Consider the following 72089-nt stretch of genomic DNA (forward strand, 5'->3'; position numbering starts at 1 on the left):
AAAAATTGTGCTAATACCTATATGAATTTTATTTCTCGTCCTTGCTTATATAACAAGTTTTGTAATCTTAATCATTTATTAAAATACTTGAAATGTTCACGTGAAAAAAGGAAAGAAAAAAAATCTTAATCTCGTTATTTTTGGTAAGGGATTACTCTATATATGTTTCTATATTTACATCTTAAGTTTTCCAAAAAATATATATATATATATATGTATGCTTTTTTATTTTTCTATTTCATCTTAATTTTGAATTTTTGACCCCAAAGAAAAAAAATTCTTAATTTTGAATTTAATTTTTCAAAATCTTATTCTTATAAATGCTAAGGATTTTATTCGAAATGTATATATCCTGCTTTTAAGGGGAGTAATATTTATATCTTTATATAACAAAATTAAAATCTTGAATAAAAATTGTATATGATATGAAAAAAAAAATTTACAATATCAAATTAATTCTACACAATCTCATAAAAATTAAAAATTAAGTTTATTACTAGATCCATCTTCTTCGTTCCTTTATTAGAGTTAAGAGTTTCCTCCTCGAAGTAGCAGCTATTTTGCTGCCAATGCGAGGATCAGCATTGCCTTTCAGCAGGTGCGGTGGATTCACACTGTGGCTCTAGAATCCTTGATGCAGAGGACCTAAAACACTTTTGGGCCTCGGTAAAAGTGATATTTATTTTTATTTAAAATTCTAATATCAATAGAAACATAAAAAGTCTATAATACGAAAATTTTGATGAGAATATCAAAAAATATTAAATATTAATAAAAATTTATAAAAATTGATGAAAATATATTAAAAATAATTTTTTTCTAAAAGTTTAAAATTAACTTATTTAATTAAATAATTATTAAATTATTTATAAAAATTACTAAAATATTGAACAAATATTATATTTTTTTTACTCAACTGATTTATAAAAAGCATTATTAAGTATAAATAAGTTATCATGAATAAGAATATGTCCAAAAAAAGTATATTTTTGATAAAATTATTTATTAATAAAGATTAAACAATTATTATAATTATATTATATTTCATAAATGTCATTTTAATACTATATAGAATTCTTAAACAGTTGAAAATTATTGATCTCTTTCTCATTCTCATTTTGAAATATAAAATATGAAAATTAATTATTAAAAAATTTATCTCCTTGATAATTTTTTAAATAATTCTTTTATATGCCAACCGTAAAGATCTTTTATTAAATGTAGTTATCTTTGATATCTAGTATAATATAATCCACCATCTTTTTATTTTTATTTGTTTAATGTTATTAATTTAAATACTATCAACACCAATTTTACATAATATTTTATTTCCATGTTATTATTTTTTATTTTTATATAATCAACTATTAACTTGTAATTGTAGAATTCTAATAAATCAATTCCATTCATAACATATAGTAAGTAGATATATATTTTTTCAATGGATAGAATATATCAAGGTTATTTAATTCAGTTCGTTCTGTTTTATTTATATCATTAAATATTTAAAAGACAATTAAAATGTTAAAAAAATCACTAAAGGTAATCTAACAAAACAAAATTTATTAAACATTAATAATATTTATAAATGTTTTGCTAAAAAAATTTTTTTTAATTTAATAGATATTTACAAAACTTTTAAGGGAAATTTTGAAAATTTATATAAAAATTTTTAAAATTTCAATGAAAATTGTAGATTTTTTAATCAAACTGCTAATGATTTGATATGGTTATTTTGAAGGAAATTTTCAAGGGAATTTGGGTAAAATTTTCAAAATATCGATGGATATTATGAAAATTCTATTTTTATTTATTTGAAACCTAAATTTTCTTTTGACCTCTTAAAAAAATCAAAATTTTTTGTTTTTAAAACCTTGCAATTACACAATATAATAAAATTATCATTGATGGTATAGACCCATAAATTTATTTTTATTTCAACATATAAAGATTACATATGAAATTAGAGGTTTATTGATATCGGGGGAAAAAACCTAAAGTTGATCATCAAGAACTATATGCATAACAGCAACATTGCCATTCTGGATCAACCCCATAAACGAAAAAACAAGCACCCCCATTTGGAAATCCCTTTTTAATGCACTTCTTATTGCAATTTGTTTGCTTTGACTTTGACTTTGAGCATGGACCTTGGCATGCTAATGGTATATTAAAAACACCTGCTGCTGGCTCTGTCAAAATAACAAATTAAATTATATAATATTTAACTTAATTTACACCTTCTAGAGGCTTTGATTATGCATAACTTAGAGAATGAGATGGGAAAGAAATCTTTGTTACCCGAAGCCAATAGCAAATAAATACAGAGAATACCCAAGACAATATGGTTAGTTACAAGGGAAACCTGATTGAAAGCCATATTGTGCTAATATCTGTATGATATATGTATATTTTTTCTTATACTTGTGTTTATATAATGTAAGTCTTTTATTAGAATATTGGAAATTTCCAGTTAAAGAAGGAAAGCAAAAATCTTACTTTTTCGTCTGTTTTGGTAATGGATTAAAACTCTGTATGCATTTCTACTTTGAAGATCTCAAGTTTGGATCTTCCTTTTTTAGTATACATTTCTCTTTAATTAATTTTTTATCAAAGTTACTACTCTCAATCTCACATATGGAAAAGTGTGGATATTACCATCTGTTTATCCCTGTAAAAACTATTTACATTTTCTTTTCCACATTTATTTGTTATAAAAGTTTAGAATTATATTCGTTTTATATGCATGTTCAGTAGTATTTTTGAAGCTTTAATAAATTCATCAAAAAAAAGAAAAAATGGCAATATTTATGGCCAAAAAAAAAAAGTTAGCACTTTAATTAAGTACCTTTAGAAAAACCACCAAGTTGATACAGGATGAAAATAAAATAGTCCGATACATTAAATAAAATATCAAATACAACTTTAAAAGTGCTTTTTTTGAAAGTTGATTCTATATAAAACAGTAGTATATAACATGCAGAAACTATATGCCAGAAAAACAGGGGAAAAGAAAATGCAGATATTGAAATTAGTGAAGGAATTAATATTGCAAATAATTCTGATTATGTATGCTTGTATAGGTGCTAAAAGGCATTCTAATTGCTTCTTTGTCGCTGGAGGAGACAATAGCACTGTCAGCTATGCAACAAAGGAGTTGAAAATAACAGGCGAAATAGAGGAACATGAACAGAAGTAACCTCACTTATCACTAGAGAAAGAAACTAAAGAGATTTACGCGAATGCTGCTTCAACAAAAACCTTAAATATGCAGAGTTAGAAAAAGCAGATGTTGAGCAGCTTGCAAGGAAACTCAAGAACAATGAAAAGAAATGGTTTTAATAAAACCCACTAGGGATCTTCATTGGGTTTTCATTTTTATTGCTGTTTATTTTTCTCAAATTTGTGTTGCTAAGTATTGGTTTTTTATGTGTGTGTGTATGTGTGTTAGATTCATTCTTGTATTCAATTACAAAGAAAAACTAAAAAAGATTAATATCTCAGATATTCAAAATGCTAAAATCAAATAGATAGCAGTCTTATTTTTAAGATCAATTCTAAAAGGGTGTGATAAGAACTTGGTTATCTATATATATATATATATATATATAGATTAAAAGACAAACAAGTACGAAATTAATCAGAAATTACTTGATGATACTTGATGATATATAGACTTTCCATAAATTTATTTTTATTTCATAAATATAAAAGATTACATCCGAAATCCAAATGTATATTTATGTTTACAAAGAAAGATATTTGAAGCCTTTAAGAGATATTTATAAGGAAAAAAAAAAAAAAAAAAACCTCCCTAAATATGAAAATAACTCTTTTATTACAGCAACATTCCCAGCTGGATCACCCCCACCACTAAAATAACAAGCACCTTTTGAAAATCCTTTAGCAATGCAGTACGACCCGCAATGTGTTATCTGTGAGCATGGACCTTGGCATGCTATTGGTACATTAAAAGCATCTGCTGCTGGCCCTGTGTCAAAAATAAAGTTAATATTTAATTTGATTTACACCTTCTATAGGCTTTGATTATAGATAATTAAGAGAATTAGATGGGAGAGAAATCTTTGTTATTACCCGAAGATACAGAGAATGCCCATGAAAATGTGTTTTCTTACAAGGGAAACCTGATTGAAAGCCATGTTGTACTATAATATCTATATCTTTATTTGTATGATATATTTCTTTTCTTATCCTTTTGTGTTATATATAATATTATGGTTTGCATTCTTTTAGTCATTTATTAGAATATTGGTAATTTTCATAGTTAAGGAAAAGAAAGCAAAAAGTCTTACTTTTTTGTCTGTTTTGGTAATGGATTAAAACTATGTATGCGTTTCTATTTTGAATATCCTACGTTTAGATCTTCTTTTTTCTGTTTGCTTTTCTTTGTCTTATTTTTCTTCTTCTTTTTTATTTATTTATTTATTTTTATTTTTATCATTAGGGTTACCTGAGCCCTCAACCTCACATATGAGAAATTTTATTTGTTGTGTAACCAATAAGTCCTGTCAAAAAAAAAAAAATGGTAATATGTTTGACCCAAAAAAAGAAAAATAGGATTCCCGTTTTTTTTTTTTTTTTTTTTTTTGGGGGGGGGGGGGGGGGGGGGGGTGCACTTCAAATGCTTTAAACACCAAAGTATGCTTCTCCAAATAAATATTTTAAGGTTAAAATAAAATAGTAACCAATACATTAGTTAAAATATTAAAATATCATATATAACTTTAAAAGCTTTTTTTATTGTACATGTAACCAAACATTCCACCATTTTTTTATAAAGCATTTTTTATAAAAAGTGTGATAAAAAAATATAAGTACTATGAAAAATAAATATTTCTAAAAGAAATAAAAAATAAGAAACACTACCAAACACACACAATGTAACTATTAAAATTTTGGATAAGAATTATATGTTATTGATCTCTCATGAGACTATTGAGAAAGATGGCAATCACCTTTGGAAGAAGTTTACGTTTCATTTGAGGGTTGCTTTTAGATTCCTAAAGTTGATAGCCAAAATCTGATTTACTAAATTCATTTTAAAGTTATTTTAATAAAATATTATGCTCAGGAAAAAAAAAATTACAGCACTAAATTATTATGAAAAAATGAAAAATGTTGACGTAAACTTCCTATTTATATACAAAAGCTATTATATTGGAATAACAAATCATTAAATATATTAGGTATTAAATTATAGATAATATTTAATATATCAAATAGTAGAATCAACACCCTTTTCGTGAGTTTGATAAATTATAGATAATTAATAATTTTTCAATTTAAAATTTCCTTTTTCAATTTTTTAATTTTCGTCAGTTCCGTGAGGTTGAGATTATTTTCCATAAGTTTAATAGTATAATTTTAAAAAAGAAAAATTATAGATAATTTGAATAGTAAAATCACATTGTCTTTTTTTTTTTTTTTTTAATAAATGGGAAAATCACATTGTCACTTGACAAAACTATTAAACTTTAATATTAAAGTTTTTGTGGAAAACAGCTTATTATTGATCATTACTTGACAAAACTATCCAATTTAATTTATCCAAGTTTAATTTATTAATATCCAATTTTAATATATTCATAAGATAGTATGTTTGGAACTGTAAACCATAGAGCCCTAAGCCAAATGGAACCAGAACATATCTACATTTTTATTTTTCTTTCTACTTATCTTCTTCAATTAAGACAAATTCTGTCTTGGCTTTTATTTTCCCCCAGAAAAACAATGACAAGTTATAAAATTAATTAATAAATTAAAATAAATTTTATGTTTTTTCTTTACCCAAAAAATGATAACGAATTAAACAATTAATAAATTAAGATTAAGATAATTTTTTTTTTTTCAACCAGAAAACTATAACGAGTTAAACAATCAATTAATTAATTAATATATTAAGATAAATTCGATGCTTCCACAACATCATAATCAACATTCCTAATAGTACAAAAAAATTTTAATGCTTAACATTTTTATTTATGCAAGAATAATGAATTTAACAGTGCCAATTGTTATTCCAATTATACAATGCAATAGTCTTGTCCACATATAATCAGAAAAACAGCGGCAACTACTCAACACTCTACAAACGAGAATGACAGAAGCTTCCCTTTCATCAAGGATCAAGCACTGCCTCCTCTCTTCACCTTCCCACTCACATCTATTCAGTATTTATTATTTTCCTATACTATTTTTTTTTTTTGTTTTTTTTACCTTTCCTTGTTCTTTTTACAGTATGGAATATGCTCGAATCACTTCAACTATCGGCGCCCGACACAATGGACACTTTCCTCCGCCACGAACCAACTCGTTTGCACATTTTGAGCAAGTGCACATGTGCCCGCATCTGCCAAAAAAACGTCGGAACCGAACAGAAGACGAGCAGATGTTAATATAATTCAGTACCCAAAAAATAAACAAATTGAAACAAAGCTGACACAAAAGATAGTGAGGAGGTTCACTCTCTCTGAATGTGGTTTTTTGAAGAGGGTAGATATAGAGAATCACAAGGATAAACAGATGTACCTATACAAAAGAGAATCAATGTGGCTATCACAACAAACACAGCAAGTCCCTTTTCTCACATGACCCCATTTAGACCCATCCTCTGATGTCTCAGGACCCAACCCTGCGATGTAAATGCATCTTTCATGTTAAAGATCTTTTCAAAACCGTTAACGTAAAAATAACAAAAAAATGTTTTCTAATCAGAAAGAACACTATTTCTTCCAAAGTCAGTAATATCAAGAGCTAGACAAACATTAAAATCCAATTTGTAAAAGTGTCTTTCCACAACGCAGATAGCATTCTAAATAGGCTACACACAAATTGCAAAGATACCTTTTTCACCAGCTGATCGATTCAGAGCTGCAGAGACTTCCTGTCTAACAGAACGCTGCAACTCCAGTTGCATATCCATGCAAGCCTCCAACATCCTCTGCATGTGGCTCATGCCTTGCTGAAGTCTTGCCATGTCTGCTCTCAGATCGTTAATCATTTCCCATTCCTGCTCCAAATCAAGATCTAAAATTTAGTCTCATGTATTAAAAAGCAGAATAGAGAAATACAAAACACGGGAAACATTGGCATTGAAGCCTGAGAAAAGTAAAAAGGGCGAACCACTAAACTAGACACAGACTAAAACTTGAAAGAATAAATTCAGTTCATTCCCATTTGCATCAATCCATCAAATCAGACATGACCAAATAAGTACCGGTACAATCCATCAATCCATCAAACTCAGGACCCCATGACTTAAAAGTTACACATATAGACTTCTAAAGAAGCTATTTCCCCAAAATAAAAAATCATGGTTTAAAAAGATACATTAAAAAGATAATTAAAATAGGTCAACGAATGACATCCTACAGCTGATCCCATATTACAATGCAATTTCTTCAGTGAGCCCATTTCATAAGTTGGTTTTGGAATCTGAACTGATTCATGTAAACTAAATACTGGTTCTCTAAAGAATGTTGTAATACTTGCTTCTGTATATCCTCAAAATTGTGTGAAAGCAATCCATAGAACAAACATTCATACATATCATAAACCATAGAGAATTAATTCACTACAGTTTGCACAAGAATTATGACTTACAATTTCTGAACGATGCATGCTGTGCCGAGACCAGCCAGTGTGATGTAAGTCCTGATGCCAAATTGGCTGCGGTGGGGGAACTGGTGGAGATGGTAGCACAAGTGAAGGTCTATTGATTGCCTCATTTTGATCTTCATTTTGTTCATCCCTCTGTTGCTCCTGATCCATCTCTGGTGTAGTGGGAGTAGGCGTTGGCAAATTTCTATGCAAATCCCAATCTATAGGAGAACGACTTTGCCTTTCCACATAAGACTGTATCAATTGGTCCAAACTTTCACGGAAACCACTACGAAGAAGATTAGAAACACTTCTCCTGCAAAGCGAAGAAAGGAAAAACACATCATATAAAATAACTAAAGCTAGATTCGGTAGCTCACAAGACAGATGAAACCTTCTGCAAAATTACCTGCTTAGAAGTTCCCTAAGTTCCATACTGTAAACATTATCATCATCTGGTGGATGAAATCTGTTGAATCTTCTAAACGGTACAGAACGGCGATTTCTGGGGGGACCAGAAGGCCCTTCTGCCCAATTTTCAACACCATCCCGAGTGCCATCCCGATGCCAAACCCCCTGGGCTTCTTGTGGACGACGAACCTCATCTCCATCTACATTTCTGGGAGTTTCCTGGGGCCAAGTATTGACAGAATTATCATGCCAATTTGCATCCAAATCTTCAGTATTGCCATCTCTCCATTCATTAAATTGACCATAGGTTGTCTGCTGCCAGTTTCCTCCCTCGTTTTCTGTAATTGATTCTTGCCAATCTCCTCCTTGGTTAGCAGTTCCTTGCCAATTGATACGCTCGACATCTGTGTTCCTTTCCAAATTTCCTGTCCGATCAGGCAACTGGTTGATGTCACTTTCCTGATTCCTAGGCTGTGACTGTTCATGATTTTCATGTTGGACATCCTGTGAAGGATTTGTCTGAGTTTGCTCGCTAGAATCATTAATGTTATTGTTAGATGGGGAATCAGACTGGTTGCCAACTTGACCACGGACTATATTTTCTAATCTTGAACGGAACCCTTCCCTACACAAGAAATCAGATTTTTCATTAGGCCGATAAAAAACATTTATCTTCCAATAGAATACATATTTGAGTTCTGCTACATTCATTAATCAAAAGAAAACACAGATATTATGGAAACAATATCAGATATTAATCAGAACCCATTTGAAAACTTTTTTTCTAATTCCATCTTTTTCTTTTTCCCTTTTTGTTTTTTAACTCTGTTAGGAAATTAGAAGTTCCAAATGTTTGTCACAGGTATCGGTAACATCTACTCCAACTCAATACTGTTTCCTTACCGACACAAATGTGCACCATGTCAACCATATAATTGAGTAAAATGTGACATCTAAAGCAATCAGTGAGCATCACAAAGCACATAGGAATATGTTCTACACTAGCCTAAACTCATTTACACACACACACACACATATTGCATGAGAAATTTTTAAAATATTTGTTTTTACTCCAACTTCATCCAAAATAATAATAATAATAATAATTACATACTTGAAGGGGACAAAAAGTTCAAACTCATCGAGTTCAATCACTAGGATATCCCCCACTTTCTTCTCTCATAAAACTCCATTATATAAAACCGACCATTAAACAAAACGATAGAAACAAGATCTAAATGATCAAATTGCTCCACTTTAACAAGAAAGATTTGTCAATATTTTCTAGCCACTTAAATTATAGACAAATTGATCCAGTACTAAGATTTTTGTTCTATACATACAACCATGTGAAATTCCATTCAAAGAAGTACAGAATGAATAAATAATCAAATACCTTAAACCAGAAACAGTGTGACGCTGTCTCAATAGAACTAATTCACTGGCTGCATTAGAGGGAGGTCTTTCTTCTTCAACAGGTCTTTCATTTCGCAAGAATCTACCTCTGAGTAATGACTGAAAATATTTTATTGCATCAGAGGCCAAATATCCAAGGCACACAAAAAAAGGGAAAGAAGAGGGCGAACTGGTCATGTACAAGAAGACTTTCTCATCAAAAAATCACTTCAAGAAAATAAAGGAAAGGTACAAAGGAGAGCAGGATAACCTCCAAGTACCCAGCAGAAACATGTAATCATATTATAAATTATTTTGCAAGTTATAATGTTAGAAAGAAGAAAACGAGATAAGATAAGAGACACTACAGAGTGTATATACTAAAAGTAAAAAAGGCCCCCAAAAAAAAAAAAAAAAAAAGGTAACATTTAAAATTCAAATAACGTGTAAATGGAGCTGTTTCCATCATTAGCATAATCATTCATCATACAAGACAATTGTTTTTGCTAATAAATTTGAATTCAATTGTACAACGTTAAAATTCAATGTATTCTTGGGTGTTTATTTAGGACAAAGAGATCCATGTATATATTATATGAAGAGACGAGACAGGAGTAATAGTATACATTCGTAGTTCCAGATAGAGCAAATGCAGTAGATTTGGAAAGTTGGCAACCCAGTTAACTTCATTGACACGGTTAATAAAGCAATATGTTAGGCCCAAACCATGGAAAAATACCAATAGAGAATCTCAACGAGTTAGGATAAAAGCTACTTATTGAATAATAGATTAAAAGTTGCTGTTTCATGTAAAAAGGGCTAGATCAAGATGAGACAATGAAAGGGATCAAAGCATCCCTCTTATATGTTATATATAAAACAAAGAAGAAAGTCAAACCTAGAAAATCAAACAAAAAGAAAAAGGAGAGGTTAAGAGCTGAGAGAAGCTAATCCCTACTGTTGAGAAAGGGGACAAAGAGAAACTTAGATGAAAGAACCAGTACACTCCTTAACAATGAATTGACTCATACTACAACCGTGAACCACGCGTAAAAAGTTCGATACACACAAAGGTATTTAAATATTGGCTGTCCGAGAATGATTTATGGGAAACGTCAATAACATGAGCACATAACACCAAATACAATTATAAAATCGCAAAACTAGTTGAGTATCACCCAACTATTAGCCAATCAATTGACTGATGCTACAACCCTGAACTATGAGTAAAAAGTTTGATAAACACGAAGGTATTTAAATATTGGCTATCTGAAAATGATTTCTGGGAAGAAATTAATTAACGAGATCAAACGTCATAACATGAGTACATATCACTATGTACAATTATAACATCACAAAACTAGTAAAGTAATACCCAACTATTAGACACCAAGCACTAGCGACCCAAAAAACAAAACCACATTATGCAGCCCAAACTCAAGTCTCAAGCATTTATTACCAATTATGGAGGATAGACTTCAATCCATGTAGATGAAGATACAATAAAGATATCCACAATTCTGAGTAATACTGGTAAATTAATAAGCTAGATAACACTTCATGATATAAAACTGACCTGAATTCGATTCCGATGAGCAAAATCAGAGACAGCCCGATGCTCTAACAGGCCTTGAAGTTCTCTCTGCCTTTCCCTCTCGATCCTCACAAGCAAATCAATTATAGCCTGTCTCCCACGCAACCTCAATATGTCCCTCCGAATGTGCTCTGGCTGGCCTTCATCATGGTCCGGAACCAATCCATCATGAACACTATCAGCTTGAGCACCAGGTCCAGCGACTTGATCTTCCCTTCGGCCCCCACGAGCTCCTCTTTGTTGACTTGTCATTTGCACCCACTCCCTGACAATTCTCACCCTCTCACGCTCAGTTTCGCCAAGCCACTCTGCTCTGGGGCTATTATTTCTCTGACCAACACTTGAAGAATGATCAGTAATGCCACTTTCCATCCATCCTCGTACTATATGCCTCACTCTCTCCCTCTCGACTTCGCCAAGGTCAGGAGATTGTTCCCTGCTAGAACCATTGTTATCCCCGCGTTCATTCTGCGAGCCCATCTGATCATGGGACCAAGTGACATACTCATTTTCACTCTCACTTGCATCTTCCAAGCTCACCTGATTCTCACTCCCCCGACTATCTGACATATTTGTGCTCGACTCATTGGTATTAGATTCAACACTCCTCTGCTGCCTCAACCTTTCCCGTGCCCGGTTCAACAAATGTTCATCCTCCAATTCCCTCCACATCTGCAAAATTGCAGAGGCCTGAGTGCTCGGCCTCTCCACAGCCCCTTGCCGCCTTGATGTTGGGGACTGTGACTCCCTCAAGAATGAAGAGTCGAGCATGGAAACCGTGTGCAGGCCTGCGAGTGCCATCAATTCCGACTCATGGTTTCTCCTCTCAATGGTGGTCATCATCTCCTGAGCCTGCCTTGCAGCCCAACGGCTCAAAATCCGAGAGTGACGGCGCCGTGCTGCTGATGACTCAGCCAAATCATCACCCTCTAAATCAGACCTCCTTCTCCTCCTCACAAGCTGATCACCCTCCTCATCCTCATCCTCAGGATTCCGAGTAGAGCTACATGACGCAAATGACATACATTCATCCAAGTGCCCTCGCATAAATTCCTCCAATCCACGCTCAAACTCAGAACGAGCATCAGTAGCAGATTCTGGCTTCTGTTGTAGCGGTTCAAAATCCGTCATTTTCTAACCCAATTAACCCCTTCACACCACCCCACACACACCCCCACCCCCCAAAAAAAAAAAAAAAAAAATGCTTTTCAGCCCCTGTAATCAATGCCCACAACCCACCTAACCCCTAATCCTCCATTTTCAAACCCAAAATGAAACCATTACAATCTATAAAACAACAACCAAAAAAAATAAAAAGAATCGTAACCCTAACACAATTCTCAAACTCATAAAAAAAAAATCAAAAAATAAAATGAAATAAAAGAACAGTTTTGCTATAATTAAATTGAAATTTCCCTTTAAAACTCCACCACAAACCTGCCTATATTGAAATAAAACAAAAGTTCCAAATACAATTCGGAATTGGATAAGACGAACAAGAAAAATAAGAGAATTGAAGGGCCGAATTGGATCGGTCCGAGATCATTGTGTCGGTGAAGAAGAAGAATAAGAAGAAAATGTTTAGAATTTTGACAGTGAGGAATTAGGGCTGTGATTGGTGAGAAAACGGAAACGTACCTCCGAAGCTTCCTTTTTTCTTTTTCTTTTTTTTCTATTCTCTTGTGTCTACGTATGTGTATGTGTTTTTCTCCGTAACCAAACAAACCCTAAAAACTTTCTAGCAGACAGACAGAAAGAGAAAGAAAGAGAAAGAAAATGAGAGAAAAATGTGAGGAGTGAAAAATGAGAAAATTTGTTTGAACAAAAAAGGAGAGAACACAGCAGAGAATGGTTTCAGAATTTATATAAACCTTAAAAAAAAAAATTAAATAAAAATAAATATAATAATTAAAAATAGATTATTTTATTTTTTAATTAATTTTTTTGTTTTCTTTTTGGGAAATTCAAAGACTGCCGATCTGATAGCGACCCAGATACAGAGGCGGAAGAGGAGCGGGCGATCGGCGATCAATTAGGTATTGCCACGTAATACTTTGTTTTTAATTTTTAATTTTTGTTTTTTTCTTAGTCAATGAGTAATTGCCACCTACGTTATTTTTGCAAATGCTAAGCTTCTCCTCCATACTGTTTTTCTTACTATTTATTTAACAATTCCCTTTTTTTTTTCTTTTTTTTTTGGGGGGGTAAATTATTCAACAATCCTCTTAATTATTATGCCCGCATACTTTTTTTTTTTTTTTTTTTGCTGGAAAATACTATGCACTTTTCTTTTATGGACGTTTTCCATATAATCATTATTTGTTTTAACATATTTTATATTGAATTTAATCCGTAAAAGAAAAGAAATACAAAAAAAAATAAATGAATTAATTATTATATTATATAGAGAAAAAAGGGGGGAAAAAAAAAGGTCCCTACTATAGAGAAGTAATAATTGTCTTCTGAAATTTGTGTGATAAAATGAATAATATATGGTATGATAATGGTATTGAACTTTTAAATAATTTATTAAATCCTTTCTTGGAATAAAATCACCATTTACTAGTATGCATAATATAAATTTACAAAAGTATTGTATGATCTATGGGTATTGGATCTTAAATTTAGTATATGCTGTTTATTTCTTTTTGCATTTATTATGTGCTTGTGTAATATATACGTATATAAATTGGCTACAATTAATTATTGTACCACGTAAATAGTGTAATAAATCATTATTTTTGAACAAATAGAAAAATAAATTTTTAATTCGGGATAAAAAAAAAAGTATTGTTTGAGAAAATAGAATAGAATGTATCGGAAATAACCATTTGGTAGAAATTACATAATTTAATTATATGTGATATCATTTTTTGAAAAAGCTTATGTGCTGAAGAATTATTGGTCACCAAAGACACTCTATTTTAAAAAATTACTTCCTTTTGTTTCCAAAAAAAAAAAAAAAAAAGGAAACTTTAAAATTACTTGTTCTTTTAATTTCCTTATCCTTTCTATTACGTGTAAATAAGCAAGTCCATCAGGACCACTACTAAATCAAAAACAAATAGTTCAAATGAATAAATAAAATAAGTAAAATATCATATGGATAGAGAGGCATGCATTTATTTTTAAACATACTTAACGTTGTGTAATGATTGGTTCTTTTTTTCTCCGGGAAGAATTCTGAGTTAGTCAAAACAAACTCTTTCAAAGCATATATATATATATATATATATATTGGAAAGTAACGATTATTTAATTTACAAGATAAAATAAAATATAAAATAAAAAGTTTTTATTTATATTTTATTTTATCTTGTAAATTAAATAATCGTTACTTTCCAACAAGTAGATGTCCTGCTTCTAAGTAGAAAACTACAGCAGCTAGTAAAATACTAAATGCCTATATAATAATTAATGTCCATTTAAATCAAACCAAAAAAAGCAATTAATAATTGCTAGAAACAATGGAATGTTGAGCAATTGATGCCTAGTTGTTGCGGATGAAAGTTCTTGCTAGCTACTCATGCAACAACCATCCTATTTATATGGCTTATTTTATTTAGCAAATTTTTATTTATTTTGAAAACCCCTTTTTTAAAACATAATTTTATCATTATTTTGATTAGACAAATTTAAAACCTATTTTAGAGTTTGATTCTTGATTATTTCACCTGAGGCTTTGAATATAATATTAATTATTAATGATAAACCAATTTGGTAAGAAGATTACTTGTCTAAAATGTACTAAATAGAGCTAAAAGAGTGCAAGCTTAGGTAACACTTTCTAAAGACAAAAAAGAAAAGAAAAAAAAAATTAGATAGTTGTCAGAATCATACTTTATTAATATAGGTGAGAAGCACTTTCCAACTTATTAATCGACCGAAAAAAACAAAAAAAAAAAAAAAACAAAAAAAAAAAAAACTTCTTAATCAAAAAAGGGTATCCCCTTGTGAAACATGCTTAACAAATGCTACACAAAATAGCTGGTTAATTTTAACTTGAAGTGATTTGAAATATCAATTAATGGGTAAACTTTTTACATAACTATCATACATTTTTTTCAGCGAAAAAAAAAAATCATATTTTTTTTTTTTTTTTGCCATGCTTTTTAATGGAGATGCAAAATAGAAACTGCCCCTCTGTCCAATTTTGAAAACCAAATATATTATTTTCTTCTTTTCTTTTTTTTTGAATTAATTATTAAATGTAATTGGTGCCTTTTTCACATGCACAAATTTATCACAGTGCCCATTATGGAGCTTATTACAATAGCCCTAACAAGATTAAATGCATAAGTGATATAAGTCATTATTTTGAGCAGTTAATTTTTTCTTTTTTTTCTATAAAAGGAAGTCTGTGCGATAATTTCTTCTTATCTTATGATATTGATCACAGTTTTTTTAGTAATGTTTTTTTTTTTCTTTTAACTTTATTTGTCACCATGGATTATTATCACTAAAAATAATTATCAATTAACTACAATAATCTTTTTTGGCAATTTAGAACTATATAAAAAAGTGAATATATAGCATTCTATCAATTAACATTATCACATGAGCTATCGGTCGCAATATGCCAATCACAAATACGGATATTTTTGGTAATCTTTGGGTCATGTATTAATTATTTAAATCAGAATACTTTTTGGTTTATAAAATTATAAATAAAATAAACTATATGGTCAAACAAACTTTTAATATTTTGTATTTATTTGGCAAGCCAAATTATTTTTAAGCCAAGCATTGAAAGTCATGATTTTGAAACAGTCATTTTTCTGATACCCACGCAAAACCGAACCTTTGATTTAGTGTTTTTTTTTTTTAAATCAATTTAATAGGAAAAATGTTTTGGATAATAATCCTAGTTTAATGCTTTGTTTTTCTTTGGATAATTGCATTTTTGGCCTTAACTTCTAGAGTTTTACAATTAAAATTTTAAACTTTTGAATATAACAAATTAGACTGTCTACTTTTCAATTTATTATAATTTAAATTTTATTTGATTTTTTATTATAAAGTTTAATGACAATTTTATATGATTGTTATTTAATTGTACCAATTTTTAAGCTAGAAGTTACTAAAATGTAAAATATTGAAATTTTTTAAAATGTTGTATTTTAATGACCTTTATTATTAAGAAAAAGTCAATACATGTCACCTGATTAATATTAAATTATATAAAATTTTAAATTAAAAGATACTGAAAAATGTAGAATTTTAGTTTTTATCTTAAAATTTTATAATTCAAAATTTGATAAAATTTAATATTAGTTAAGCAAGACAACTAATAAGCCATATTAGTCAAAAAATAAAAAAAGTCAAATTAAATTACAACAAATTAAAAAAATTAAGGATCTAAATTATTGTATTAAAAATTAAAAAATCTAAATTGTAAAACTTTTGAAGTTGAGAGTATCAATAGACAAGAAACATTAATCAGGCTCTTTCAAAGATATTTGACTTATTAGGAAAAATCCTTTATTTTTTTAAGACCAAATCTGACATTATTTCAATTCTTTCATGTGCTTTATTTCTTTTTCCCTTATGGCTCTAATATTGCAAAAAGCAAGTTTTAGAATAATGATAATATTTTGGATGGCATAAAAATTGACATAAAATCCCAAATCTCACATAAGTACTTTTTTTTTTGAAGGAGGAGGTTGGAGAAAGAGAACAAAAGAATAACTCGATGGAGTTTCAAAGGAAGAATTAATTCTAAAAATGTGTTATTCCCCAAAATAAATAAATAAATAAATAAAATCTGAAACAGTGTTTGGAAGGAGCTTTCGTAGGTGGAGGACCATTTGGGATATGTTGGAATTGGAAAGGAATGTGGGAGATCAGGTCCTTGTCTTACTCTTTCTCTCATTGGATGTTGGGTGAGTGTGGATTATTCATGTACGGTGCCCTGCCTTTTTCCAATGCTTCTGATGTTGAACATTGAACTCAGATTTGGGCAACCAAATAAAATAAAAATAAAAATAATCCAATAAATAAAAGAAAATAAGGTCTTGTTTGGGGCTGACCAAACAGTGTTTTGCAGAATCTACCTTTTTCTCATTCTATTGGCCAACCCATCAACCAAAAACGGATCTTCCACCACCAACATATTTTTGATTCTTTTAGATTTGAATTGAATCCGGTTATTTGCCAAACGGGGTCTCCCTCTATCAATAATATTTATTTTATTTTTTTCACATATATTTAAATCGAAGATGCGGGCTATAAAGCTTAGAATTAAGTTCATAATTAAGTGGCCAAGTTGCGAAGTCCAAGCCACATCAATTTTTGACTTTACCATATAAGAAAAGTCACTCTACAGCAACCTCAACCTCCATTGTTGTTGTCTTCTCCAGCAACGTTAAGGATCACGATGACTTAGGTTTTACATATGGCCATCTATGAATTTAATGTGCTCATCAAAGTAACCGAAATCAAAAAGGAAATTAAAGCATTTTCAATGACTTTATAGATTATTAAAATTGTTTTACCATATTAAAAATATAGATAAAAATTATCTCATAACTTTGTTTAAATACTCTGTTAAATTAACAATGACAAAAGAAAAATATATATTGTGAGGATGTTTGTTTACTTTTAGTTTTAAAATTTATGCTAGACTATGTAATTCAATAAAAAAAAATTAAAAACAATACTTAGATATTGATCATTATTAAGTATACATTTATGTCCTAGATAGTAAACCCTTTGAACTTGTATACCACATATAGATTATAATCCATATTTCCATTAAAGATAATCTTACAATTTTGATTGATTTGGAAATTTATTCTATATAGAATCAAATTTGAAAACTACAGGATCTCAATTGAAAGAAAAATATATATTTTACTGGACTTCAGTTAAATTTAATTTAACTAAAGGATTAAAGTGTACTAAAAATATTAAAGATGTGAATTTTTAAGGGGTTATATTTCAAATTCAACATCCGCCTTCTTAAAGTACCTTAAATTAGCAAATTATATCTTATTTTTTGTTTATGTTAGTTATAACTAGAAAGAATACAGAAGTACCTAATTTTATAAGATAATGAAATCAAAAATTTTGAATAATAAATGGGATACTAAATTTGCCCTTGGTCCCATTATTTAATTATCGATTAAGCTGGCTAAGGAGGAGGATTAATTCCCTGTCCCATAGTTCAACCATCTGAAACTAATTGGGCCCTAAAGTAATTAATGCATCTTTTCAACTTGGTCTTCATGGTATTTTAAAAGAAAGAAAGGAAAAAGAAAAAAGAAAATATATATATATATATATATTCCACATTTTCACACGCGCATACATACACACTTATGCATAGGGCTTATTTTAGGGTTTATCATATTTGGATTTGGATATAAATGCTGATGTGGTCATTAATCTCAAGAAAATAGGACGCCAAAAATCTAATTAATTTAGAAATATGTTTAATTATATATATATATATATATATATATCTTAGAGGTGCTAATTTCATATTAATAAACTGAGAGTAGGTCCGAAAACGTATATGGTTATAGAATTTACTAGAGTTAAAGCAAAAAATAAATCATTAAATAGTTAAATAAAGCATTTTATTATTTGCCTTAATACCAAACCTCATATATTAACTAATCATGATTATGGCTGTAAAAGGTGTTAAGTTCTTATAAATGCATGGCCAATACAACTACTTCACCTTTTCTACCTCTTTTTTTAAATTAAAAAAAAAATTGTAGGTGACTAATATTACAACAATGTGACTGGTCAACTTTTCCACGATCAAATTTTGATAATATCGCATACAAACAGAGAAGTCTGACCCAAATAAAGATAAAAAGGAGGAAAAAAAATCTTTGATTTAATGTAATATATCAATAATTTTCAAAAAAAATTATCAAATATCCAAAAATAATGTAATTATATATATATATATACTTATTTATTTTATACCTATTAAATTTGTTTTTCTGATAAGTGGTAGGTAAAAGAGGAACCTTTAGAGCTAAATAGGCCATAATTAAATCTCCTTCTATGTTTTGAGAATAAGATTCTGTAAAGTTTTGCTTTCTGTCAAAGGCAAGAAATTTAGTTTTAAAAAATGTCATATTGAATGCAATTAAACTGCTAGTAATGGGTTATATTTTCAATGAAGTTTATAATTATATATTTAAATGGTACTAATTAAGTCCTCAAGCATGCCTATAATATTGAAGTGAAACAAAATTATTTTGTTCGTAGGGCCATTCATTAAGGTTTTGAACTTGATTAATTAATGACAAATGCGTTAGCACTTAGCAACAAAAGCTATTAGTTTGATAGAAAATCCTTTTTTATCACTTTAATCATGATTACTTGGGGGCTTGTAAGGTTTTAAAAATATCCATTAAGGAATCGTCAGACACCATGGTTCTATTATAAGGTTAGAAATGTTTCAATCCTTTTTTTTTTTTTTTTTTTTTTTTTTTTGAAGTTTGTCCTAAGCTCACAATGAGCAATACAGTAACCTGACAAATAGTATTAATGATACCTCAACTTATTATTTTAAATTAAAAATTTAGTCGGGGATATAACAATTTGAATGTATCATTATATATTTTCTTATAAATTAGAAAATAATTTTCAAAAGATTATATATATATATATATATATGATTTTTTAAAGTGATAAAAGGGCCTACAAAAATTTATCTACTATTTCGAAATAAAAAGAATCACTGTATATGCAAGTTTGAGTGTTAGAAGCTAGGATATAAATTTATTTACATGCTTATTTTACTATTTTTAGTGGAAAGATCATTAAATAATATTTGGAAATTTCAATTAATATTCACACCATTAATCAATTCAGTTTTATTTTATTTATTTATTTAAAAAAAAAGGCTTAAAGTGATTGAATGTTATATAAACATGGGTAAATTTCATTTTAACTCCTTTTAATTTTGTCATAATTATTCTTAGATATCACATTTTTAAAAAATCATCATTAATTTCTATTTAATTTTCTATATTTATTAAAATAGAGTTATTTATCAGTTTTTATCAATTAATTTTGATAGTTAAATCAAAAAGAAATTAAAATTTAATATTTTATAAGTAAATAATATTATATAAAAATAATTTTAGCATTTACCTGTTAATATTAATTAATAAAAATTTATGAATGAGATATTAATAATAGAATTTCAAAAATAGAATATCGAAGCACATTTCTAATGGTTTTATCTATTATAAATTTTTTTTTTACCTCATCAAAAATATAGAAAGCTATTCAAAAAGAAAAAGTTTCAATAAATTTGTCTAAATAAAATGTTAAATTGATATAGCCAGAAAAAATAAATAGAAACTATCAAGATTCAGACATTTTAAAATTTTCTAAAACATAAAATTTTTTTAAAAGTTCAATTCTTTTAAAATTAAAATTATTAAAATATTTAATTAATTAATAATCATATATATTTTATACACATTACTATCAAACAATAATTTTAAAATTAATTATATATTTATATCATTTAGATTTATATAATAATTAATAAAAAATACAACAAATCTTAAATTTTAGCTTCCCCATTTTCTTGTCATTAATTTTTTCAAACGGATTCTAACTCAATACATAACTGAAAGAAAAAAAAAAAAAACAAAAAACAAAAAAACGTTTAACAATTTTGTCCACAAATAAAAGTAAAAAAATTGGGAAATAAAAAAAAAGAAAATTTCAATTTTTGTGTTTTTTTTTTTTTTAGGTAATAAAGGAAAATTTCAAGTTAGGAGTCAACTGATTTACAAAGGTTGACGTGTAAAGGCGATTGAACAGTACCACTTGTCAATGTCCCAAAAAAAAAAAACCCAGGAGGGGAATATAATGAGGTAATTCTTTATATTTATTTACTTATTTATTATGGGACACGTGTCATACTTCGGATCTATCAAATTTATATATAATTTTTTCTTATTTCCTGATGCAAAGATCTATAAGAGGAATGTTCGAGGTGGAGCCCACTTGCATCTGCACCTGCATGCTGACAAATTACGCTCTTTCCTCTCCTTTTTCTATCCTTATCCTCCTAATTATCTTCCTCATTAAAAGGGGGAAAATAAAAAAAAATTCTATATTCTATATTTTTTTAATTCCTTAAAAGTTTTTGATAATTACGTTGAAAATGGTGAAAGAGGGACAAGAGATAACAGAACATCTAAGATATAAAATTCAATTTGTTTTTTTAAGCCTGAGGAGGTATATTCCCAAACAAATAATAATATATTATAAGATCTTCACATACGTGTACATTTGGTGTAATTTGAATTTTTTTTATTTTTTTCAACTCCAAAAATTCTATGTAAAAATTTTTTTGCAAAAATTATTAGTATTTTGAGATAATGTGATAGTTTTGATAACATTCTAATTTATGGGTTGGATTCAAACCTTATCAGTAAAAAAAAAAAAAAAATTATTAATACTTGATTATATTATTTATTAATAAAAAGTTTTTTTGAAAATTTATATAAAAAGTTAATTTTCATTTAAAAAAATAATTTTTTAATAATATTTAGAGATGGAAATGGAATGAGTGATAGCTTGGGCAGCCTCACCATCCCTGCCCTGCCCCATTCCTTGTATATTAGGGGCTTGAGGTGGGGCGGGGATCCTCACTTTCCCGTTTAATTATTTTTTTTAATTTTATATTTAAAAAATATATATTTTTAAATTTTTATTTTTTAGAAAAATATATTTAAAACTTAATTAATATTTTTATATCATTTTCAAACAAATAAAAAATATATAAATTATACAAAATATATATAATAAATAAATTATAATATATATATATATATATATATATACAAAAATTGGCAGATTAGGGGGGGCACTCTTTCCCCAACCCCATCCATACCACCCCAATTAACTAAGAAATCCCACCCCATTAGGGGCAAGGGTTGGTTGGGAGGGGATAATCTTGGACAAATGGCTATCCCTAATAATATTCTTATCTTCTTTTTATTTTCATCCAAACCTTTAATAATTGAATTAAAGTTCTTCTTCAAATACAAAAGATCTACTAACACAAGTTCTACTTGGAGAAGCTATGCCAAATGGTGTTAGGATCTGCAATTGGTAGAACATCCTATTTGGTAAACAATGTCATATACTATTTAAAGAAAAATAAATTATCAATTAAATTTAAAAAAAAAATCTAATTTGTCTTTAGTAATAATTACCGGTAGATCATATAAATTTGCTAAGGTTGTTCCTTTTCTAATTATGATTTATTCAAAAATAATCAAAAATATATTTAAATGAGATGACATTTTTAAATAATATGCCTTAGCAAATAGGATGTCCTTACTTATAAAAGATCCCACTTAAAAACTGTTAATTCTAGAACCAATTTCTTAACAATTTTTTTAATACTTGGTTAGTAATATAAAATTTTGAAGATATAAGTGTTTAAATTAATTTTTATTTTATAATTGATAATAAATTTGTCTTTAATAAAATATATAAAGCTAGTTTTAGAGAAAAAAAAAAATTCTCATAACGACACAATTTTTATGGGAGCAACTTTCCATCCTACCCACTTTCTCTGATTTTTTAAATTATTTCTATAAGTAAATTTTTTTTTCTTTATTCTTGAAAGCTTTCCAAATACTAGAAAATTCACTTTTTCAAAAAATTTCAAATTCTCATTAACTTTACACATTCAAACATGGTCGAGAATCTTTATAGCTTCCATTCTATGTCACAACTATATAAAGGTATATATATATACACACACACACGCACACACGCACACACACACACACACACACACACACGCGTTCACAGTAGTGCCAATTATTCAAATTTCAATATGATAAAATTATTCCGATAGAATTTACATTGTTTTGTTTGATATTAGACACTCAAAGTGCATGTTTTAGTCTGTTTTTATTTTTTATTTTATTATTTTGTACTTTAAGAGGAAAAGGTAATAGTGCAAAATATTAATCCAAAAAACTATATAAGAAAATGGAAGACACTATTATATAAGTAAAAATCATGGGGAAATCTTTGTAATACTATCAGTATATAATTACAATATATACTTACGAAAAGATTGAAAAAGTGAAGCATGAATTTGAAACCCGTTATTTCTTTTAAAATTTAATGGTAGATCTAATTTAACAATATTATTTATCAAATTTTTGTTTTAAAAAGTTGTTATCTTCATTTTACATTACTTAGCATTGTCCAAATTAAATACAAATATTTGTTTAGTTTATGAAATTTTTATTGAGTTTTATATAAATGCTAAAGCATTTATTTATATTATATTGTTAAGAGAATAGTTTTAACAAGCTTTATAATTTGATCGGTGAAATAATCAAAATATATTAATTATTCGTCCTAAATATATGTAGATTAGTATTTGTTATGCTTTTTTATTATCAGAATACGAAACCCATGCTTTACTCCAAGCATATACAGGCTGCTTCTTTTTTATTTTTTTTATTTTATTTTTTCCTTTTGAACAAACATACATATAAATAATTTAATAAAATATAGTAAATGGATAAATTGAAAGGTCACCGGCTAGCGTACGTAAAATACAACTGAAACTTTTGTCAATTTTTTTTTTTTCATAATAATAATACAAACAGAAACATATTTATGATCAGAAAATAAGGATACATTATTCCGTATTTGGTCAATGGCCCATATTTTAATATTTTTTTCCTGAAAAGTAATTTCTAGACAAAGGGCACGTTTATCTGTTTTCTCCCACCCAAAATAACTTTTATTATTATTTTAATTTTGTGTATTGAATATGCAAATTTAAATATTTCAAATTTATTTTGTTAGCTTTAATATTTTTTGTCAAAATTAATTCAATTGAAACTTTACGTGAAAGATCAAAAATTTAAAATCAAAATAGAAAAAATTATTATAAATGATGAAAAAAATTATAATTATTTTTTACTTGAATTGCAAATAAAATAATCAAACCTAGCTAGGTTCCTATATGTGTTGTTAACTTCTTCCTCTGTATATGTATATATAATAATAATAATAATAATAATAATAATAGTCTTGAATGTAGAATAATGTGTATTAGATAATAAAGTCATAGTTTACCGTAAAAGAAAAATGGAGCACCAATAATTTGACACATAAAAGTTTAGCAAATAATAATTATAACTTAATATATGATTCATGTTAATTACATTATATATGCTTGGAGTACAAGTCTCCGATAACATTTATAGAAATTATTAGGACAACCTTGACTTGTCATATAATAAGGAGAATTGAAAATCCTCCATAGCTATGGAGATGTTGCTTATTTGCATTGGATTAAAAACGTTATGAGTACAGAACCCTATATAATTGTAGAAAGACAATACAACTTCCACATTTTGACTTCTTGAATCTTTTCCAGGTGAGTTATATGGGTTTCATCCCTTAGTTTTATTTTTATTGTTTTATTTATTTATTTATTTTTTGTGTCCCTGCAAATAACTAAAAAACAAATAATTATGTGTTACGGTGACAACACATAGCGCTTACCATATTTTGAAATGGAAAAAAAATTAAAAAAAAAATTTGAGGTATAAGTAACATTTTCTAAAGTTATATATTTACATAAGTAAACATTTTTTAAAATTAAAAACCAATTTCCATAAAAAAATAAAATAAAAACCAATACTTTGTCAAAATTATATAAATATGAAAGATTTGAAGATGAAGAAGCTATCTTAATATATAACAACCATGGGTTCCATCTAATAAAAATTGAAGCTCAAGGAACAAAACATTTGATATTGTCCATTCGGTTATGAATACAAATTCCCTCATTTCTGATTAAAAAAGATTTACTTATTCATATTTAATTTGTTTTATTTTTCAACCATTTATACGTGTCACATAAAATACTTCCCCGATTGAAGTTCTTTCTTTCTCAGCCTTTTGTATAGATACATTTAACAAAATTGAAAAGGAAAAAAAATAATTTAAACAAGTCATTTTTTTTTTTTTTTGGAAGAATTGTTCCCCATGTATAAGACTAGTCAATCACATAAAAAAATTTAAAAAAAAAAAAAAAACATTGGTTGACTCAAGAATCACATAATACTACAAAATATTTTTTTTCTCTAACACATTCTGTGTATGTAACTCACTGTAAGAAACAAATCATATGGGAATTCTGTAGAATAAGAGGAAGCCGAAATAGAAGGACATGAATTATGCAGAGATGTCCATTAGCATAAAGACAAATGCATTGGGACAAGAAAACTGTGTAAGAATAATGTTAGGTACTCTGTCCAATTTTTCTTCATCTTCCTGCAACTTGTCTCCCCTCCAAATCACCCATACAATTAAAATTATCTAGGGTTTTAGCAAAACTCCAAGTCTCCAGCCTCCAAGAAGCCAGAAATTCATCACTCTGTGTGCCCTTGGAGTTACATTGGAGGTGGTCTACGATGGAGAATAACATGGGTCAGAAATGATGGTCTCCTTGGGAAACAAAATCATGTTAGCCAATTTGCAATTCTTTTCAAGTTTCTCTAACTACACTATTCAGCCAATCTTTTATTAGATCAATTTGATAATATTATATAAAAACTTTTATAATAGCTATCAAAGTATTTTTTAGATTTATTTAATCAGACTAAGCTTGTTTTAAAATTATATTAAAATGGTTGATTTGATGAATTATTAGTAATAATATTATCACGCCAAGCTAATAAGAAACTAATCATATTTACGTATATAGGATCAGAATCCTAAGTTGTTGATAGAGTTTTGGGGTATTGAAAATGAAAGGAAATCTGTAGGGTTGGGTCCATAAGACATATTTTGCTTAGGGGTTTTGCTTCTGTCTAGTTCTATTTGAAGGAATATGACATTTCTAGCTATTATCCTAAAACTCTCAATGACTTTTTCTTTTTTCTTTTAGATTGTCTTCCACAACGTTCTGTTTCCCTTTTCAGAGGATGATATTGAATAGTCATGACTCAAACATCTTGGTTTTATATTTTATAGAAGCATGTATTTGTTTTATTTATAATATATAATTTTTTTCATGTATTGAATTGAAATCCCAATGCCTATATCCTCCCAATATGTAGTAGGTAGCATAAGATAATGAAAAATAACCAATAGCATTGATGTTCTCCAATAATTAATATGTTCATTCTCAAATTCACTTATATATAGACATACTATATATATTAATATTAAAAAAGAAAAGAAAAGAGAATTACAAAAGCTAGACCTAAACTTTAAGTCCAATTTCAATTTGATTTATATTTTCTAAAAGTATTCACGTGTTCCTAAACTATTTTGCATGTAATTCCAAATTTGACCCATATGCTATTAGAAAAAAAGTGTATTCTATTTTATTTTATTTTTTTCTAGTTCCTTATTTAATTTGTTACCCATAATAAATTTTTAAATTTTTTTTATGAACATAAATATTTTTTAATGTATTTTTTAATACTTGTATATATTTGTCTAAATTTTTGTTCTTTTAAAAATTTATTTATTTTTCAATATTTTCAGTACTCTTTTAATTTTATTTCACGGTCTCTATGAAAAAATATATGTAGTTTTCGATTTTTCTTTTATTACCAGCCATAATGATTTTTTTTTTGGTTAAATTTTTTTTTTAATTATGTTTGGAATAAAATAAAAAAAAATTGGTAGATGACCAGTTCTCTGTCTTTGGTCACCCACTAAAGTATGTATAATTGAGTCGCTTTGATTTGCACCTAAAGGATGTAAAATGACCACCACTCTTTTTTCACATCATTTGTACATGCCATTTATGCAAGTAAATGGGACAGAAAACTTAAAAATAACTAATGTTGTACTTTCGATACGTAGAGATCAAAATGAGACAGTTAAAATGAATATTATGAAGCAAAGTACCAACAACTATATAGTTTAGAGATAATAACAGCGCCAATAACTATATAGTTTAGAAAGAATAAAAAAGCTGGTAACTAATAGTTTTGTTTTATCTATTTATTTTTATTTTTCAACACGAACTATTAACTAATAGTTAAATTAATTGTGTGTTCAAGTTAAGAAACCTTAATATTTAACAAAAAAATAAATAAATAAAGAAACCTTGATGTACATCAACAAGTTTACAAAAAAATATTTTAATAAATGCTTGATGTTCCAAATTAAGCTTTGATTAATCAAAAAATTTGTTTGGACATGTTGAAATACAACTCTAAATCACTCACTCATGGGATAAAACTATACCTTAAAATTTAGGTGCCATTTGGTAATTTTTTTTTTTCTTCCTACTTGTATATAATTTACTTATCTCAAATATTTGTTATTAATTGTTAGATTTTGTTAGGCTAGTTAAGGGGAAAATTATATATATATATATATATACACTAATTGGAACACAATTTCAAATTATATTAGTTTTAGTTTTTTTATTTTTTTTTCTTCAAATTCATAATTATTTGAGATGTTTAAAAAATTTTAAATACCCAAAACTAATATTCATAAAAATTTAAAGTAACTGAGTTACACAAAATTGTTCTCATACAGATTCCATATGAACTTTTATGAGCCATAACATTCTCGCCCGCCCAATCTCTTATATCCTTGTCTAGGTGGCCTCCACGCCCCGTGTGATAGACCAACAAAATTTTGTCTTAAACATTGTTTATTAAGAGTCTATTCCATATGAGTCTAAAATGTTGTTTTGGCTTTTAAGATTAAAAACAGTTCACAATTCACAAAAGCTTTTAATCAAAGTTCACAATTCATATGCTTAACGCATATGCAAACTTCTTTCAAAGAGAATGTAAATGGGCTTTATCGTCCTAATAAATCCGGCAAACCAACTCAATTTATAAGCATGCTTTGATGCTAATATCAATTTAAATACTAGAACAAGAATTACTTTATACAATTATACTATGATGCACATCAAATCCTACATTATTGTGTGCATATGATCAATTTTTATCGATAATAGATTGAAATATCCAATATATTATTGATAAAAGAAGATATTATGGTATAGACAGATACATATTTTTAGTTAAATTTTTATATTGTATGTATTTTTAATTCACTCCCAAGGGTATGATTTGACATGATAGGAATGAGATAAAACTGCAATGTAAAGAGGTAGGTAGGTAGGTTCCATGATTTATACGAACAAATTAATAAATTTTTGAATTTCCTTTTAGCTTTAGCATGCACCACCACATAATTAATTTTTCTTAATTAACTGGCATTGGCAGGGAGACCAGGGACACCAATAGAATTCACCCAAAAAAAAAAAAAAAAAAAGGAAGGAAGAGGACAAGGAAACCGATAGTACGAGTACGACCCCGTGTGTGTGTGTGTGTGTGTGTGTGTGTGTGTGTGTGTTTTAATCTCAAATAATTTCATGATCAACTAAATTATAAAAATAAGAAAAGTTGAATGGCCTCGTGGCATTCCATGAAAAGTTTGCGGTGCTAGTGGTTGATCCATTATGTGGGCCATGGCTATCTGAAACAAATCTGTGTGTGTGTTCCCATTTTATCAGTAAATGCCAAAATGAAAAATAGAGCCAAGACAATTAGAGACCTCCAAATGCCCAAAAAGAAAAAGCATACTATGTTATATTCATGTAGATGATATATGCATATAATATGAAGTTTCGCATATCCTTTTAGATTTTGTAATTTCTTTCTTTTTAAGCCCCATTCCCCACCTAATATATATATATATATACGAGGACAATTTCATCCATATTCTCAAAAAATTATATAAAATTTAGAGTAATATTACCGTGATTTGTTTTAGAATTTATCCAGTTATACTATTTTGTTTTTATACTTTAATTTCGATTGATGAAATAAGACCTTTTTTTTTCTTTAAGAAATTACAGCCCTTTCCATATAGCAAGCAAAGATAGGAAAACCAAATCACTTACTGAATTTTCAAGCTTACAATATAACTTTCTAAAATTCACACAGGGAGAAAAAAAAAAAAACTGAAATTATATGGAATATCAAGAGAAATAGACTTTTTTTTTGGTTTTTTGTTTTTGTTTTTTATGAAAAGAGAAATAGACACTGTTGGACATGAAAGAAATGGACATTGGAGATGAATGAAAAATGATAGATATCAAAAAATCTGCATCACTGAATATAACGTGCAGGTGAGGTTGACCCACTAACACTGTTGATTAATGGATTAAAAACATCGCTGTAGATGTCCTTTTTTTTTAACTTTTGCTGTCAAAATGGTAGTGGAAGTGCAAATATCTTTTTTTTTTTTTGGGTAAATAATTCCAAAAGTGTTTGATAGTGTTGTCCAATCAATGCCTAGCGACTAGCTAGTCACAAATTGATACCACAAAAAGGTTTGCCACGCTTGAAAATTTTGTTAAAACCTAAATCTAATCCTCAAAAGGTTTGCTGGATTTACATTGAAATTGAAAAAAGGAGAAAAGTTTCAGTTCTCATCATATGGACACTTAGACAGAATGAGATTAAAAGGGGTTAAAAAAAAAAAGAAAAAAAAAAAAAAGGAAGAAGGCAAATCAAATCTGCCATCAACTTGCTCAAACTTTCCGACCCATTTTAAGTAAATTATCTACCAGAACATTGTTTGTTAAATTAAATTAGGGAGTATTAATAAAAGAAAAAAATCAAATTATGAGTTAATATAAATAGGGTGATTTTTCTTAAACAATTATTTGTGAATTATAATATGAACATTTTAATATTTAGGATTATTAATAATATAAAGGTTATTTCAATTAATTCAACGTAATAGTTGTAATTTTGGTATTTAAAAATATTAAAGTGCTGAAAAAAAATGAAGAATTCTGCTAGTGGGGGATAAATGTAATTTTTTTCTTTTACATATGAAGGGTTGAAATGTAAATATATTCCAATCAAGAGGAGGTTTTTGTAATTTTAGGAAAGTCACGGAAAAGTAGGCATTTTGCCCAACTAATTAATATCATCTGAAAATGATGATAATGTTGCCAAATGGAGCTTATACATCCAAAAGTTTTAGCGGACACCTTTTTGGAGTTTGACTCTATCGGCACTTGCTTCACTTTTTTCAAATTGTAGATTACACATACTTACATACATAATTTTGGATAAGTTATATATATATATATATATGAAGCGACTTATATTTATATCATGAATTGGGAAGAAAAAATAAATATAAGATATCAATATCATGTCATCCCCAAAATATAACATGTTTTGCATTTTGTCTCTAATTTGTAAAAATTTTCACGTAGCTATCAAATTAACATCTAATTAAACATTTTCAATGATAAATTTAATAAATTTAATCATTTACAACTCATATAATTTTTTTTGTTTAGAAATAGTTTTATTCTTAAAGAACAATTTACCAAAACCTCAACTAATTTTTTTTTTCTTTTTTCACATATTAATTTGAAACATGCAACATTTTTGAGGTAATAGTTTAGTAAATCAATTCTTTATGCAACTGATTCTTTCTACAAGGCTATGGTGGACTAAAATGTTTGATCTTATTAATGTGAAGGGAAACATCTGATTAATTACCTTCACAATAGAGTTGTTCTGTTTCACTCTTTCAGATCATTTTCTGTTCAGATCATGTTCTTTTATTTCCCTTGGATAATCTTCCTTGGCTTTACTCATTCTGCTTCTTAAATAGTAAATTTAGGTTTCCTTTGGGGCTTCCACTTTCCGTTGCACCAACCACGTTTTCACACTCTTTACATTAAAAAGAAGCATCTCTATTTATAAACACACACTCTTTGTGCTTTTTGGTTATAGTGGCTTTCCATTAGGCCAGCACGCATAAGAAGCCACCTCACAACGGAAAAAGAAAATATATATATTGATATTAGAGATGATACCCATTGACATGACATATTGTTCATTTTAAACTATTTTATTTATTTTTATATGACTTCATACTTATATGAGTAAAAGTATTCCGTAACCATTATACAAATAAAAGTATTTTTATTAAACATTTAAGTTTCTCTTTTGTCTTCAAAACAGTAAATTAAGTATGAATTTTATCATGATAAAAAAATAAAAATAATTAAAACAATATGAATTTTACCACCAAGCTTATGAGTGGTTGAACCACCATTCTTTTGGGCTCAGCCCATTTCTCAAAATCAATTCGCAGTTCGACCCAAATTAAAAACTTTTTTTTGTTTTTGTTTTTTTACCTGAAGTTTCACATGGAAAGAGTTCATTTACTTGTTTTGCTTCATAAAATTTCCTAGTGTCAAGTTTAAGGCATTCCCCATATATAATAAAAAATAATAAATTTGATTGATCAAATTTTGATGAGAATTTACTTAAAGTTTATAGATCAAAATAATATAAGAATTAATTGAATTTTGAAGATGTAACTTGGGAAGAGAAAACAAATCACAAACATGAAATATTGGTATCTTATGAAAATACTGAACCACAAAAGATTTATTCCGACACATTATCCACTAATCATTATGTTCTCACATTATCCACTAAACATTACATTCTCACATGTCATGATGATAGATTTCACTTGAACATGAATAAAACAAGTCCCAGGCTTATTGGTTATTATTATTATTTAACATTATGAGTGTATATATATATATATATATATATAGATATATCTATATATATATATTTCGACATATATGGTACACCACCTGTTGATTAGGAAATCAATAATGTCTACTAGTCAAACCTGGAGAATCTACTTAATCGAATATAACCAGTATACCAATACAAAAGAATTACAGTAACACAGAATTTCAAACTATCAAATCTCACAATGAACCAAACTATATATATATATATATATATATATATATAAAACTGATCTAGAGATGCAATAAAATTTAAAATTGTGCAAAAGAAAAAATAGAATTAAAAAATTGTAGAACAAAAGGAAGAAAAAAACAAAAAAACTGTATATTCCTTTATCCAGTTTGCTTTCAACAAGGACTATGGGATTTGCCATGTGAGATCGTGTTTGACAAAAAGCGAAGGTTCTCCAAATATGCCACAGCAATGAACCTCCTGCGCTTCATAGAAACACGGGAAAAATAACAGATATATGCACTGACCTGAAGCCTATGCACTTCAGGCACCTCCAGCGATCCATCCCCAAACACCACCAGAACTTTGCCTCTCAACAGCCGAAGCAAGCTCCAAATTCCGTTCGAATTCAGACTTCTGTATCCGAAGTGCTTGTACATCATCCTCTATTGAATGCATTGATTCCAGTATCTTATGTAGTTCAGTGATTTGTGCCTAGATATCACAATTGCCGGACAAAATTAGTCACTACATGGAATGATTAACTTTCAGCAAATTCCACCAGTGAATCAGTAAATCTATTAAATACCGAGATAACAAATGGAAAAAATTCATGAAAAAGAAATGAGTAACCTCCAGCTTAAAGCATCTTGATCTCTCAGCTACCAGTTGCCCCTGTACTGATTGGAGCTCCTGGAACAAAGTGGTTCAAAAACTGAAAATGTTTAAAACCCACAGGTATAAATATTCATCTTAGCAAATAAGTTTTCATAAAAAGCCATACCTTAGACAACTCAGCATGAGTGCCATTGATTTCTTCAATTTCTCCGGTAAGCTTAGAATTTTCTGCTCTGACTTCTGTGAGTGACAATTCCAAAAGAGTTTTCTCTTCCCTAATTGCCTCAATCTGACCTGCAACATCATGTTCAGAAGGAATTTTTTCAGCTTCCTTGGAGCTTGACTCCGTTGCAGAATCCAATTTTTCTGTTTTGCTCAAGGCATATGCAGCTGTAACAGAAGCTGCAGCTGCAGCCGCAGCTGGTGACTGTAAAATCTTGGGCCGCGATATGTCCTTCAGTTTGGGTCTCAAAACAAATACCTAAAAGAGAAGAACGGACGAAGGAACAAATAACAGAATAAGATACAACAAAGCGATCAACAATATTCTAGATTACTTAAAAATGAAAACTTCAAAATTAATACACTCCAGGATTCAGCATCTACTATTTGGATATTTGCGTAAGAATGATGATACAGGACATGCTCTCAAAACATGTATAACAAATAGGTGCTGGGAATAAGCACTTAAAAGAAAACAGATATGTAGAAAGTCGGAGTAAGATGAATATAATTCATGTTTCTTAAAATAATGTAGATTAAAAAAATAATGATAACTAACTACTTTTGAAAAGTACACCACAAAACTATACTAAATTTGGCTTCCATCTTGTTATAGAAAACATAATATACTTAAATTCAATTTTCTTATCTAGGTCAAAAGCATCTTTGCTTGTTCTCATTGCTAAGACTTCAAGACATGAATTTAGATGAATTCACATACACAAAATATTAAATTGAACTTAAATGATAAACTTGGGCAGGCTGTTAGAAACACATGTGGGATGCTATCAAACATATATTTGGGTCCCACACAAATCCCAATATCATATTTATTTGGATCACTTTAAGTTCCCAAGTAAGCCCAACATCACCACAATCATACCAAATCAAAGATTGGGTCTAGATTTCCTTTCCTTTGATAGAGTCTAAGGGTTGTTTTAACATGTCTACATCACATAAATTTTGCCTCAATAGAATTCCATCAGATAAGTGAGATACATGAAATGTGTAGTTATCATCCATCCCCACCACAAGCGAACTTTATATATAACTATATAAGATACAAGTAGTTATTGCTCAGATTTTAAATAACTAGTATAAAATTTGACATTCAATATTAAAAGAATACCTCATTGCTATATTTCCCATTGTAGCCACCAAAGGCAACCAAATATTTCTGTCCTCCAATTACCACTGAGCAGACACTGAGTCCCTGTTTCCAGTTTCATGTTTATGCAATATGCATCAGAATGTGCCATGTTTTCAAATACATAGCAATATCTTTAAATCAAATTCAATATCTAAATGAAATCCCTTTAACTAATTGGAGAATAAATTGTATAAGATAAATTAGTTTTCCACCCTAATACAGGCTTCAAGAAAAGGAATATAGCACACAGAAATTATGGCATACATAATAAGAGCAAAGTTTTGTAATGATTTGATACTTCTGCGGAAAGTCAATAAGATGGTTAAGGAGGTAATTACAACATAAGCAGTTACTAAAATGAAGTTCTGAATGAAAAAGAATAGACACAGAATTCATGAACTAAAACTTCAACTCAAAACTAATCAAACTAAAGTAAAAGACAGTAAGCACTTGTATGTAACAAATAGAACACCTTTAAATAAATCCTATCATGAAAATGCCAACTAGGTAAACTCATTTGATGGACCACATAAAATCTTTTAAAAAAACAACGTTTCAAATTGGAAGAAAAAGCAAAACTTAAACTAGACAAATTACACTTTAAAAGCCAATCACCAACTCTCTATTCCAAGAAAGAGACATGGATAATGGTTCACGGTGCGTTTAAGTGCATATTGAGAAATATTTGTATTATAAGTTCTGGAAACAACAGCATGTACATTAAACTTATTAAAAATCGCACCAAACACATTACCATGAAGTGTTCTAATTAAGAAAGAAAATCCAATAATAATCACACCAAGCACATTACCATGAAGTGTTCTAATTAAGAAAGAAATCCAAAAATAAGAAAACAAGTGCTCTGTGAAGAAAAATGTTTGAAATTACATATAAGAAAAAAATGAACTTGAGGAAAAAGTAGTGACCTCACTAGCAAGCGGATCTCTTTGCTTAACATTAGTCAACACTGACCACACAAGCTTTGACATATTTAAAACTAGGGTTTCTGGGCAACCTGTGAAAAATTAATCACATATCCATTGTGAACAAATAATTACATATCAATTGGAAAGCTGGAAAGCAGAGAAATTAAATAAGTGCATAAGTATCTTGTGGTCACATTCAATAAAAATGTAATTGTACATACCATTTCTATTATCTCCACCACCAACTATGTACCAATTTTCATCAATGGTTATACCAGCATGACCTGCCCTAGGAGAGACCAAGTCACCCTGAACTTGTGGTTGAGACCACTCCATCTGCAACATTATAGACCTCATCATGACAAGTTGTGAGAGAAAAAAAGAAAAAACATTATAAAGGTCAAAATTTTTAGAAACATTGCACATATGAAATAACACTGTAAATCATATATCACTAACAGTAATATCATAAATTTCAGGTAAAAAAGATTTTACACCATATCATCTAATGGTAAGGAAACATATTACAATGCTCCTCAGAACAAGCACAGATTCTTACATTTACAATCCAGACTATACTGAGCATCCACAAACGCTGACCTCTTTCTCACTCTCTCTCGCACAAATAGGTCTACCCATGGAGCAAAATCTAAGTATTGTCCTCCATATATCAAACAACATTCAGGAATCTATATAAATACACACACATTTACATATATTTAACATTACAGGTAAGTTCAGAGCATTAATTTTGAAATGCTCACATCACAAAGTTATATTTATTCATGAATAAAAGGTTCCATGGATATTTGTTGGCATTTTGAAAATTTGAATCAATACAAAGAAGAGATCAAAAATTTTGGACCAAGGAGCAAAAGATCAGTCTCCATTTCTGATATTATTGTAACATATACGAGTTGGATATTTATGTAGAACCCAATTAAAGTGCATGTAGCACCCAAAAGCTGCTCAAATCCTAAAGGAAGATGTGTAGTACAACAGAAGTACTGAATCTTTCTCATGTGGACGATCACATGTGTGCATCAGTGGAATTGTGTATGTATTCAACTTTAAATCAAAGTTTAGTGTGTGTAAAAGTTAAAGTTCAACAAAAGCAATAAGTCATAAAAAGGGAAAGGTAAAAGAAACAGTTTAAAAACAAGAAACACTTACTGTCTGCAGATCAAGTACATGAAGGTCACTGAAGATACTAATATTAGAACAACCACCAAAAATAAAAAGATAGCGTTCCGCATGTAACGCTGCTGTGTGATCGAATCTGGGAGCTGGAGGTGTCTGCCTATCACAATACAAGAAAACAATGCTGAACTCTCTCTAAAAGGTATCCAAGCAGTAGTAGATAAAATAATAGATAAAAAGTAAAGTACATACTTACATTGTTTCCATCACATCCCAAGTCATTGTCTCTAGATCAAGAACATTGACATCATTCAACAATCTTCTGCTCCTGTCTTCTCCACCAAATAATATAAGTCTGGAACTAACCAATGTTGTGGAATTCCCACCACGAGATATCTGTAATATACGTCACAATCATAATACTAGACATTTTTCTTAGCCACAGAATATTGAATCTAGTACCAAAATTTAAGGAACTCTTTTCTAAAAAAGAGATATAGACAACTAAAATATAAGAAAGAGAAATTGTAAACTGTGATTTTATAATAAGATGCATTTTCACTTCCTCAAGGTTTTGGCGTGTGTGACATCACATTCTCACCCTAAGAGAAACATGCACATAAAACACACTTATGAAAGGTAAAGTGCAAATAATGGAAAGCTAGGGCAACTTTATAACAAACAAATCAAAAGGTGACAAAATGCAAGTGGGCCATAATGCGGGAGGCCATAGTGTAGTTCCCCCAGTTTAAAAGTTAATTAATAATGATTCAACACAAGTTGAAACAGCCTAGACACAAAAAAGGAAGCAAAGATTTAGTCATCTATAAACAGGTAAACTACTTACCGGAACTTTTCCAGAGGTCTCCAAGATGCCACAGACATTTGTTTCGAGATCAATGGACCAAACTGCAAGTCCATTAACATGGCATAAGATTCTAAGCAAAAACCATGTTACAAGCACATGAAAGGCTCAGAAGAGAATGCCAATATCTTCACAAACAAAGAATAGTGTTGAATCAACAAACCTATGATTTCATTTGACAATTTCTTAGATAGCCCACCAAGAAGAAGAAGTTTGTTTCCCCACCTAACCTGCCAAAACATAAGCAATTGTGTAAGAGCCGTAGGAAACAGAAAAACAATTACAAGCAAAAAAAAAAAAAAAAAGGAAAAAAAAAAGGGGAGGATAATCATATATTTAAACCTTACCATATTGTGACTACATATGGGAGAAAGAACTTCCTGCGAGTTATTCTCTTCCAATTTGTCAGCGTTGGGTTTCAATTTTATATCAGACCACACCAAATTTCTAAGGTCAAGGACCTGAAAAGATAGGCAAATATCACATAAAATACAAATAATGACCTTGAAACCCAGAAGTAGATAACCTTGTCCTATACCTGAACATCAGATAAATAACGACCATTACGACTCCCCCCGGAAATGTATAATTTCTCATCAACTACTACTGCTGAATGCTACAGAGGAAAAAGACAAATGGAATGATAAGCATTGGCCACATAGATAATGGGAGTGCTTCATTAAAGATACATCAATTATCACAAACTTATTAACAGCAAAAGTAAATTTATTTAACCTTATAGCGAGCTGATGGCCGTGGACCAGATACAGGAAGAGATACCCACTGACCATCCTCGAGTAACGATTGCCAGTTGCTGAAGTCCACATCTTTTCTAGTCTCTTCTGTGCCCATAGCAGGTGTCTGCAGGTTGCTCAAGAAGATAACTTCAGATAGCTTTATATTTGGCTCAAAAATAATCTTCGATGAATAATTCGTCCATATATATACATATAAAACAAATATCAAACTACTATGTTATTTATTTATTAATTTTTTTCTTGCTTTTTCCTTTGTTCTATGAATAGCTTCCAACATTAAAAAAAAAAAAAAAAAAAAAAAGGGATTTTAAGGTTTTGTTGTTCAGAAACAATATAATATAACATGGGGCTAACAATATTATACTGAATTGTCCGCCGCTTAAAGGTAGGAAACTCCATGGAATGTAATTACTAAATTGGAAGATATGCTACAGAGGGAAAGGATGAATATCACTGCACCTAGTCCTAAATAATCTACATCTCCCTACCATTTGCAAACTCACCATTTGACTTTTCCAAGAAAAATCAAGAATTCATAAAACAGCCTTCGATGCCAGCACAGTTGAAATTCAAGACATTGTAATTATTCCAAGAAAATGAGTGCAACATCAAATATGAAGATAACAAACACAACCAAAAAATTCCAACTTACGTAAACAGATCGACTTAATCACTATAAGTCTTTTTTTTTTTTTTTCTTTTTCATTTCTTTTATACAAAAACTAACACCATGAGGTTTAAAGATTCAAGAATTACCCTCTTGTATTTACAATTTTCTCAGCAACCAAGCAGAAAACTCAGAAAGAAAAAAGCGAGTGAAATCAGGAGCTTCGGACTTACCTGTATTTGAGAGTCAAATTACAAGGTTTGGAAGGAGATTAGAGTCAAAACGTGCAATGAAAGTTGGAAATGGAAAAACAATGCGAGGAGATCGGACGGTGGTGATTCTCCGATTGGAAACGAAGAATCGAACACCACCCTAGATCTCTCTATCTCTCTCTGACTCTCTCTCTCTTTGTTTTGCTCAGACGAGCAAAGCCCAAAGTCTTACAAGGCTTTTTTTTCTTTTTTGGCGTTTACCAACTTAAACTTTTCCAAAATTACAAACGTCCCCCTGTGTTTGCGCTAATTGTCAATTTGGTTATAAATAATAAATACGGACGGTCCGTATTCCAAAATATCTTTTTAGATGAAAGCGTTTTTGTTGTTGTATATATTGAAATTGATAATTTTATTAAAAAACATCAATTTTAAATACGTTTCTATATATAAAGTTCTATATATAAACACTCCGAATTGTAAAATTATATATATATATACATACATATATATATATATATATTTATTAATATAAAATGTAAAATTTTGATAAACAATATAAAAGAAGTCATTTTGTTTTATTTGTGATTTTTATTTAAATTTAGGGAAAATAATATAAACAAAATTATGGAGAAAAAATAATTCAAAATGCAGACGCGCATACAATAATGTGAAATCCAAAATTTTGATAAATATATGAATTAAGTCATTTATATGTATTTTTAATTAAATTTAATGAAATTAAAATTAAAAAAAAAGGTTATGATAAAAATACTTCAAAATGTAATAGCTTTTTTCTTTTTTTTTTTTTTTTTGGGGCCTGGACAAAAGCAAAATGGAATAATCTGATACTTAAGTAGGTTAAGAAAAACATATTGTTTATTTATAGTTTATTCTAATAACTAATTGTCTCAAAATGAAACTAATAAATATATATATTTATATATATATATGGACTAATAAAATAGATTACCGAAGTAATTGAATATATGAGAAGAGTAAGAAAAACTTTTTGTTTTATTTTATTTTATTTTTTTCATTTTACTTTTATTTCTGCCTTTTATGCGATCAATACAGAAGCTCATACAATTTTGGTCCCAGTCTTTGCAATGGTTTTTAAAACATGAATTTGTTCTACTGCCATGGCAGCGTCAAGAACAGCTCCGAAACCGAAAGGTTTACTGTCATCCTTGTTCGCACACCGACGAAGACCCACAACTTCTCTTGAAAATCCCATCAAAATTCCATCTTTGTTCACCAATCCTACTACGACACCCACTTCTTCAAATCCCGAAAGGATAACTTCCAGTGATCCAATTGTTCACACCCAGCTCGAGAAATTCCTCACAACAAACTGTAAGTCGGGAAATTTTACTCTTAGTGAAGCTCTGAAATACTTTGATATCATGATTCACAACCAGCCCATTCCTTCATTGTCATCATTCAATATTTTATTAAGTGCACTGGCTAAGAGAAAGCATTATAATCATGTTTTATCACTTTATACTAGAATGAATTTGATTGGGTTACTGCCTACTTTCATCACGCTCAATGTTTTGATTAATTGCTTGTGCAATGTCAATCGGATATGTGATGGTTTTGTGGTTTTGGGAAATATGATGAGGAGAGGTTTTAGACCTGATATTGTCACTTATACATCCTTGGTCCAGGGCTTGTGTGCAGAAAATAGAATTTTTGAGGCAACCAAGTTGTTTATGAAAATGGTGAAGTTAGGGTGTAGGCCTGACGCATTTACTTGTTCTATTTTGATTAATGGGTTGTGTCAAACTGGAAATACGAGCATTGCAGTTAAGTTGCATGAAGGAATGACTGACATGAATAGTGGATATGGCATTTATTGTAAACCGGATCAAGTTTGGTATAATACTATAATTAATGGGCTTTGTCAAAATGGGATGGTAGAAAAGGCAAAAGAACTTTTCTCGGAAATGAAAGATGCAGGGTTTCTTCCTGATGTAATGGCTTATAACCCTCTAATACATGGTTTGTGCTATGATGGAAAATGGGAAGAGGCTAATGGTTTGTTTACTGAGATGGTAGATCAAGGGGTCCGGCCTGATGTGGTTACATTCAATGTGTTGATAGATCTGCTTTGCAAGCAGGGAAAGATGCAAGAAGCTAATGATTTTCTAGAACTGATGATTCAGAGCGGTGAGAATCCCGACTCATTTACGTACAAGAGTTTGATAATTGGCTTTTGTATATCAGGTAGGTTTGATGAAGCAAAGGAACTTTTCCTTTCTATGCCAAGTAAAGGGTTTAAAACTGATTATAGCTTCAGTGCGTTGATTAATGGGTATTGCAAGAAGTGGAAGACTGACGAAGGTATGGATCTTTTCAGGGAAATGGTTCATAGGGGAATTAGGCCCTCAGTTGATACATACAATGCTTTATTAACAGGTCTTTTCCAGGGAGGTAAGGTTGAAGATGCTCACAGGTTGCTGAACGAGATGCAAGTTCAAGGCCTAGCACCTAATTCAGCTACTTATACTATATTTTTGGATGGGCTTTGCAAGAAAGATTGTGTTCCAGAGGCCTTGGAACTTTTTAATAATTTGAAAACCTGTCAGTTTAGACCCAGTATTGACATCTTCAACTCTCTCATTAACGGATTGTGTAAATCTGCAAAGCTTGAAATCGCTCTGGAGCTGTTTAAACAATTGCCTTGCATGGGTCTGGTGCCTGATGTTGTAACATACAACATCATAATCAATGGCCTTTGCAAAGAAAAGCTATTAGAGAAGGCAAATGGTTTGCTTTTAGAAATGGAAGAAAAGGGTTGTGCTCCAGATATTGTTACATACAATACGCTAATGCATGGTTTTTTGGAAAATAGTAAGTCTTCAAATGTGGTTGAACTTCTCTGTAAAATGGCGGAGAAAAATGTATTACCAGATGCCTTTACATTCTCCATTGTGATAGACTTGCTCTCGATGGACAAAAATTATCGTGAATGTTTAAACTTACTTCCAACTTTTTTACCCCACAAGAACCTGTAGATGACATTTTAGAATTTCATCACCCAAACCAAAGTGCTTTTATGAAGGTTATTTCTTCAACCAGATCCAATGTCCTGCTTTTATGAAGCATTCGATTTGTATGGCTTGGCTGATTATGTTTATGTGAAGTGACTAGCCTGAGCTGCTTTCAGCAAAGCTTCTTCAATCAGATGCACTTTGATTAGAGGATATTTCAATTTAAATGTTCAAATTCAAGGGGTTCGTGGGATTAATTTGTCTTTTCTCATTAGGTAGATCAATTGAATATGAAAGGTTGAATTTTTATGACCTGTCTGAATGTGTTTATAACTTATTTGAACCAAAACATTTGAATTTGGAGCGTGAAGACATAACACAGGCATGAAATGTTCTCCGTAGGGCTCGGATAACTGATCGAGCCCATAGCTTGGTTGCTTGAATTGCAAATAATTGTAAGTGGTATACTTTCATAGAAATAAATCACAGCTTTATCCTGTTACGTCAGTATTGCTATTAAAAACTGGCTGCTCTGTTGGATTTGATTGATGGGTCTAAAATTTTCCTTTATCATTCACTTCGTCTTTTGGATGTGCAAGCTAAATCTGTTTATAGATTCACTTTTATTTACAAAAAAATTTAGCTGTTATTTTTGCTTATTTTCTTTCGTGGGTACATTTTTAGAAGTCTCTGCTGCCAATTATGATTATAATTAATAAATATTCTTTTCCATAAATTATTTTAGATTATCTTTTTGTATATATTTGTGTATTTTTAATTATTATTTGATAACTACTTATTTGGATATGTATTTATTTAGGTTTGTTGGTATGATAATTGCTAAGAATGAAAAGATGAATCTATTAGTATTAGCATATTTATTGAATATAAGAAGGAAACTCCTTCGTTGGCATCTAAGTAGCAAATTGTTTTGTTGGTAGATTAGTGTCATTTTGTTTATAGGTAAGGCTTCCAATTTCTAAATTGTCATTTTAACTCAAAAATCATATTCAAAAAATAAAGATAAGAAGCCAAAATAAAAATAAGAAGCCGAAGCTCCAGCACTATCACTATTCTCTAGGCCTTTGATGTAGGCCTAGCCTACACCTATGCCTCTCGTGGAAGCCCAAGTACGATTATGACTTCACCAGCCCAATATCTTTGGCCTTTTGAAATCTCTTTTAATTGTAATTTCTTGGAACGGTGTCGTCCGTCAATGCAGCAACAGTCATGAAAGAAGGCGTTTAAGGCTTGCTCACGCCATTGTTGAGGCAGCTTGACCTTATCTAGAATTTTCCCTTTATCTTCCTTTTTTTCAATGGAAAATTTGAGTTTTTTTTTTTTTTAATATTTACAATAATTCCTCTGGTGTTTTAAATCCATCATTTTTCAGTGTAAATGGATTATTAACTGAATTAATTTTAACCAAAAAAATTAAGAATTAAAGCTCGAATTCTCTAACACCCTTGTTTCTATATTAATCTCTTTCCACACAAAAAATTAAAAGAATAAAAGAGAAGTTGCATACAATGAAGTACGACTTTATTCTTTATGCTTGTTACTAATCAATAGCAATATAAATATTATAATCTAAAATCACATATATTATTAAAAATAAAGTATATCAATCCTATAAAATATTTATTAACTCATTTTTTTTATTTTTGAGTTTAGCATTCTCTAGCTCAATAGGTATAAAACCTCGCCAATATTACAAGCTTTCCTTTTATTTGTGTCAATATGAATACCTTGGTGTATATGTTTTAAAAATTTAAAATTTTGTTGAAAATAAATAAATTAAAGTCATTCAATTTTCATTTTTATTTAAATATAGTGAAAATAGCATAAAACTAAATAAAAATATTTTAAAATGGAATTGTTTGATATTTAAAGTCGGTTACAAAAAAATTTGGCCACCCTCGAAACATCGAGCGTTGTACTGCCATGGCGGTGTCAAGAGCTGCTCGAAAAGGTAAATTGTCATCTTTGTTTGCAGACCCACAAAGGCCCACAGCTTCAAATTCCTTAACTTCTCCAGAGAATCCCATCAAAATTCCATCTTTGTTCACCAATCCTCCTCCAACACCCACTTCTTCAAGTCCCAAAACTTCATCCCAGAGGATTACTCTCAATGTTTCAGAACGGACCCAACTTACGAAATTCCTCAAAAAGAACTGTAAGTCAGGAAATTTTACTCTCACCGAAGCTCTGCAATATTTTGATGACATGATTCATATGCAGCCCATTCCTTCATTATCATCATTCAATACTTTATTAGGTGCACTTGCTAAGAGTAAGCATCACAGTCATGTTTTGTCACTTTATACTAGAATGAATTTGATTGGGTTGCTGCCTAACTTCATCACGCTCAATGTTTTGATTAATTGCTTTTGCAATGTCAATAGGATATGTGATGGTTTTGTGGTTTTGGGAAATATGATGAGGAGGGGTTATGAACCAAATATTGTAACTTATACATCCTTGGTCAAGGGTTTATGTGCAGAAAATAGGATTTTTGAGGCAACTAAGTTGTTTAAGAAAATGGTCAAGTTGGGGTTTCAGCCTAACCCGTTTACTTGTTCTATTTTGATCAAGGGGTTGTGTCAAACTGGAAATACGAGCATAGCAGTTAAGTTGCATGAAAAATTGACTAACAGGAGTAGTGGATATGGCGTTTATTGTAAACCGAATCAAGTTTGGTATGGGACTATTATTGCTGGGCTTTGTAAAAATGGAATGCTAGAAAAGGCAAGAGAACTTTTTTCGGAAATGAAAGTTGCAGGGATTCTTCCAGATGTGTATGCTTATAACTCTCTGATACATAGTTTGTGCTGCAATGAAAGATGGGAAGAGGCTCATGGTTTGTTTACTGAGATGGTAGATCAAGGGGTACGGCCTGATGCAGTTACATTCAATGTGTTGATAGATGTGCTTTGCAAGAAGGGAAAGATGCAAGAAGCTAATGATTTTCTAGAACTGATGATTCGGAGGGGTGAGAATCCCAACTCATATACATACAATAGTTTGATAATTGGCTTCTGTAAAGCAGGTAGGTTTGATGAAGCAAAGAAACTATTTGTTTCTATGCCAAGTAAAGGGTGTGAAACTGATAGTCATAACTTCAGTGCACTGATCCATGGGTATTGTAAGAAGTGGAAGATTGAGGAAGCTATGGATCTTTTTAGGGAAATGATTAGCAAGGGAGTTATGCCATCATTAACAACATACAATGCCTTATTAACTGGTCTTTTCCAGGCATGTAAGGTTGAAGATGCACGGAGGTTGCTGAATGAGATGCAAGTTCAGGGCCTGACGCCTAATTCAGCTACTTATACTATATTTATGGATGGGATTTGCAAGAATGGTTGTATTGCAGAGGCCTTGGAATTATTTCGTAATTTGGAAAACTGCAAGTTTGGATTAAGTATTGACATCTTCAACTCCCTCATTAATGGATTGTGTAAATCTGCAAAGCTTGAAATTGCTCTGGAGCTGTTTAGCCAACTGCCTCGCATGGGTCTGGTGCCTGATGTTGTAACATACAACATCATGATCAACGGCCTTTGTAAAGAAAAGCTATTAGATAAGGCAAATGGTTTGCTTTTAGAAATGGAAGCAAAAGGTTGTGCTCCAGATGTTGTTACATACAATACGCTGATGCGTGGTTTTTTAGAAAATGGTGAGTCGTCAAAAGTGGTTGAAGTTTTTCATGAAATGGCGAAGAAACATGTTTTACCCGATGCATCTACATTCTCCATTGTAAAACTTACTTTCAATGGATGAAAAGTATCATGAATGTTTAAACTTACAAGTATTACCTCACAAGAACCTTTAGAAAGATGGCATTATTAATTTAAAGTCATTAACATGTGCTTTCAGCAGAATTCATGATCCAATCTCCCAGTTGTTATTGTGTTTAGAGTGAAAATGCAAGTAATGAATTTAACTAAAACGATTCTCATGAGGGCAAATCAATTTGATTAGTAAGGATTGGATTTGTATGACTCGACTGAATATGTTTATGCATTGACACTAACATGAGCTTTCATCAGAACTTCTTCACTGGGAAGCACTTTGAATGAAGGATATTTCTTCAACTGGAACAATGGAATTTTAAAAGTATGTTTCCTTAATGCAAACTCCAAGCTGTTAGTGTGTTTAAATGTTAAATTCAAGGGGTTGATGGGATTAACCAGTCAGATTCCCATGGAGTATATATGAAGGATTGAATTTGTATGATCTGTCTGAGTTTGTTATTTGAATCAAGAAGTTTGCATTTAAAACATGAAGACATAACACAGGCATGGATTGTTTTCTGGAAGGCTTGGGTCTTGGATCGAGCCCATAGCTTGACCCTAGAACCAAGAAGACTTCTGCCACTTGATCTGTCCCTCACTGGACAAATAGTGTGTGTATTGTATCTATTGGTTGCTTGAGCTACGAATAATGGTAAATAGTATAGTTTTGAACAATAAATCACATCTTTATTGAAGCACTTCAGCATTGCTCTGTTTTCCTTTGATAAAAGGACCGATCTACAGCAATGCTACCAAAATCTGGACATTCTGTTGGACTTGATAACTGTAGCCCAGGTATAATATGTGATCTGATAATCCATGGCTTTGAAGATATCATATGATGCTGGCATTTGAATTTTATCTTTATCATTTTCATGGAAAAAAGTAGCTGAAATCTGAAATTTGATTCACCAAAGTTGATCTGGTTTCACTTGTAACAGAACAGAAACATAGTACGCCAGTCAGATGCTAACCAAGGTTAACTATTTTGCTCTTTATCACTCTTGCCATGTTTGGATTGTAGCAGATCCTAGACAGGTATGCTGCCATGTGCTCTGTTGTATTAATATTTCCTTTTTTACTTCTTACCTATGTTTTCTGCCAATTTTCCTGTGACTAACAATTGCACCATTGGGTTGGAGTTTACCCAGTTGGTAATTCTGTATGAACTTCATATACAATTGTGATAATATAATTGTAATTCATCGTAATTGGGATCCAAAGGCTGGTCCAACTGAAGTGTTGTTTCTCATGCTGTCTCCACCATTCAATATTCACTATTGTAGTATTGTGGCTGTAGACGTTGAGATGCACTATTATACTTTATGATTGCGTTCCCAGGGCCTTGGAACTTTTTCATGATTTGAAAAACTGTAAGTTTGGCCCTAGTATTGACATCTTCAAGTCCTCATTAATGGATTGTGCAAATCTGCAAAGCTTGTAATTGCTTTGGAGCTGTTTGACCAATTGCCTCGCATGGGTCTGGTGCCTAATATTGTAGTGTACAACATCATCATCCAGGGCATCTGCAAAGAGAAGTTATTAGAGAAGGCAAATTGTCTGCTTTTAGAAATGGACTCCAGATAATATTACATACAATATGCTAATGCTTGGTTTTTTGGAAAATGGTGATTCGTCAAATGTGGTTGAATTTCTTCAAAAAATGGCTTGAATTTCTTCACAAAATGGCAGAGAAACATGTTTTACCTGATGCCTCTACAGTCTCCATTGTGATGGACTTACTCTCAGTGGAAGAAAAATATCATGAATGTTTAAACTTACTTTCAACTTTTTTACCCCAGTAGAACGTGTAGAAAGATATTGCATTTAAAAGTCATTAGCATGTGCTTTCAGCAAAGTTTCATCACTGGAAGTACTTTTACTGAAGGTTATTTCTCAACCAGATCCAAACTCGCAGTTATCGTGTTTTGATTTAAAATGCAAGTTATAAGTTTAACCGGTAAGATTCTGGTTGTCATTTTAAGTACAGGAAACACGACTTATATATAATCTTGTTTATAGGCCATGATATTTTTGTGTGTGTGTGTGTTTTTTTTTTTTTTTTTTTTTTTTTTTTCGATAAATAAAGTTGGTTTTCTGTGTTTTTAATTTTATGATAGGTATTTGTCATTTTAAGGTTGTGTTTCCCAAAAAAAAAAAAAACAAGGAAGACAAAACTCCACTGCTATTTCACTATTTGTGAGAGATTTCGACGGGGAATTTAGGTCGGTGGCTTGTATGGTGGGTGTGTTTGTGGCCTACAATTTCAATACTTTCTCTCTCTCTCTCTCTCTCTCTCTCTCTATATATATATATATATATAAATAGATATATCAATGCTTTCTCAGATTCTTTTTCATTGGCATTTCTAATTAGTATTTAGTATCATTAAGAGATTTTATTTTTCATTTTTTTATTTTTTGAATAGAGATTCATTAATTCACGAAAAGCCTCTAAAACAGAGGATTGCATTGAAAATGACCTCCCAGTCTATCAGTAGCTGCCGTATCAATTAGAGACCTTAATACGTGTAAGCTAGCTCAAACTTCTTCCAGGTGAGCATCATTGTATATATGTAAATATATATATATATATATATATATATATTTGAAAATACTCTATTGTGCTGTTGATGGAAAATAATTAATATATATTCATAATACTCTACTTAATAATACTAATTAATGAGTATGAGATTAATTATCCGAAAACGAAAATCTCACTTACTATTAAATTTGTTTTTATTTATGTGTGTGTGTGTGTGTGTATTTGTGGTTGGGAGGGTGGGGAAGGGAGTATACACGAAACACTAAATCTATCAAATTTTCAAAATGCGATGTATAGGGAACTGTATCTTCAACTTCTTCTCATCCCTATTGAAGCGTTTGCTTCTCATATAAAATATATAGTGAGTGATATATTCATAAATACATAGAGAAACAAGAATTGCATTTTGTAAACCATAACCTCCATTGAGTTTAGCAAAGTTTGGCAAAACAGCCAGCTACAAGGTGGTTACTGGTGGTGCATTCTTGATCTTGCTACTTGGAGATACCTCCCTTGCTGCGAGATCTTTAAAGGCAACTAGAAGTGGTGGTGGTGAAAGAGATGGAGGTGGTGGACGCGGTGCTTCAGGCATTGGCGGCTCTGGGTCGGGATATGGCTCAGGGGGTGGTTTGGGTTATGGTGGTGCAGATGGGGGAGGGTATGGTAAAGAAGGAGCAGGTGGATCCTGGTCTGGAGGTGGTAATGGGTATGAATACTGAAGCATATATTGTAAGCGTATTAAATGTGCTTCATGAATGTTTTGTGTTTGGAAACTGAAGCCTAATGCAAACTACTCTACTTGTCTTTAGTTAATACAGATTGATAAAATGGAAAAAAAGTTTATGTTTGTAACTTTCGAATTTTCAATTTTAAGTTAGCTTTTATGTGTTAACATGAAAATTTTGACCAATGGTTGCATGTAACTCACTGGATGCATATTATTATGAGGCAAAGTTTTCAATATTTTGGAATATCTATATATATTCGGTTTTTGAAATATTGGGTTTGAATATTACTTAAGCCATGTGTGACAGTGAAATATCAAGTGATAGCAGCGCTTAGAAAGAGCGGTTCATGATTCTTCGTAAAAGAATGGAAAAAGGCGCTTCTATAGATGATACCGTGTTGCTCAAGCAACTTCGTACCTCAGGTCCTACTCCATTCCCGAACCAGCAACCCCTAAGCAGCAAGCAGAGGATGTAGAGGAGAGGAGAGGTATTAGAACTACTACACTAATGGAGACCGAAATTGGAAAAAAGAGATACCAAGGGAGAGGAATAACCAATCGATTGAAGGAACATGAAACCATTCTGTTCAAATAGAGGCCACCTCTCCTCTCTGCTTCTTCTGCTATACCTCTACTACCTTTCTTTTTGATGGTGGGTATGATATAGAGTTAAAAAAAATATAAAATATTGAGGGGAGGCCCCATTATCCTTCTTATTTTTTCTTTTTCTTTCTGTTCAAGCTTTACATGATAATGATGTCAATAGTTCAACATATAAAAGATTAGTTTAATTTCATTCTATATAAAGTATGCTCTGTTCTTTTTCTTTTCTTTTTTTTTTCCCCCTTTATTTGCTTTATTTTTTGTTTTTATATATATGTATACTATGGTTGTAAGAACTAAGAACCAACCTACTATTATTATTATTATTATTATTATGATTATTATTATTAAGAAAATAATATTAACAATAATAATATTGTCCATTTTCTTTTATTATTTTTTATTTTACATATCTATATAATATGGTTGTAACTTGTAAGAATCCTTAGCTTCAGTGACTCTACCTCATTTAAAATGTCAGATTCAAAAGGCACTCTAATAAATTTATTGTGGTATGCCATTCAATTTACATTTTTAGCTTCAAATAAATAGTAACGAAAAGTTTATATATGCTGGAGGTTTTATTCAGACCGCAAATTTTTATACCCACCTCACAATCTACATACATTGATTTTTATTTTAAGTTTCACTATTTATACAAATCATCTATGCCTAATTTTTACCCTTAAACATAATTACATACATATATCACATTTATTACTTTAACTTCCTTTTAAATTAAATTCATATATTATATTACAGTCTTAATTTCCAAATGTTTAAATCCATGTCATCTTTAATAATCCCTATTGATATTTCTTCTTATATACTATAACTAAGAACGTCTGAAACTACAATCACATTCACTTATCAATTTGATCCTCAACTACCAGTTTCCTAGCTTATGCTTTAGTTTCTTCTTTTTCTATTTTTCAGCAAAAATAACAGTAAATCAAAATGGGAGAAAGTTGTTTAATTGGGTTTTGTGTTATTCAGATTTATTTATCTACAAAAGATATTTCTTTCTTTTCGTATTTTTTCATTTTTCTTTTAATTTTTTATTTATTTTAGTTTGGTATACATAATTTAAATGGATGTGTTTTTCCATCTAAATTATGCATAATTCGAATATAACTGTGTGGTGTGGTCTAGTATATGTAATCTGGAAAAATACAATTCATTCAGATTATGCATATCAAATGATTTTATATATTTTTGTATTTTTATCTGAATTATATCATCTCAATATAATTAAAATAATCCGGTATAAATAAGTTGGATAATTAATTCGTTTGGACTATGTTTACCCAATGACTTTACAAAGAGTTCAAACAAATATTTTTTCTAGTTTACAGAACCGAATATGATCAAATAATTTGAAATACATATACCAAATAACTTCGAGTGTATATGAAAATAATTGGTTGGAAACATAGATAAAATAAAAAGAAAAATCAAATAAAAATACATACAGAGAAAGCAAACAAATGCTCAAAGAAAGCTAAATACTTATATTTTTAGCATTGAAGCCAATTATTTTCGTTCATTTTTTTCATATTAACTGTTAAACTCCGTTGTCTCAATTTATAAGATTTATTTTATTTTATTTTTTCTAAAGCTTTATTTCAGTGTACCTAGTAATTTATTTTAATTTTGCTATGTATTTGAAAGTATTTGTAACTCTTTAAGAAATGATATTTTTGGAATATTGAAAAAGTAATTAAAAATAAAATATTGGTATCAAAATTTGTAGTACAGATAAAACTAGTCCTATAATATTGACTATAATAATATTGGTAAACTTTTAGTTTTTATTTTTTATTTTTTTTTTCTTAGCTCTTGCGGTAAGCGTTTGGTTGAAGATTGTTATAATTATTCTTTTTAATCTGAGTGTAACACTATCAAATTTTGTTGTAGCACTAAATGCAATCTAGGAGTATATTCATCTTATATCTAAAATAAGAAAACAATAAATTAGGGAGGCAACTTATAATCCAAAAATTTATTGTTTCATTTAAATAACAAAATTAAAAAATAAATAAATAAATAAATTTTAGTTTTTATTTTATTAATTGGGATTTGTTATTTTGATTCATTTTACTTTTAAAATATTTTTGTATTTACACTGCCTTGTTAACAAACACTATTTTTTTTTTTGGTTGATGCAGTTTTGGTCATCCTCAGAGCATAACCTTGTTCTGCTGCCTTTGGGTGTTTTGGTTGTTTTAAAACCTTTTCGTAAAGCCACAAAAAAAAATAAAAAAAATAAAAAAAAACTTGTTCTGCTGCCATGGCAGTGTCAAGAAATGCTCCAAAACCGAAAGGTAAATTGTCATCCTTGTTCGCACACCCACTAAGACCCACATCTTCAAATCCCACAACTTCTCTTGGACGTTCCATCAAAATGCCATCTTTGTCCGCCAATCCTCCTACAAAACCCAGTTCTTTAAATCCCAAAACGAAAACTCGAAATGATCCAGTACGCACCCAACTCGAGAAATTCCTCAAAATAAACTGTAAGTCAGGAAATGTCACTCTTAGTGAAGCTCTGAAATACTTTGATATCATGATTCATATGCAACCCATTCCTCCTGTATCATCATTCAATTTCTTATTTAGAGAACTTGCTAAGAGTAAGCATTATAGTGATGTTTTGTCACTTTATACTAGAATGAATTTGCTTGGGTTATTGCCTGATTTATTGACGCTCAATATTTTGATTAATTGCTTTTGCAAAGTGAATCGGGTGCGTGATGGTTTTACGGCTTTGGGAAATATGATGAGGAGGGATTTTAGACCTGATATTTTCACTTACACCACCTTGATCAAGGGCTTGTGTGCAGAAAATAGAATTTTTGAGGCAACCAAGTTGTTTAAGAAAATGTTGAAGTTGGGATGTGTGCCTGACACATTTACTTGTTCTATTTTGATAAAAGGGTTGTGTCAAACTGGAAATACGAGCGTTGCACTTAAGTTGCATGAAGAAATGACTAACAGGAATAGTAGATTTGGCTTTTATTGTAAGCCGGATCAAGTTTGTTATGGGACTCTTATTGATGGGCTCTGTAAAGATGGGTTGGTAGAAAAGGCCGAAAGAACTTTTCTCGGAAATGAAAGCTGTAGGGATTCCTCCAGATGTGTATGCTTATAACTCTCTGATACATGGTTTGTGCTGGGATGGAAAATGGGAAGAGGCTAATGGTTTGTTTACTGAGATGGTAGATCAAGGGGTCCGACCTAATGTGGTTACATTCAATGGGTTCATGGAGGTGCTTTGCAAGCAGGGAAAGATGCATGAAGCTAATGATTTTCTAGAACTGATGATTCGGAGCGGTGAGAGTCCCAACTCATATATATACACTAATTTTATAGCCGGCTTCTGTATAGCAGGTAGGTTTGATGAAGCAAAGGAACTATTTCTTTCTATACCAAGTAAAGGGTGTGAAACTGTTGGTCATCACTTCAGTGCATTGATAAACGGGTATTGCAAGAAGAGGAAGACTGAGGAAGCTATAAATCTTTTTAGGGAAATTGTTAATAAGGGAGTTAGGTCCTCAATAAAAACATACAATGCCTTATTAACTGGTCTTTTCCAGGCAGGTAAGGTTGATGAAGCACGCAAGATGTTGAAAGAGATGCAAGTTCAAGACCTGGCCCCAAATGCAACTACTTATATTATATGTTTGGATGGGTTTTGCAAGAATGATTGTGTACCAGAGGCCTTGAAACTTTTTCATAATTTGGAAAGATGTAAGTCTGGACTAAGCATTGACATCTTCAACTCCCTCATTAATGGATTGTGTAAAACTGCAAAGCTTGAAATTGCTTTGGAGCTGTTTAACCAATTGCCTCACATGGGTCTGGTGCCTAATGTTGTAACATACACCATCATGATCAACGCCCTTTCTAAGGGAGCACTATTAAAGAAGGCAAATGATTTGCTTCTAGAAATGGAAGAAAAGGGTTGTGCTCCAAATATTGTTACATACAATACGCTAATGCGTCATTTTTTGGAAAATAGTAAGTTGTCAAATGTTGTTGAACTTCTTCATAAAATGGCAGAGAAACATGTTAAACCAGATGCTTCTACATTCTCCATTGTGATAGACTTACTCTCCATGGACCAAAAATATCGTGAATGTTTAGACTTACTTCCAGCCTTTTTACCCCCCAAGAACTTGTAGATAGATGACATTATTAATGTAAAATTTCATGATTTGAAGTACATGGTGAAGGTCGTTATTCTATTTACATTTAAAATTCAAGTGATGGGTTTGACCATTAAGTTTCTCATGAGGGAAGATCAATTTGCTTAATGGTATGTTGTGCAGGTTATACGTTTGGGAATAATGGTTGGTATAGTTTCATACAAAGAAGTCGCACCTTTACTGAAGCACTTTAGCATTGCTTGGTTGTACATTCACGAAAAATATCGTGAATGTTTAAACTTACTTCCAACTTTTTCACCCCACAAAAACATGTAGAAAGAAGACGTTATTAATTCAAAGTCATTAGCATGTGCTTTCAGCCAAATTTTGTCACTGAAGTATATTGTGAAGGTTATATCTTCAATCAGATCCAGTCTCCTAGCTCGTGTTGTGTTTAGAATTCAATTCAAGTGATTGGATTAATTAGTAAGATTCTCATGAGGGAAGATCAATTTGCTTAAAAAGGATTGAATTTGTCTGACCTGGCTGAATTTGTTTATGTAAGGTCACTAACATGAGCTGCTTTCAGCAAAACTTCTTCACTGGGGTGCACTTTGAATGACAGATATTTCTTCATTCAGAATTATTGAATCTTGAAAGTATGTTTCCATATTCCAAACTACCAGTTGTTACTGGTCTGAGTCTCATAGGTAGATCAATTGAATATGAAGGATCATATAAAAAGGATCGAATATATATGACCTGTTTGAATGTGTTTATGACTTATTCTAATAAAAAAGTTTGCACTTAGGATATTCAAACATAATAACACAGGCATGAATTGTTTTCTGGAAGGCTCAGGTAAGGAATCTAGCCCATAGCTGACCCTAGAACCATGGTGACTTCTGCCACTCGATCTGTCCCTAACGAGACATACAGCTTATGTATTTTATCTATTGGTTGCTTGTATTGTGAACGATGGTAAATAAAATAGTTTCACACAAATAAATCACGCTTTATTGAAGCACTTCTGTATTTCTCTGTTGTTCATTGATCAAAAACCAGATCTACAGCAATGCTTCTAGAAACAGGATGTTCTATTGGACTTGATAACTCTAGAATAGGTTTAAAATATTATATGACAAACCATGGCTATGAAGATATTATCTGATTCTGGAGTCAAAAAATTTTCTCTTGCTTTTTCAAGGAAAAAGTAGCTGAATTTCATTTTAATTTTCACCAAAGTTAATTTGTTTTCACTTGTAACAGGATAAGAACATAGTTTGTCTATCAGATGCTAAGTGCTAACCAAGGTTAAACGTTTTGCTCTTCATCACTCTTGCAACGTTTGGATTGTAGAAGATCTTAGATAGCTTTGCTGTCATGTGCTCTGTTGTATTATCTCCTTTATGTGTGTGTGTGTGTTTACTCTTTCTTTTTTTTTTTTTTTTTTAATTTTTCTATCAATTTTTACCATGGCTAGTTTTTTTTTTTTGTGTGTGTGTGTGTGTGTGTGTGTGTGTGTGTTTACTCTTTTTTTTTTAATTTTTTTTTAATTTTTCTATCAATTTTTACCATGGCTAACTTTTACACCGTTGGATTTGGGGTTCACCTAATCTATATGATATAAGTGGAGGTGCGCACTTCATAAACAATTGTGACAATAGAATTGTAATCAGGATTCGAAGCTGGTCATATCAATCAAGTTCAAGTAAGTGTTGATTTTCATCATAGTCTCAACCACTCCATTTTAACAATTGTAGTATTGTGGCTGTGGCTGTAGACATTTAAATGCACTGTCATACTTCATCATTTGCAGGCTTGTGTTAGGAAGGTACAGATCAAGGTCACAGGAACCATAGGTGATCCCCATTTTTTGTATAGTAGGTATGGTTGCTTTTGCTTGCTGTTACATGGACCTAAGTTTAAACTCCATAGAAAACTTGTGTCCTTGAATATAATGCTTCGAGTATTTACACTATATGATTATAAAATACAAATTGTATCAATCCTTGTTGCACTTGGCTGCAACAAACTAGGGTTTTTTAAATATATCAGGTAAAAACATATTTCTTCAAAGTATTTTACGTGCAATTAGTTTTCGATATTGGAGAAAGTACTCTATTTTTGTCTCAGCAGGGGAAAGAGCTAAAAGAAGAGTCAGGAAGTAGTCTTATAATTCCTTTGCTTGTTTTACCCATTCTGCAATTTCCCAGAGTGTATTCTTCTTCTGGATCATACATTTTAACTGCTTTTACTGTATTGCTCTGTAATTTTCAAATCGCTTTTTTTTCTCTCTCCCAAAAAGAAAGATATGGACCCACATCTTTCGAGATGAAAATAATGGTGGTTCTTTTAATTATCTTGACATGGAAACCAATGGACTATATATGGGAATATAATTATTGGGGTTTTCTAATTGCTAGGGTTTTAATATAATCATGTTTTATTAGGGTTTTGATTTAGTTTCTTTGTCTAGTTAGGATTTTTATTCTATTTATTTTCTATGTTATTAGGTTATTGTATTATAAATTTGGATTTTTATAACCCTATAAGGTAGACTATTGAGATTATAACTTGTTGAACTATTATTACGGATTATTGAGTGAAATACTCTGATTATTCTTCTGCTTGATATTCAATCTGTTTGTTTCTTTGTTCATCTAATTCTATCCCCATCATCTGCTATCTTTCCCTTTGTTCTAAACTATCTCATTCTCACCCATTTCATCAAATCCTTTCTCTATTTTCTGTTGTTGTTACAGTATGGCATTAGTAACTGGTCAATTTATGGATGCAAATGAACCATCTCTGTAGAAATAGGCAATGATGAAACTTTGGAAAAGCCTTGTACAGTAGCATCTAGTCGAATATCACGTCCTGCTGAGTTCTTGGTTCGTGTTTCTGACTTCTTGCATTCCATGGTTGAAGCAGAAGAAAAAAAAGTTAGTTGGTTCATTTTGAGTATCTGTTGTTACTTAAAGTTTAAGGAGGATAGGTTAAAAGTTTGTTTGATTTTGCATTGGAGGTGGCATTGAAGTGCTTATATGTATAGATTTGTTCATTGAGATATCAAGTTATGTTAAAATGATGATTGTCAGCTCCTAAATTTTCTTTTTCTGAGTATGGTTTTCTAGCTTATTTCTCTCCCTTTGTCCCATCTTTTTGTTCTTTAGATTTATGATCAATGCGCTTTGATCTCCACTCATATTCCAGTTAAATTAAAATCCTTTTATGGAAATAAATTTCTGGTACAACCTGAGTCCACCATATGTTATTGATGTGCTTTCTTTGACATAAACATGGTGTGTCCATCAGAAACACAAAGTGAGTGAATTCTACAAGAAAAAACAAAAGAAAATGCTGAAATAGTGAGATTGGTTGTTCGCGGGAGAGGTATTGTTGTTTATCCTCTAGTAAAAGATTTGTCTTCTAATCTAATTCCCTTTAAGAGTTCATTGAATGCACCCCAGCAACAACAACAACAACAACAAATAGAACATTTCATCTTCTACTTCTACTTTCCTGTTTGGACATATCTGTTTACTATAGCTGTAAGTGATTTTTGTCTCATTTACATGTTAGACTCAACAGGCATTATGTAAACTTAATTGTGGTATGGCATTTTATTTAAATTTTTTTAGTATAAAATGTAGCACTGAGAAGTCTATAATATTATATGTTACTACAATAGTATTTTGGTAATCTTTTATTTGAACATTTGTTATAATGGCCTCCTCCATGTGGTTGTCTCTGAGGATTGGGTGTTTGATTCTTGTAGAGGTCAATCAGGAGTAGGGGTGGTGATTAGGAATAACCTTGGTCAGATGATGGGAGCTCTGTTCATGCCCATCACCTATCACACATCATCATCAGATGTCTGCTCTAGAGGTAGAGTTGATGCCTATCCTCAAAGATAGTGAGTTTGCTGTTCAATGTGGTTTCAATGAAGGATTTGTGGAATCGGACTCTTCGTCGGCTGTTGATGTCATTCATGATGAGTAGGATTCTTTAATTGATTGCTGAATGCTTTATAGTGGATCACCTCAAATTGCATCTTCAGCGTCTAGGCTGCTTTCCATGAAGCTATTCTCCATGAATAACAAATAAAGTAGCTTATTGTTTAGCTAGCTTCTCTCTTGATCTTGTTCAATTTTCTGCTTGGCTTGAAGTGGATCCTCTATGGTTACAAAGATGTTTGAACAGTGGTGTATTTTTTCTTCTGACTCATTGTTTAGCTAGGTTTTCTCTTGATCTTGTTCAATTTTCTGCTTGGCTTGAAGTGGATCCTCTATGACTACTAAGATGTTTGAACAATGATGGATTTTTTTCTTCTGATTGATATATTATCATTTTCAAATTATGATGCAGCACTACAATGCTGGGAATACATTATCTTGCAGTTCTCTCGTTTTTACCCAACATATATATATATATATATATACACACATAAAGCGTTGTAGGACTATATTTAACCAAAAATTATAAATTGTCATTTCTTGATCTTGTTTGAAAGTAAATATTTTTCTCTTCTTTAATGTCAGAAATTAAAAATAAAAATAATAATGACGATGATGATGAAGCGACTAGTCATTATATAAAGTTGCCAACAACTTAAGCAATGTTAGAATTAATTGTATTTTGGCATCCACTCGATAATTTGCAATTTCATACTCAGTTTTAAAATTCAATACATTGAGCCTCTAATTTTTAATTTGTTGCAAATTGTGTTGTAATTGATTTTTGACTAACAATAATAGATTTTGACTAATAGAAATTTAATGGCCATCCATGTAAATTGTATCAAAATGCAATTTTTAAAAATATAAAGATATTAAAGTACAAATGTTTAAAACAATATTAAAAATTATTTTAAATTTTTTGTTTTATTTTTATATATAGTTTCTAATATAAATTTGTAAAAAAGATACTTATTTTTTGCCCCATTTTCTGGTTTGATTATTTTAAAATATTTATAATTAAAAATATTTAAAATGGTAATCTTCTATCCTTATATAACTCTTTAACATATGTATTACATTTTGAATTAAAAAAATATATATTTGAAAAGGGGACGGTCTTATTGTTATCTTTTTAAAGTAAATATTTTTAAAAATAAACTTAAAAAGGGATTTAAAAGTATATACAAGAACTGTAAATTTTTAATATAGTTTAAAATTTTGCAGATTACCATTTATTTTTAAAAAATTACAAAATGATGCCCCGTATCAATTTCATATGGCTGGCTGTTAAATTTATATTCGTCAATAGTCATTTTCCTTCAGGCAAAGTCAATCATGATCCAATTTGCATCTGTTTAGAAATTGAGGGTCTTTTGTATTGAAATTTAAAATTAAAGGTTCTAATTGAAGTATTTTTAAACTAGAAATTTCAAAATACAATTAATTCACAATATTATTATTTATCAACACTTCATTTCTGAATTTAAAAACATACATCATTTTTAGCCCTCGAAGTTATTTTTGACGTTTAGCACCTAAAACTCCAGAAAATTACAAACTTTCCCGTTGTTTTATGCCAAAGTCAAAATGATACAAATATAAATTTCTATTGAAATATACAAGAATTAAGTCACAAAGATAAACAAATTTAGTGAAATTAAATAAATAAAAAATTATGGATAGATTTTGTTTTAAAATGAAATAGTTTGATATTTAAGTCGGTTATTATATTATTATAGATTGTTATAGTTTATTTTGATGAATAATTTTTTCAAGTAAAACTCAACGTTATGACGTAATTGTAAAGTGTAATTAATCCAAAAACGATAAATATAATTAATTTTTTTTTATCTGCGTGTTTTTTTTAAATATTATTATTATTTTTTATTTTTTGTTTCTTTTTTCCATTTTACTTTTTGTTTGTGCCTTTGACGCCTTGCGTGTTGTCACCATTTTGTGATGGAAGCAGTAGCAGTGTAGTACACACAATGGCAGTGTCAAGAGCTGCTCCAAAAGGTAAATTGTCATCCTTGTTTGCACACCCACAAACTCAAAGACCCACATCTTCAAATCCAACAACTTCTCCTGAAAATGCCATCAAAATATCATCTTTGTTCATCAAAATATCATCTTTGTTCTCCTGAAAATGCAATGTGAATCGGGTATGTGGTGGCTTTATGGTTTTGGGAAATATGATTAGGAGGGTTTTAGACCAGATGTTGTCACTTATAACTCCTTGCTCAAGGGTTTGTGTGCAGAAAACAAAATTGTTGAGGCAACCAGGTTGTTTAAGAAAATGGTGAAGTTGGGGTGTCGGCCTAGCAAGTATACTTGTTCCATTTTGATTCAGGGGTTGTGTAAAATTGGAAATGCGAGCATTGCAGTTAAGTTGCATGAAGAAATGACTAAGAGGAATAGTGGATATGGCATTTATTGTCAGCTGCATCAAATTTGGTATAATACTATAATTGATGGGCTTTGTAAAGACGGAATGGTAGAAAAGGCAAGAGAACTTTTCTCAGAAATGAAAGATGCAGGGATTCTTCCAGATGTGTATGCTTATAACTCTCTAATACTTGGTTTATGATATGATGGAAAATGGAAAGAGGCTGATGGTTTGTTTACTCAGATGGTGGATCAAGGGGTTAGGCCTAACGTGGTTACATTTAATGTGTTGATAGATGTGCTTTGCCTGAACGGAAACATACAAAAAGCTTATGATATTCTAGAACTGATGATTCGGAGCGGTGAGAATCTCGACTCATATGCATACACTAGTTTGATAACTGGCTTCTGTATAGCAGGTAGGTTTGATGAAGCAAAGGAACTATTTCTTTCTATTCCAAGTAAAGGGTGTGAAATTAGTAATCATAACTTCTGTGCATTGATCAATGGGTATTGCAAGAAGTGGAAGACTGAGGAAGCTACAAATCTTTTTAGAGAAATTGTTTGCAAGGGAGTTAGGCCTTCAGTTGATACCTACAATGCCTTATTAACCGGAATCTTCCAGGAAGGTAAGGTTAAGGATGCCAGCAGGGTGCTGCACAAGATGCAAGTTCAAGGCCTGTCACCTAATTCAACTACTTAGGTCATATGCGTGGATGGGTTTTGCAAGAATGATTGTGTTCTAGAGGCCCTGAAGCTTTTTCATAATGTGAAAAACTGTAAGTTTGGAATAAGTATTGACATCTTCAACTCCCCCATTAATGGATTGTGTAAATCTGTAAAGCTTGAAATTGCTCTGGAGCTGTTTAACCAATTGCCTCGCATGGGTCTGGTGCCTAATGTTGTAACATACAACATCATGAACAATGGCTTTTGCAAAGAAAAGTTATTAGAAAAGGCAAATGGTTTGCTTGTAGAAATGGACTCCAGATATTGTTACATACAATACGCTAATGCGTGGTTTTTTGGAAAATAGTGAGTTATCAAATGTTGTTGAACTTCTTCATAAAATGGCGGAGAAACATGTTTTACCAGGTGCCTCTACATTCTCCATTGTGATAGACTTATTCTCCATGGACCAAAAATATCGTGAATGTTTAGACTTACTTCCAAATATCGTGAATGTTTAGACTTACTTCCAGCTTTTTTATCCATCAAGAACTTGTAGAAAGATGACATTATTAACATAAATTTATTAGCAGAATTTCATGATTGGATGTACATTGCGAAGGTTGTTATTCCATTTACATTTAAAATTCAAGTTATGGGTTTAACCAGTAAATTACGCATGAGGGAAGATCAATTTTCTTAAGGTTACGTTGTGCAGGTTATATGTTTAGGAATATTGTGAATGTTTAAACTTACTTCCAACTTTTTCACCCACAAAAACATGTAGAAAAAAGATGTTATTAATTTAAAGCCATTAGCATGTGTTTTCAGCCAACTGTCATCACTGGAAGTATGTTGTGAAGGTTATATCTTCAGTCAGAACCAGTCTCCCAGTTTTTGTTGTGTTTAGAATTCAAATTCAAGTGATTGGTTTAAGTAGTAAGATTCTCATGAGGGAAGATTAATTTGCTTAAAAAGTTTAAATTTGTATCACCTGGCTGAATATGTTTATGTAAAGTCACTAACATGAGTTGCAAAATTGTATGACCTGGCTGAATATGTTTATGTAAAGTCATTAACATGAGCTGCTTTCAGCAAAGCTTCTTCACCAGGATGCACTTTGAATGATGGATATTTCTTCATTCAGAATTATTGAATCTGTAATTTATGGATGTAAATCAAACATCTATGTAGAAATAGGCAATGGTGAAACTTTGGAAAAGCCTTGTACAATAGCATATGATTAAATATCAGGTCCTAGTGAGTTCTTGGTTCATGTGAGTGTTTCTGACTTATTGCATTCCATGGTTGAAGCTGAAGAGAAGAAAGTTAGTTGGTCCATTTTGAGTATCTGTTGTTAGTCAAAGTTTTAGGAGGATAGGTTAAAAATTTGTTTGATTTTGCATTGGAGGTGTCATTGAGGTGCTTATTTGTATAGATTTGTTCATTGAGATATCAAGTTATGTCAAAATGCTGATTTTCAGCTCCTAAAATTTTCTTTTGAGTATGGTTTTCTAGCTTATTTCTCTCCCTTCATATGTTATTGATGTGCTTTCTTTGACAGAAACATGTATCCATCAGAAACACAAAGTGAGTGAATTCTACTAGAAAAAACAAAAGAAAATGCTGAAATATTGAGAGTGGTTGTGTGTGGGTGGAGGTATTGTTGTCTATACCGAGTATAAGATTTGTCTTCTAGTCTAATTCCTGTTAAGAATTCCATTGAATGCGCCCCAGCAACAAAAGCAACAACAACAACAAACTAGAACAGATGGGGTGTTTGATTCTTGTAGAGGTCAATCAGGAGTAGGGGCGGTGATTAGAAGTAACCGTGGTCAGATGATGGGAGCGCTGTCCATACCCATCACCCATCACCCATCATCATCAGATGTCTACTCTAGCGGTAGAGTTGATGGCTATCCTCTAAAGGTTTGTGGGTTTGCTGTTCAATGTGGTTTCAATGAAGGAATTGTGAAATCAGATTCTTTGCAGGCTATCGAACTCATTCATGATGAATAGGATTCTTTAATTGCTGAATGCTTTACAGTGGATCACCTCCAATTGCAGCTTCAGCCTCTAGGCTGTTTTCCATGCAGCCATTCTCCAAGAATAACAAATAAAGTAGATCATCGTTGAGCTAGGCTCTCTCTTGATCTTGTTCAATTTTTTGCTTGGCTTGACGTGGGTCCTCTATGGCTCCGAAGATGTTTGAACAATGATGCATATTTGTTTCTTCTCATTAATACATTATCATTTTCCTTTCAAAATATATACATATATATATATATATATATAACAAAACAACAACAACAAAAAGTATGAAAGTGACAAATATGAAAGTGACAAATCAAAAAATGGTGTAACACTACAATGTTAGGACTACATTTGTCTTGCGGTTCTCTCGCTTGTAGCCTATACATATATACACACATTTATATATACACATATATAACATGTGGGATTATATTTAACCAAAAACTATAAATTGTCGTTTCTTGATCTTGTATGGAAGTAATTTTTTTTTGTTCTCTTCTTTAATGTTAGAAATTAAAATCTAAAAATAATAATAATGATGACTATGAAGCGATCGGTCATTATATATAGTCGCAACATATTATACAACATTATTATTTCTATTTTAGTATCCACTAATTTGATAATTTGTAATTTCATCCTCGGTTTTACAATTCAATAATTAAGCTTTTAATTTTTAATTTGTTACAAATTGTGTTAGGATTGACTATTGAGTAACAATTGTTGAGTTTGACTAATAGAAATTTCATGGTCATCCCTGCGAAATATCCATGGCATCAAAATGCAATTTTCAAAATATAAAAGTATTAAAGTACAAAATTTTTGAAAATTATATTAAATATTTTACAGTTTATTTTTATATTATATAGTGTCAAATATAAAATTACAAAATGATCCTTATTTTTGGCCCAATTTTCTAGTTTAATTATTTTAAAATATTTATATATTATTAAAGTATTTAAAATGGTAATCTTCTATCCCTATATATTTTTTTGGACATACATATGACATTTGAATATAAAAAAAAATAAAAAAAAAATTGATATGGGGACGGTCTAATTGTTATCTTTTTAAAGCAGATATTTTAAAAAATAAATTAAAAATGGGGTTTAAAATTATATAAAAAGCTGTAATTTTTTACTATAATTTTAAAATTTTGCAGATTACCATTTATTTTTTAAAAATTACAATTTGATGCTCCATATCCATTTCCATGGATGACGGTTAAGTTTATGTTAGTAAAAGTCATTTTCCGTTAGTGAAAGGCAGTCATAATCCAATTTGCGTCTAATGAAAAATTGAACACTCATTATAATGAGTTTTAAAATTAAGGATTTCAATTAAAATATTTTTAAACTAGAAGTACCAAAATGCAATTAATCCACAATCTTATCATTTGTCAAATACAATTTCTGAATTTAGAACATATTTCCATGCAGTTCTCAAAATTATTTTGGGCGTTTTGCATTTGGAACTTGATCTGGCATGAATAGTTTTGTTGAAGGCTCAACTCGACCTAAAACAACGACGACTTCTACCACCTGATCTGTCCCTTATGAGACGCGTTGCGTGTGTTACTTTATATATCGGTTACTTGAATAGCAAATAATGGTAAATAGTATAGTTCCATACAAATTATTCACAGCTTTTCCTGAAGCACTTTTTAGCGTTGCTCTGTTGTCCGTTGATCAAAGGATCAGATTTACAGAAATGCTACTAAAAACTGGATGCTCTGTTGGACTTAAAAACTGTAGAATAGGTTTGAAATGGATTTTAATATATATATATATATATACACATAATATAATATTTGCCTCTTCCTTTGGCATCTAAATACAAAGTATTTTTTAAGATTTGCAGTTTTATTTACAAAAACATTTAGCTGTTATGCCTACTGCTTTTCCTTGATCAGAGCATTGTTTAAGAGCAGAAGTCTTTCCTGGCCATGCTGATTAGAATTAATAAAAGTATTATATTCCATAAACTATATTGTACATAGGTACATATATATACAGTCCGTTTATGGTGCGGACGATTCTCATACGGATCACAGTACTAATGACGTTTTTCATAGTATTGGTGACGATTTTCTAAAAAACCATCATTAATACTATGAAAAACCGTCACTAATACTGCGATCCCCACGTGAACCGTCCTCACCATAGAATTTCCGCATATATATATATATATATATACACACACACACATTTATATAATTGCGTTCGTTTGTTGATATGGTAGGAAGGAAAAGTTGAATCTATTCTCTCATATTTCTTGAATACATTTTGGCCAGCATCAAAATTTAATTTGTTAATTTTTTACTTTCTATGTAATCTATAAATGTAACAAGCAATATAAAACTATAAAATTTAGTTGAAAACATTTTATTTGACATAATATAGAATGACATTAAAATTTCTCAAACTTTAGTCAATTTTTTAATTTTCAATTAAATTTGAATTATAAATTTGTTATATTTTATCGTATATGTCTTTTTATGTCAAAACCAAACAATAAAATAAGTGAGGTAAAAACTTTTTTTAACCAATTGATATATTGCATGCTAGATGGAGAGAGAGAGAGAGAGAGAGAGAGAGAGAGAGAGAGAGAGAGAGAGAGAGGTAGATGGAGAGACATGAGAGACAGAGGAATAGGAAGCTCCAATATATTTGTTAGATGAACCGTTTAATCTAAATAGGTAAAATGACAATTTAGAAATAAGCATTACTAAATGGCAAATTACATGCAAGCCAGCTAGAGGCAAAAACTGCCATCAAATTATAACTTGCACGCAAGCTAGCTTTAGATTTTCAATAATCACGTGCTATATAAAAACATTGTTGGTTATAGTTTATTTTAATAATTATTTGTCTTACTCTCGCATAAAACTCAAATAAATGTGAATTTAGACTAATATAATACAATTATGAGGTTATCGAATAAGAAAAAAGTAGTAATACAAGACACAACTTATAATCCAAAAGACATTTGTTCTGGTTTCTTTCTCCAGAAAAAAACGATGTGAATGATTTGATCTAGGCCTTTATGCCTATTTTTATTTATTTATTGATTTTATTTTCTCGATCAATATAGACGCATATACAATTTGTTCTGAGTCATTGCGATGGTTCTCAAGACACCAAATTGTTGTGCTGCGATGGCATTGTTAAGAGCTGCTCCAAAGGGTAAATTGTCATCCTTGTTCGCACGCCCACAAACTCAGAGACCCACATCTTCAAATCCCACAACTTCTCCTGAAAACCCCATCAAAGTATCATCTTTGTTCACCAATCCTACAGTATCCACTTCTTCAAATCCCAAAACGATGACTCCCAATGTTCCAGTTGTTCGCACCCAGCTCGAGAAATTCCTCTATATAAACTGCAAGTCAGGAAATGTTACTCTTAGTGAAACTCTGAAATACTTTGATATCATGATTCATATGCAGCCGATTCCTCCAGTAAAATCATTCAATTTCTTGTTAGGTCCACTTGCTCGGAGTAAGCATTGTAGTCATGTTTTGTCGCTTTATGCGAGAATGGATTCCATTGGGTTATTGCCTGATTTATTCACGCTCAACATTTTGATTAATTGCTTTTGCAATGTCAGTCGGGTATGTGGTGGCTTTATGGTTTTGGGAAATATGATTAGGAGGGGTTTTAGACCAGATGTTGTCACTTATAACTCCTTACTCAAAGGTTTGTGTGCAGAAAACAAAATTGTTGAGGCAACCAAGTTATTTAAGAAAATGGTGAAGTTGGGGTGCCGGCCTAGCAAGTATACTTGTTCCATTTTGATTAATGGATTGTGTCAAACTGGAAATGCGAGCATTGCGGTTAAGTTGCATGAAGAAATGACTAAGAGGAATAGTGGATATGGCATTTACTGTCAGCCGCATCAACTTTGGTATAAGACTATAATTCGTGGGCTTTGTAAAGAGGGAATGGTAGAAAAGGCAAGAGAACTTTTCTCAGAAATGAGAGATGCAGGGATTCTTCCTGATGTGTATGCTTATAACTCTTTAATACTTGGTTTATGCTATGATGGAAAATGGAAAGAGGCTAATGGTTTGTTTACTGAGATGGTGAATCAAGGGGTCCGGCCTAACGTGGTTACATTTAGTGTGTTGATAGATGTGCTTTGCCAAAAGGGACAGATGAAAAAAGCTAATGATATTCTAGAACTGATGATTCAGAGCGGTGAGAATCCTAACTCATATACATACACTAGTTTGATAACTGGCTTCTGTATAGCAGGTAGGTTTGATGAAGCAAAGGAACTATTTCTTTCTATGCCAAGTAAAGGGTGTGAAGTTGATAGCCATAACTTCTGTGCATTGATCAATGGGTATTGCAAGAAGTGGAAGACTGAGGAAGCTGTGAATCTTTTTAGGGAAATTGTTCTCAAGGGAGTTAGGCCCTCGGTTGATACATACAATGCCTTATTAACTGGTCTTTTCCAGGCAGGTAAGGTTGAAGATGCGCGCAGGGTGCTGCACGAGATGCAAGTTCAAGACCTGTCACCTGATTCAACTACTTATGTCATATGTGTGGATGGGTTTTGCAAGAATGATTGTGTTCTAGAGGCCCTGGAACTTTTTCATAATTTGAAAAACTGTAAGTTTGGAATAAATATTGACATCTTCAACTCCCTTATTAATGGATTGTGTTTGTCTGCAAAGCTTGAAATTGCTCTGGAGCTGTTTAATCAGTTGCCTTGCATGGGTCTGGTGCCTAATGTTGTAACATACACCATCATGATCAAGGGCTTTTGTAAAGAAAAGTTATTGGAGAAGGCAAATGGTTTGCTTTTAGAAATGGAAGAAAAGGGTTGTGCTCCAGATATTGTTACATACGATACTCTAATGCGTGGTTTTTTGGAAAATAGTAAGTTGTCAGATGTTGTGGAACTTCTTCATAAAATGGCGGAGAAACATGTTTTACCAGATGCATCTACATTCTCCATTGTGATAGACTTGCTCTCAATGGACAAAAAATATCGTGAATGTTTAAACTTACTTCCAACTTTTTTACCCCACAAGAACGTATAAAAAAATGACATTAGTAATTTATGGTCATCAGCATGTGCTTTCAGCCAAATTTCTTTAGGGGAAGGACTTTAATTGAAGGTTGTTTCTTCTACCAGATGAATCGCCCTGTTAACGCATGTAGAGTGAAAATGCAAGTGATGGTTTAACTAGTAAGAATCTGATGAGGGCATATCAATTTGCTTAGTAAGGATTGGATTACTGTGACCTGGCTGAATGTGTTTGTGCAAGGTTACTAAATCTAACATAAGCATTCAGCAAAACTTCTTCATTGGGAAGGACTTCGAATGAAGGATATTTCTTCAACCGGAACTACGGAATCCAAAGAGTATGTTCCCATAATCCAAAATCCAAGTTGTTATTGTGTTTAAATGTTAGAACTTAAGGGGTTGGTCAATTAACTAGTCACATTCCCATGAGGTTGATCAATTGAATTTGAAGGATTGAATTTGTATGACCTCTCTTAAAATATTTATGCCTTATTTGAATAAAAAAGTTTGCTTTTAGAAATTGGAACATGAAGACATAATTAGACAGGCATGGATTGTTTTCTGGAAGGCTCAGGTCAGGGATTGAGCCCATAGTTGACCCTAGAACCTAGACAACTTCTGCCACTTGATCTATCCCTTACAAGAAATCTATTATGTGTGTTTATTTGTTAGTTGCTTTATTAATGGTAAATAGTATAGTTTCTCACAAATAAATCACATCTTTTTTTAAGCGTTTAGGCATTGCTCCGTTATCCATTGATCAAAGGACCAGAACCACAGCAATATATTCTGTTGAACTTGATAACTGTAGAACAGGTTCAAAATTCTTTTATATTATTCACATCTTTTGGCATCTACATGCAAATCTGTTTATAAGATTTGCAGTTTTGTTTTATGAAAATTCTTAGCTAATTGCCTACTGCTTTTCTTTTATCAGCACATTGTTTACGAGCAGAAGTGGTTAGAATTAAAAAAATATTATATTCTATAAGCTATATAATATATAGGTTTTATATATCTTTACTTTGGTTTGTAGGTATGATATGAAGGAAAGGTTGAATCTACTCTTATATTTCTTAAACATTATGCCATTATGTTCATTGTTAATGTTCTAATTTTGAAATTGTCATTTTGTTCGTTGTAGCCTCCTCTTCCTCTCCTTCTCCCTCTTCCGCCAAGCAAAAACACTCTGCTTTCAATCTCTGTCTCTCTCTCTGTTACTGCCGGTAAAGAGATCTACTCTAGTCATGCCAAGTCAGCTTCCAGCTCAGCAGTTAATTGGATCTGCGTTAATGTTCTGCAGCCAACAAGTCTTAGACATGTGATTCAGTTCTAACAAATGACAAATTTGTTAGTTAGTTAAGCTTGTTGACCAATCAGAATTAAAGAAACTGGAATGGAGGACATCAAAAAAGAATTGGAGTTGAGAAACAATACCAGTTGCTTCTTGGTTGAATTTGATCTGCTATTTTGAAGGAAGTTTTGAGACATATAGTCTATATTTGATGTTTGGAAGATGCCAGATCTCAGATTATGAGATGTAAAACACTATGGCAGTCGACTAAGAAAGGGAATTAATGAATATTGGCTTAAAATGAAGACAATTTGCTGATAATCTTGAAGCTGCTGGAGAATTTGTACATGAAACTGATGTTACATTTTCGGAGACTTGGACACGAATTTGATGCAGTTTTGAAAATCTACTTTCGAGGTTATATTCTGCTTGCTTAACTGAAGTTCATTTTCGAGAAGAGTATAATACCTCAGCGGTATTAAATATTGGTGGTAGCAAGTCTGCCAATTTTGTTCATTCAGGAAATACTGGAAATTCTACGAATACTGTAAATTCTGGAAATTTTTGAGGTTCTTTTAATTTGTCCTCAAATCGTGTTGGATTGTCTGTCAACTTACTTGGTCCTTTAGCTTGTAATACTCCTGGCTATAAGAATCAGAATAATCTACCTACACCCAATTTTCAAAAGCCATTGAGTCAACAAAATGCTAGCTTTAAGTAATAATAATCAGTTTTCTTATCTAGACTCTGGCGGTGATAAGAGTACAATGGTAGAGGAAGAGGAAATTTTAATAGATCAACCAGTGAAAGTATGTGGAAGAATAGGTTCCCACAGCCTTTTGAACAATAGCAAGGTCCTAGAGGTCTTTATGCTGGTCTTCAATCCAGTTTTCAGGCTTTTGGTTCTCAATTTATTCATGATGCCTTATCTAGGTTCTCAGTTCACTTGTGGAATGTCTTCTCAAAGTGTGATTCCTTGTGCTCCTTTGGGAACAATAACAGGACCTGTTAATGCCAATCTGCAAATGTTTAGTTCATTACAACAAGTTACCAAACAAGGTACCTTGGTTCTGGGTTTTATGGCACACTGCCTAGTAATTCTGGTTTTGTTCCTCAAAATTTCTCCTCCATATGAATCTTACTACTGAATCGACTGGAAATCCTATATCTTGTCCCTATCCTAAAAATTCTCCATTTGGAAATCAACAATTGGCATTACTTCAGTTAAATGGAATGCTGGGAAATTTAAGTCAGCCCTTATTTGCCAATAATGTGACTAGTCTACCGACTGTGGTTAATTTTTCTGTTCAACAAATGTGCAAATCTAGGAAATTTGTCAAATCACAATGGCTTTGCTGCTGATGTAGCTTCTACAACAGCTGCGGCAACAAATCATGTGATAGCTTATGGTGATGTCCGTTGGAACAAATTCAGTGTCGAGGCAACGACAATCTTGTAGTTGGAAATGGGCAGAATTGGGCCATTATACACATCAGTAATACCCTTTTTCCCTTTTTTTCAATAATGGTAAAACTAAGTAATGTGCTTATTGTTCCTTGTATTGCAAAGAACTTATTGAGCATTTTATAACTTGCTAAGATAATGGTTTTGTAGCTGAATTTAATCTGATTCTTGTATGATCAAAGATTAGGTGAGCCAAATCCACCTTAAAGCTGTTTGCAGGGTGGATTATACAAGTTGACAGGAAAATCAGGAGTTGAATCAGCCAATTCCCTGTTATTCAAGCTGTTAACTTTTTTGTGGTCAATAAGCTATTAACATTTGGTGATTGTTAAGATGTAAAATGTGAGCCTAACTGCTTTGTACTGTCTGGTTCTGTTCATAAGCCATATCATTTAGGTTTTAATGCTGCTGCAAAAATGTATTTCTGAGTCTGAGCAGGCATTGTATCATAACAGACTTGGTGATCCATTTGAAGAAGTTCTGGTTGAATTCTTAAGGGTTGTAACAGTGCTGTTGATATTTATTTTCCTTTGTTGATATGGTACGTAGGAAAAGTTGATCTCTGCTCATATTTCTTGAATATATGTAGGTCTCTGCTCATATTTCTTGAATATATTTAGCAAACTGTTTTGTTGGTAAATTAATGAGTACCATTTCTTTTCTTTATCAATGCTAGTAATTTCTAAATTAACATTTTATCTATTTTGGATAATGCTTCATCTAACAACAGATATTGTAGCCCCTCTTCCTCCCCCTCTTCCTCCACTTCAATCTCTCTTGTCTCCCTCTTCCTCGTTAATGGATTGTGTAAATCTGCAAAGCTTAAAATTGCTCTGGAGCTGTTTAACCAATTGCCTCGCATGGTGCCTGATGTTATAACGTACAGCATCATGATCAACGGCCTTTGTAAAGAAGGTTATTAGAAAAGGCAAATGGTTTGCTTTTAGAGATGGAAGAAAAGGGTTGTGCTCCAAATGCCGTTATATACAATACAGTAATGGATTTTTTCTTGAAGAATAATGACTCATCTAAAGTGGTTGAACTTATTCACAAAATGGCTGAGAAAAATGTTTTACCAAATGCCTCTACATTCTCCATAGTGATAGAGTTGCTCTCGATGAATGGAAAATATCATGAATGTTTGGACTTACTTCCAACTCTTTTACCCCACAAGAACCTGTAGAAAGATGAGATTATTAATTTAGAAGTCATTAGCATGTGCTGTCAACATAATTTCATCACTGGAAGTACTTTTACGTTGGTTGTTTCTTCAATCAGATCCAATCTCCCAGTTGTTTTTGTGTATAGACTTCAAATTCATTTGATTGGCTTAACTAGTAAGATTCTAATGTTGGCGGATCAATTTACTTAGAAAGGATTGGATTTGTATGACCTGGCTGAATGCGTTTATGCAAAGTCACTAACATGAGCTGATTTTAACCAAGCTTCTTCACTGGGATGCATTTCCAATGAAGGATATTTCTTCATCAGAACTGTTGAATCTGTAAAGTATGTTTCCATTTTCCAAACATGAAGCTTTTACTGAGTTGAACTTGTATGACCTGTTTCATGCGTTTGACTTATTTGAATAAAAAAAGTTTGCTTTTAGAACATGAGCTGCCATGAATTGTTTTGTTGAAGACTCAGGTCGACCTAAAACGAATACGACTTCTACCACTTGATCTGTCCCTCACGAGACGCGTAGCATTTGTTACTTTATATATCGGTTGCTTGAATAGCAAATAATGGTAAATAGTATAGTTCCATACAAATAAGCACTTTTTAGCGTTGCTCTGTTGTCCATTGATCAAAGGATCAGATTTACAGAAATGCTACTAAAAACTGGATGTTCTTTTGGACCTAAAAACTGTAGAATAGGTTTGAAATGGATTTTAATATATATATATATATATATGTACATAATATAATATCTGCCTCTTCCTGTGGCATCTAAATACAAAGTATTTTTTAAGATTTGCAGTTTTATTTACCAAAACATTTAGCTGTTATGCCTACTGCTTTTCCTTGATCAGAGCATTGTTTAAGAGCAGAAGTCTTTCCTGGCAATGCTGATTAGAATTAATAAGTATTATATTCCATAAACTATATTGTACATAGGTACATATATATA

At 31.0% G+C, this 72089-nt stretch overlaps 5 protein-coding genes and 1 long non-coding RNA gene across 8 annotated transcripts; 4 read left to right on the plus strand and 2 right to left on the minus strand.

Annotated features, from left to right (window-relative positions):
* Positions 1 to 5965: 5965 nt before the first annotated feature.
* Positions 5966 to 12857, minus strand: LOC107413267 (uncharacterized). Of its 2 annotated transcripts, XM_048469913.2 has the most exons (8): positions 12659 to 12857; positions 11003 to 12124; positions 9428 to 9546; positions 8030 to 8656; positions 7624 to 7936; positions 6865 to 7030; positions 6550 to 6652; positions 5966 to 6370 (listed from the first exon to the last, which is right to left on the minus strand). In XM_048469913.2, the coding sequence occupies exons 2-8, from the start codon at positions 12065 to 12067 to the stop codon at positions 6253 to 6255; spliced, it is 2511 nt and encodes an 836-aa protein (XP_048325870.2). In that variant the 5' UTR covers positions 12068 to 12124; positions 12659 to 12857; the 3' UTR covers positions 5966 to 6252. The 2 variants fall into 2 exon arrangements, with proteins under 2 accessions (XP_048325870.2, XP_048325869.2); XM_048469912.2 differs by having other exon boundaries at positions 11003 to 12857.
* An 18854-nt stretch (positions 12858 to 31711) lies between these two features.
* Positions 31712 to 38571, minus strand: LOC107413268 (acyl-CoA-binding domain-containing protein 6). Of its 2 annotated transcripts, none has more exons than XM_016021176.4 (14): positions 38317 to 38571; positions 37454 to 37579; positions 37257 to 37334; positions 37066 to 37179; positions 36882 to 36948; positions 36701 to 36762; positions 36110 to 36249; positions 35887 to 36013; positions 34935 to 35049; positions 34714 to 34802; positions 33767 to 33850; positions 32582 to 32896; positions 32431 to 32490; positions 31712 to 32292 (listed from the first exon to the last, which is right to left on the minus strand). In XM_016021176.4, exons 2-14 carry the CDS (start codon positions 37568 to 37570, stop codon positions 32122 to 32124), a joined length of 1539 nt encoding a protein of 512 aa, XP_015876662.2. In that variant the 5' UTR covers positions 37571 to 37579; positions 38317 to 38571; the 3' UTR covers positions 31712 to 32121. The 2 variants fall into 2 exon arrangements, with proteins under 2 accessions (XP_015876662.2, XP_015876663.2); XM_016021177.4 differs by having other exon boundaries at positions 38233 to 38571.
* A 735-nt stretch (positions 38572 to 39306) lies between these two features.
* LOC125421360 (pentatricopeptide repeat-containing protein At4g31850, chloroplastic-like) lies at positions 39307 to 49189 on the plus strand. The gene is made up of 3 exons (XM_060819805.1): positions 39307 to 41312; positions 43176 to 46126; positions 47209 to 49189. The coding sequence occupies exons 1-2, from the start codon at positions 39438 to 39440 to the stop codon at positions 45072 to 45074; spliced, it is 3774 nt and encodes a 1257-aa protein (XP_060675788.1). The 5' UTR covers positions 39307 to 39437; the 3' UTR covers positions 45075 to 46126; positions 47209 to 49189.
* Positions 49190 to 51942: 2753 nt separating this feature from the next.
* Positions 51943 to 60333, plus strand: LOC125421523 (putative pentatricopeptide repeat-containing protein At1g12700, mitochondrial). The gene is given in 5 exon segments (XM_060819806.1): positions 51943 to 53146; positions 53297 to 53317; positions 54933 to 55000; positions 56895 to 56991; positions 59276 to 60333. Coding segments are annotated over 5 exon segments (2145 nt in total). The 5' UTR covers positions 51943 to 52075; the 3' UTR covers positions 60164 to 60333.
* On the plus strand, positions 54603 to 57479 carry LOC125421456 (uncharacterized). The gene is made up of 3 exons (XR_007239807.2): positions 54603 to 54824; positions 54933 to 55000; positions 56895 to 57479. It is a non-coding gene; the product is annotated as an uncharacterized LOC125421456 (long non-coding RNA).
* Positions 60334 to 65112: 4779 nt separating the features above from the next.
* LOC132799192 (putative pentatricopeptide repeat-containing protein At1g12700, mitochondrial) lies at positions 65113 to 70569 on the plus strand. The gene is made up of 2 exons (XM_060820062.1): positions 65113 to 67538; positions 68345 to 70569. The coding sequence occupies exon 1, from the start codon at positions 65288 to 65290 to the stop codon at positions 67211 to 67213; it is 1926 nt and encodes a 641-aa protein (XP_060676045.1). The 5' UTR covers positions 65113 to 65287; the 3' UTR covers positions 67214 to 67538; positions 68345 to 70569.
* The last annotated feature ends 1520 nt before the right edge of the window (positions 70570 to 72089 follow it).

Source organism: Ziziphus jujuba, chromosome 8 (assembly GCF_031755915.1).
Source record: "Ziziphus jujuba cultivar Dongzao chromosome 8, ASM3175591v1".
In the NCBI taxonomy this organism is placed as follows: Eukaryota; Viridiplantae; Streptophyta; class Magnoliopsida; order Rosales; family Rhamnaceae; genus Ziziphus; species Ziziphus jujuba.

Coding starts and splice junctions, on each gene's coding strand:
- LOC107413267 (XM_048469912.2), bottom strand. CDS start 12,151: ATGACGGATTTTGAACCGCTACAACAGAAGCCAGAATCTGCTACTGAT. Junction 7,031..7,623: donor GCATGCATCGTTCAGAAATT/GTAAGTCATAAT, acceptor GATTTGGAGCAG/GAATGGGAAATGATTAACGA. Junction 6,653..6,864: donor TCGATCAGCTGGTGAAAAAG/GTATCTTTGCAA, acceptor TTTACATCGCAG/GGTTGGGTCCTGAGACATCA.
- LOC107413268 (XM_016021176.4), bottom strand. CDS start 37,570: ATGGGCACAGAAGAGACTAGAAAAGATGTGGACTTCAGCAACTGGCAA. Junction 32,491..32,581: donor CTCATGCTGAGTTGTCTAAG/GTATGGCTTTTT, acceptor ACTTTGTTCCAG/GAGCTCCAATCAGTACAGGG. Junction 32,293..32,430: donor CAAGATGCTTTAAGCTGGAG/GTTACTCATTTC, acceptor TGTGATATCTAG/GCACAAATCACTGAACTACA.
- LOC125421360 (XM_060819805.1), top strand. CDS start 39,438: ATGGCAGCGTCAAGAACAGCTCCGAAACCGAAAGGTTTACTGTCATCC. Junction 41,313..43,175: donor TTTTACCCCACAAGAACCTG/TAGATGACATTT, acceptor GGAATTGTTTGA/TATTTAAAGTCGGTTACAAA.
- LOC132799192 (XM_060820062.1), top strand. CDS start 65,288: ATGGTTCTCAAGACACCAAATTGTTGTGCTGCGATGGCATTGTTAAGA.